Here is a 72089-nt window from a genome sequence, read left to right as displayed (position 1 = left end):
TCCAAATTGCGATATATAAACTGGCAAATCTGAGAAAAAAAGTCAGAATTGTGAAATAAAAAGTTGCAACTTCATTTTTATTTTTATTTTTTATATTAAATATTATATGATCAGTATGTACTGAAGCTTGTTTATGCCAAGAAATATATCTCACAATTCTGACTTATAAAGTCAGAATTGCAAGATATAAAGTCAGAATTGCGATTTATAAAGTCAGAATTGCGAGATATAAAGTCAGAATTGCGTGATATAAAGTCAGAATTGCGTGATATAAAGTCAGAATTGCGTGATATAAAGTCAGAATTGCGACATATAAAGTCAGAATTGCGATTTATAAAGTCAGAATTGCGAGCTATAAAGTCAGAATTGCGAGATATAAAGTCAGAATTCCGATTTATAAAGTCAGAATTGCGAGATATAAAGTCAGAATTGCGATTTATAAAGTCAGAATTGCGAGATATAAAGTCAGAATTGCGTGATATAAAGTCAGAATTGCGTGATATAAAGTCAGAATTGCGACATATAAAGTCAGAATTGCGATTTATAAAGTCGGACTTACGAGATATGAAGTCGGAATTGCGAGATATAAAGTCAGAATTGCGAGATATAAAGTCAGAATTGCGAGATATAAAGTCAGAATTCCGATTTATAAAGTCAGAATTGCGAGATATAAAGTCAGAATTCTGATGTATAAAGTCAGAATTGCGCAGAATTGCGAGATATAAAGTCAGAATTGCAAGATATAAAGTCAGAATTGCGAGATATAAAGTCAGAATTGCGAGATATAATGTCAGAATTGCGACATATAAAGTCAGAATTGCGAGATATAAAGTCAGAATTGCGAGATATAAAGTCAGAATTCCGATTTATAAAGTCAGAATTGCGACATATAAAGTCAGAATTGCGACATATAAAGTCAGAATTGCGAGATATAAAGTCAGAATTCCGATTTATAAAGTCAGAATTGTGACATATAAAGTCAGAATTGCGACATATAAAGTCAGAATTGCGAGATATAAAGTCAGAATTCCGATTTATAAAGTCAGAATTGCGACATATAAAGTCAGAATTGCGACATATAAAGTCAGAATTGCGACATATAAAGTCAGAATTGCGAGATATAAAGTCAGAAGTGCGACTTATAAAGTCAGAATTGCGAGATATAAAGTCAGAATTGCGAGATATAAAGTCAGAATTGCGAGTTATAAAGTCAGAAGTGCGAGTTATAAAGTCAGAAGTGCGACTTATAAAGTCAGAATTGAGTGATATAAAGTCAGAATTGAGTTATATAAAGTCAGAATTGCGAGATATAAAGTCAGAATTGCGATTTATAAAGTCAGAATTGCGAGCTATAAAGTCAGAATTGCGAGCTATAAAGTCAGAATTGCGAGATATGAAGTCGGAATTGCGAGATATGAAGTCGGAATTGCAAGATATAAAGTCGGAATTGCGAGATATAAAGTCGGAATTGCGAGTTATAAAGTCAGAATTGCGAGTTATAAAGTCAGAATTGCGCAGAATTGCAATTTATAAAGTCAGAATTGCGACATATAAAGTCAGAATTGCGACATATAAAGTCAGAATTGCAAGATATAAAGTCAGAATTGCGACATACAAAGTCAGAATTGCGACATACAAAGTCAGAATTGCGAGATATAAAGTCAGAATTGCGACATATTAAGTCAGAATTGCAACATATAAAGTCAGAATTGCAAGATATAAAGTCAGAATTGCGATTTATATAGTCAGAATTGCGACATACAAAGTCAGAATTGCGACATACAAAGTCAGAATTGCGAGATATAAAGTCAGAATTGCGACATACAAAGTCAGAATTGCGACATACAAAGTCAGAATTGCGAGATATAAAGTCAGAATTGCGAGTTATAAAGTCAGAATTGCGAGTTATAAAGTCAGAAGTGCGACTTATAAAGTCAGAAGTGCGACTTATAAAGTCAGAAGTGCGACTTATAAAGTCAGAATTGCTCAGAATTGCGAGTTATAAAGTCAGAATTGCGCAGAATTGCGATTTATAAAGTCAGAATTGTGACATATAAAGTCAGAATTGCGACATATAAAGTCAGAACTGCGAGATATAAAGTCAGAATTGCGAGTTGTAAAGTCAGAATTGCGAATTATAAAGTCAGAATTGCGAGATATAATGTCAGAATTGCGAGATATAAAGTCAGAATTGCGAGATATAAAGTCAGAATTCCGATTTATAAAGTCAGAATTGCGACATATAAAGTCAGAATTGCGACAGATAAAGTCAGAATTGCGACATATAAAGTCAGAATTGCGAGATATAAAGTCAGAATTGCGATTTATATAGTCAGAATTGCGACATACAAAGTCAGAATTGCGACATACAAAGTCAGAATTGCGAGATATAAAGTCAGAATTGCGAGTTATAAAGTCAGAATTGCGAGATATAAAGTCAGAAGTGCGACTTATAAAGTCAGAATTGCGAGATATAAAGTCAGAATTGCGAGTTATAAAGTCAGAAGTGCAACTTATAAAGCCAGAATTGCGAGATATAAAGTCAGAATTGCGAGATATAAAGTCAGAATTGCGAGTTATAAAGTCAGAATTGCGACATACAAAGTCAGAATTGCGAGATATAAAGTCAGAATTGCGAGATATAAAGTCAGAATTGCGAGATATAAAGTCAGAACTGCGAGTTGTAAAGTCAGAATTGCGAGATATAAAGTCAGAATTGCGAGATATAAAGTCAGAATTGCGAGTTATAAAGTCAGAATTGCGAGTTATAAAGTCAGAATTGCGAGATATAAAGTCAGAATTGCGACATATAAAGTCAGAATTCCGAGTTATAAAGTCAGAATTGCGACATATAAAGTCAGAATTGCGACTTATAAAGTCAGAAGTGCGAGATGTAAAGTCAGAATTGCAAGATATAAAGTCAGAATTGCGAGATATAAAGTCAGAATTGCGAGATATAAAGTCAGAATTGCGAGTTGTAAAGTCAGAATTGCGAGATATAAAGTCAGAATTGCGAGATATAAAGTCAGAATTCCGATTTATAAAGTCAGAATTGCGACATATAAAGTCAGAATTGCGACATATAAAGTCAGAATTGCGACATATAAAGTCAGAATTGCGAGATATAAAGTCAGAAGTGCGACTTATAAAGTCAGAATTGCGAGATATAAAGTCAGAATTGCGAGATATAAAGTCAGAATTGCGAGTTATAAAGTCAGAAGTGCGAGTTATAAAGTCAGAAGTGCGACTTATAAAGTCAGAATTGAGTGATATAAAGTCAGAATTGAGTTATATAAAGTCAGAATTGCGAGATATAAAGTCAGAATTGCGATTTATAAAGTCAGAATTGCGAGCTATAAAGTCAGAATTGCGAGCTATAAAGTCAGAATTGCGAGATATGAAGTCGGAATTGCGAGATATGAAGTCGGAATTGCAAGATATAAAGTCGGAATTGCGAGATATAAAGTCGGAATTGCGAGTTATAAAGTCAGAATTGCGAGTTATAAAGTCAGAATTGCGCAGAATTGCAATTTATAAAGTCAGAATTGCGACATATAAAGTCAGAATTGCGACATATAAAGTCAGAATTGCAAGATATAAAGTCAGAATTGCGACATACAAAGTCAGAATTGCGAGATATAAAGTCAGAATTGCGAGATATAAAGTCAGAATTGCGACATACAAAGTCAGAATTGCGACATACAAAGTCAGAATTGCGAGATATAAAGTCAGAATTGCGACATATTAAGTCAGAATTGCAACATATAAAGTCAGAATTGCAAGATATAAAGTCAGAATTGCGATTTATATAGTCAGAATTGCGACATACAAAGTCAGAATTGCGACATACAAAGTCAGAATTGCGAGATATAAAGTCAGAATTGCGACATACAAAGTCAGAATTGCGACATACAAAGTCAGAATTGCGAGATATAAAGTCAGAATTGCGAGTTATAAAGTCAGAATTGCGAGTTATAAAGTCAGAAGTGCGACTTATAAAGTCAGAAGTGCGACTTATAAAGTCAGAAGTGCGACTTATAAAGTCAGAATTGCTCAGAATTGCGAGTTATAAAGTCAGAATTGCGCAGAATTGCGATTTATAAAGTCAGAATTGTGACATATAAAGTCAGAATTGCGACATATAAAGTCAGAACTGCGAGATATAAAGTCAGAATTGCGAGTTGTAAAGTCAGAATTGCGAATTATAAAGTCAGAATTGCGAGATATAATGTCAGAATTGCGAGATATAAAGTCAGAATTGCGAGATATAAAGTCAGAATTCCGATTTATAAAGTCAGAATTGCGACATATAAAGTCAGAATTGCGACAGATAAAGTCAGAATTGCGACATATAAAGTCAGAATTGCGAGATATAAAGTCAGAATTGCGATTTATATAGTCAGAATTGCGACATACAAAGTCAGAATTGCGACATACAAAGTCAGAATTGCGAGATATAAAGTCAGAATTGCGAGTTATAAAGTCAGAATTGCGAGATATAAAGTCAGAAGTGCGACTTATAAAGTCAGAATTGCGAGATATAAAGTCAGAATTGCGAGTTATAAAGTCAGAAGTGCAACTTATAAAGCCAGAATTGCGAGATATAAAGTCAGAATTGCGAGATATAAAGTCAGAATTGCGAGTTATAAAGTCAGAATTGCGACATACAAAGTCAGAATTGCGAGATATAAAGTCAGAATTGCGAGATATAAAGTCAGAATTGCGAGATATAAAGTCAGAACTGCGAGTTGTAAAGTCAGAATTGCGAGATATAAAGTCAGAATTGCGAGATATAAAGTCAGAATTGCGAGTTATAAAGTCAGAATTGCGAGTTATAAAGTCAGAATTGCGAGATATAAAGTCAGAATTGCGACATATAAAGTCAGAATTCCGAGTTATAAAGTCAGAATTGCGACATATAAAGTCAGAATTGCGACTTATAAAGTCAGAAGTGCGAGATGTAAAGTCAGAATTGCAAGATATAAAGTCAGAATTGCGAGATATAAAGTCAGAATTGCGAGATATAAAGTCAGAATTGCGAGTTGTAAAGTCAGAATTGCGAGATATAAAGTCAGAATTGCGAGATATAAAGTCAGAATTGCGAGTTATAAAGTCAGAATTGCGACATATAAAGTCAGAATTGCGACATATAAAGTCAGAATTGCGTGTTATAAAGTCAGAATTGCGAGATATAAAGTCAGAATTGCGTGTTATAAAGTCAGAATTGCGAGCAATAAAGTCAGAATTGCGAGATATAAAGTCAGAATTGAGTGATATAAAGTCAGAATTGCGTGTTATAAAGTCAGAATTGCGAGCAATAAAGTCAGAATTGCGAGATATAAAGTCAGAATTGCGAGATATAAAGTCAGAATTGCGAGTTGTAAAGTCAGAATTGCGAGATATAAAGTCAGAATTGCGAGATATAAAGTCAGAATTGCGAGTTATAAAGTCAGAATTGCGACATATAAAGTCAGAATTGCGACATATAAAGTCAGAATTGCGTGTTATAAAGTCAGAATTGCGAGATATAAAGTCAGAATTGCGTGTTATAAAGTCAGAATTGCGAGCAATAAAGTCAGAATTGCGAGATATAAAGTCAGAATTGAGTGATATAAAGTCAGAATTGCGTGTTATAAAGTCAGAATTGCGAGCAATAAAGTCAGAATTGCGAGATATAAAGTCAGAATTGCGAGATATAAAGTCAGAATTGCGAGTTGTAAAGTCAGAATTGCGAGATATAAAGTCAGAATTGCGAGATATAAAGTCAGAATTGCGAGATATAAAGTCAGAATTGCGAGTTGTAAAGTCAGAATTGCGAGATATAAAGTCAGAATTGCGAGATATAAAGTCAGAATTGCGAGTTATAAAGTCAGAATTGCGACATATAAAGTCAGAATTGCGACATATAAAGTCAGAATTGCGTGTTATAAAGTCAGAATTGCGAGATATAAAGTCAGAATTGCGTGTTATAAAGTCAGAATTGCGAGCAATAAAGTCAGAATTGCGAGATATAAAGTCAGAATTGAGTGATATAAAGTCAGAATTGCGTGTTATAAAGTCAGAATTGCGAGCAATAAAGTCAGAATTGCGAGATATAAAGTCAAAATTGAGTGATATAAAGTCAGAATTGAGTGATATAAAGTCAGAATTGCGAGCAATAAAGTCAGAATTGCAAGTTATAAAGTCAGAATTGCGAGTTATAAAGTCGAAGTTTTTAAGTCGAAATAGGTGGAAATTGCTTACACTGGCTTCCATTCATTTTTGTATACAGATTGTATAGAAATTTTGCATATAAATTGAATTATCATACATCAGTGTGGTTGTTGTGATCGATCCAGTAAATGTTGACAGCGCTGTACTCTTTAATGTGAGAAATAATTTAATTATTCAGCTCTTTGTGTGTTGGCATGTCTCTGTTAATGTTAAAGTAGGAATAAAACATTCGAGGGAACCATATCAGGAGGAATCAAATTGGCATTGTTTTTTAAAATAAGATTTTATTGTATTAGGAAAATTAACTATTACTTTTAAAATGGAAAACCTCCTTCCAAGACATAAAATAAAACCTTTTTTTTTTTTTTTTTTTTGGTTTTAAATTATGTATGTTTGATAGTACTTTAAATTTTAGGAAACACTGGATACTTCATGATATGAACCCTTTATACGCATCTCAAAAGAAATGTGTTTTAACGAAATGCAATACTGTATTTTAAATGTTACTAGCGATAGATAAACAACAAGGGTTTGGTTTAATTGTCAAATAAAAAGATTCTCTTCCTCTCACACTGTATTTATGATATAAACTCTTTATTGCCCTTCAATCTCTGTTTTGTTGTGATTGGAAAGAGTTATTGAACACTGTAATTTTCATCTGAATGTATTGAGAGCATAAAAAAAGTTGTGAAAATAAATTTAGCCTTCATGTCTCTTTACTTCCTTTACCTGTTTTCATCTGTCATTCTGCTTCATTCCTGACAGTCACCAGGTAAAAATAGCCGTTTCATCATTTCCTGTGGGAATAAAAGCACACGCTTCATAAATGCACCACATCTGATCAAAAGCTGGTCATATTTCTCTGAACAGAATCTCCATCAGTATCTGCATTTCCACTTCGACTCTCCATTTCTTCTGTTCTGTTTGTAGTTATTTTGGTTTGCATTATTTTTAGCTATTTAGTTCATGCTTTCATTTTTTTTTTTTCAGATCCTGTCATGCTCTTGATGTCAGGGACAGTTATTCATCACACACTTATTTACTCAGAATTCACCTTTACACTAGATGTTTCAAATATTTCAACACTCAAAAGCCTGGTAAACATCTGCTCTCTTTCTATTTTATGTTGAGTCTCTTCTGCTCACCAAATCTGCAATTATTTGATAATAAATACAATTAAAACAGTGAAATTTTATTATATATATATATATATATATATATATATATATATATATATATATATATATATATATATATATATATATATATTTAAAAGAACAATTGTTGTATCGAGTCTTGTTTGAAATGTTCTTGGTTGCTCTAGCATACGTTACATTTATTTTACCCATGCCGGTCTGTTATTAAGTTGGCTTGAAAAAGCCAAGTTACTGTTATGCTATTTTCTTCTGAGACAAAAATTTCTGACTGCTACTCCTCCTAGAGCTTTAACTCTACAAACTCCAAACTCGGGTCAGACCTCCAGACTGTTCTGACTTAATGTGCTATATCTTTTCTAACTGATCCGACTTACGGTTTTCCTAAGAATGACTATTAAAGCTCAGAAAAATCCCATTGACTTTCATTGACGGAATGTTCAAATGAGCCAAGACTTTCAAACTCCAACTGTCAAAATCTATCAACTCTCATAGCAACCACCCAGAACAACCTAGCAACCACATAGTAACCACAGCAACCACCCAGAACACCATGGCAACCGCATAGCAACCACACAAATCACCCTGGCATCATCCTAGCAACCAGCCCGGGTACACTAGCAACCGCATAACAACACCTTAGCAACCACCCCGAGTACCCTAGAAACCGCATAGCAACACCTTAGCAACCACCCCGAGTACCTTAGCAACCACCCCGAGTACCCTAGCAACCGCATAGCAACACCCTAGCAACCACACCGAATACCTTAGCAACCGCATAGCAACACCCTAGCAACCACCCAGAGTACCCTAGCAACCGCATAGCAACATCTATCTATCTATCTATCTATCTATCTATCTATCTATCTATCTAATAAAACTTAAACTTTCAACTTTTCAAACTACTTCAAACTTTCTGGACCGGCTTTTTCAAGCCAACTTAAAGTTTGTCTTCAAACTTTTTTATCTTATGAATATAATCACCTCTAAATGGCCTGTAAAAACAACATGAACTGTGATTGTTCAGTTTGATTCAAGTGGCTTGATTCTGGTGATGCATTTGTGTTTGTGAAAGTGTTAAAATGATTTTTGGGTAGAAGTTTTTTGATAATTATTTGCGGTGATCATGCATGCAATTTTGGATGTTTAATGGCAATATTTAAATGGCTCATTATATGTCAGCTACCCTTTTATTTGAAAGGATTTGGGCTAGAAGAGACAGAGTCAAACATATTTCCTTTTAGTCACTTCAGTTTTAAGAGCAGGTCTGTGATATTCATCTCTATTAGAGTTCACATGTTCTTTTACAACCTCAAATAATCCCTGTGCTTCTGGTCTTGGTGGATAAATATAGTCTTCTGAAAGATAAACAGCTCTTAATGAGAGATGCATTCATCTCGCCGTTTCTAAGTGATGTTCTTTATGCATGTGATGCTCATGTGTGTTTTTCTTTCAATCACAGGAGCATCACTTCACTTTCTAAAAGGATTTCCTTCTTTTAGATTGGAATGAAATCTATATTTTGCTTCAGCTTCAATAAATTAATGAATTAGGCTACACTAAAATCCACAAATACTTGCACTATTTAATACAGTCATCGACTGATCAGCTTTTCAGTGTTGTACTTAAACTGAAGCTCTTTATCAGCAATTTTTCCACCAAAATGTGGAATATTTGAGTGACAGACATGTTCTGCCTGTTGATTCGGAATGAATATTTACAGATTTGGGATTTTAAATATAGTATATATCTGTTGAGAAAAAATGGCTACTGTCATTCCAATCATTTCTTTTGAAGATACACTGAGGAGGGAACAGCATATTCTATATTTATTTAAAATTGTAAGCAGGCATCGATTTTTTTAAAAAATCTTTAAACAACATTGAATAATTAACTAAACAATAAGCATGTTTAGTCACCCTCAGTGTTAAATCAGCATTCTACATTTATTTTTTATGCCCAAGGAAATCGCATACTTCCTTACTAGCCGATATAATAGTTGAAAAACAGTAGGGTGATTGATTGGGACACGTTTTCCCAGTCATCTCAATGGCAAAATGTATCTCAAATTCCCCTATGAGACAAAAAAACATATGTATGAAATCAAAGAACTCCTGATTCCGACAATATTCTGAAGTGTGCATATTATTTTTATACTGTAAGTCCACCAAATCCTTCTCTGATATGAACTGATATGTCTTTCCACCAGTAGTCCCTATGCCTAACATGGTCAACATTGCAGAAAAACTATCAGACAGAACATTTTGACTAAAATACTTATTAGTTTCAGTAACATTTATTCATTCTAATTCAGTTTTTATTTAATTTTACTCAAATTCTCTGTTTAGTGTGTTTTTTGGGAAGGTTGGTGTTTCAAAAATGCGAACAATTAAAGATATTGAAATTTCAACTTCATTTGGTTGGTTTTATGTTGTTTAAGGTAGCTTTATGAAAAGAAATATAAATACGGAGATTTGATTATTCTATTAGTTTTCAAAAGAGTTAATCTTTTAAAAGAGGTTATCTTTACAATTTCACATGGGTTTGATTCAGATTCAGTTAGAAGGTCAGTTTACACCCACCTACTGACTCGGCTCAACTTACCCCTAACCTGGGGTAAATTGAGCCAGAGGAACACTTTTTTTATATGAAGCCATATTTTTAGAACCCTTTGTCATAGGCCTATTCTGATCATTTAAAATGATAGGAAACATACTTTCATTGTACTTCTGCCTCATTTTCCCTTATCTTGAGAACCACATAAGTAAAAAATGACTCATCTTACCCCACTCTCCCCTACCTACTCAAGAGAATATATGATTTTGGACACAGCCCAAGTGTGCTTGCTAACCCAGTCCTTCATGAAGCAGTGAGATGGCCTCCTCTAGTGGCTGGATGAAGTAACTGCAAACATGGCGTTCATCATGCAAGCGTGGAGCTACTGAGCGGATTTCAGTCCAGGCATCAGGATTTCTCTCATTTGGTGTGTGAGGATGTTCACTTTTGTTGTTGTTGTCATATCTCAAACACTTCTAACATGAAGAACTAACAGTTTATTCAGAAATTCATCCTTTTTTCCCCCAAATTCAACCCCCTTCTTCTAGTAGCTAGTTAAAAAGATGTTTGGTTGGTAATTCATTTTATAGGAGTTTCTTCAAATCAAGATCACTCTTTGTTCTGATAGTCTCCTAGTTTTGTAATGTCCATTTAGCAACCTCAGTGCAGAAATGCTTTTCTTATTTAGCATTTTTGTCTAGTTTTCAGTCTAAATATCTAAAAATTCTTAAATCCAGATGCTTTTACTAAGTAAAATGACATAAGATATTTTTTCTTGTTTTCTGTGGCGAAAAAAATTCTAATGAAGTGAATTTTTGCTTTAAACAAGCAAACTTATCTGCCAATAGGGTAAGAAAAATAATCTTGCTTCTGTTTGAAATCTCATTTTATTATTTTTCTTAACCCATTGTCATATAATTTTGCTTGTTTAAAGCAAAAACTCACTTCATTTAGATTTTTCCTCCAGAAAACAAGAAAAAAAAAAATGCTTTTCTTACTAAGTATTTTTGTCTTGTTTTCAGTCTAAATATCAAAAAATTCTTAATTCTGGATTTAAGAATTTTTAGATATTTAGACTGAAAACAAGACAAAAATAGGCTACTAAGTAATAAAAGGAAACAAACATTGTAACATTGTAATGAACAAAGTGTCTAAGCTTTAAAATAAATGTTAAGTTTAATTGAAATACTCCTTTGAATTACATTTTTATGAAGTTACAGACGTCAGACGCTCATACAAAGCAGGAATGATCCGTTCGCAGACACTTTGTGTTTATAATTTGTTTTGCACTCTCTCATCAGGCTGTACGCGGATGCTGTGGTTGCCTTGGTAACGCGGATGTTGGGTACAGTCTTGCTTCTGTGGTCAGTGATGATTTCAGAAGCACAGTAAATCTCCTCAGACACTAGAGGACGCTGTGCCTGTTTCTCAGAACAACCTGTCCAGTCAAAACCATGAATGATGAATGTGCAGCAGTTGATTAATGATTAGTGGTATGTTGATTATTCCTCAAATGACTGTTTTATTGTCTGGAAATGTTAAAGCATTAATCTCTGAATGTGATTGCGAACAGATTACTTTACTGTATATCAAAATTTTCCAACCTGGTACTTTTTGTGGTGTTAAACTGAATCAGTTCACAGACTTTACCATCACAGATCATAACAATTTCCAGTCTGAATGATATCATGCAACTTACTAACTTAATTACAATATTGCAAAGTCATTCCTGATTACATTCAGATAGAATTTGGCATGTTCTTTTTTTTTAAATAATAATAATTAAAAAAATTATATATATATATATATATATATATATATATATATATATATATATATATATATATATATATATACACAGTGCACTACTATGCAATTAATTACTGTAATTTAATTATTTTTATTCTTAATTTTTCCGTAATTTAATTACACACTGTAAAAAAGAATTGTTGGTTTAACTTAAAAAAGTAAGATACCTGGTTGCCTTAAAATTTTGAGTTCTTTGAAATTAAAAATTTGTGTTTATGCAATAAATTAATCAACAGAAACTCTAAATATTATGTTATCTGAACCACATTATAATTATTTAAGTTGATTTGACGGAAGAAAAAAAATGTGATAAATCATGAAAATAATTTTTTACAGTGCAGTTACTTCAGATGTAATTTCATTAAATACTTAGACTATATAGAACAATTAAAAACAATTAGAAACTCAATAATAATAAAACAAACCTCTTCATACATATATAGTTATAGTTATAGTGCTGGGTATCAATTGCAAATTGTAGTCCTTTACTGATTGCAAATTAGTCTACATGTGAAAATTGTTCTTAGTAATGTAATCTATAGATTACTCATTTTGTATTCTGGCTACTTTTTGATTACTTTTGATCCAACTGGGGTTAATGAAAGAACTGCTGTTGATGAAAAGCTAATGATTAATTAAATCATAAAAATGTGAAATGAAAATAAAATTTTTTTTTTTTTTTTTAGAAAGAAAACTTTAAAGGGTTAGTTCACCCAAAGATGAAAAATCCTGTCATTAATTACTCACCCTCATGTCGTTCCACACCCGTAAGACCTTCGTTCATCTTCAGAACACAAATTAAGATATTTTTGATGAAATCCAATGGCTCAGTGAGGCCTGCATCGCCAGAAAGATAATTAACACTTTCAATGCCCAGAAAGCTACAAAAGACAAAACAGTTCATGTGACTACAGTGGTTCAACCTATAAATAAATAACAAGTTTATTCAACAATATCTAGTGATGGATGATTTCAAAACACTGCTTCATGAAGCTTCGAAGCTTTACGAATCTTTTGTTTCGAATCAGTGGTTCAGAGCGTGTATCAAACTGCCAAAGTGAGATGAACGAAGGTCTTACGGGTGTGGAGCGACATGAGGGTGAGTAATTAATGACAGGATTTTCATTTTAAAGTGAACTAATCCTTTAAGCCTCATCTGTGATACCGGGAGTATGTTTAAATTGACCTTGAAGGTTCCTCTTGAAGGAGGCGACAGTATTACAGCGCTGCTACAGTATAATACTCTTACAGTTTCACTGTTCCTCTCACTTGACTTATCTGAGCTTACGCTGGAGCAGATCAGAGAGTGAGCGGTGCTGAGCTCAAGCGTCAGTGTTTCTCTCACATACGCTCCTCCAGACAGGCTTTCAGTTAGTGTGTGACACGCAAAGATTCATGCTTTGGCCGAGAAGAAATTATATTAACAACTTCATGACAGCATCACACTGTTGTTTGTATGTCAACAACACTCTTGTGTAATATAAATTCATATAAAATGATCAAAAAATTACAAACATCTCATTTGTTATCAAACAGGCTACATCTAGTAATCTTAGTTAATGTTAGTTAATAAAATATGCAATTATTTACTGTTTATTAATATTAGTTCACAATAACAGATGTTTACACAGCTTTTTGTTTACTAAATGTGTTTGTAATTGTCAGAATTAACATTAAGATTAATACATGCTGTAGAAGTATTGTCAATTTTAACTACACTAAAACATTACTAAAAAAAAAAAAAAAAAAATTACACAGTAAAATACCGTTTTCCACTGAAACAGTAGTATACCATAAAACAATGCATTCTGGGTAATATTTGTTATTTTAAGAGAAGAGGCCTACTTTTTTGTAAACAACAAATAATATTACCCAGAATGCATTGTAATATACAGAAGTAATATACTGTAAAAACAATGCATTCTGGGTAATAATTGTCGTTTTCGAGAAAGCAGTCTACTTACTTTCTCAAAAATGACTAAGAATATTACCCAGAATGCATTGTTTTTGTTTTTTTTTACAATATATTACTGTTTCAATGGAAACAGCCTATATATTCTATATACTAATAATATTTTTATGGTATATTACTGTTTCAATGGAAAACGGTATTTTACTGTAAATTTGTTTCTTTTTTTTTTTAGTTATTTTTAGAGTGTATAGTTTACAATATGGTTTCATTTGTTATGTTACCAAAATTATTATCTTTTTGTTTACTAAATGTGTTACTTAATTTTTGAAATTAACATTAAGATTTATACATGCTGTAGAAGAATTGTTAATTTTAACTACACTAAAAAATTATTGTAAAAAAACTAAAATTTACACAGTAAAATACAGTTTTCCATTAAAACAGTAATATACCATAAAAACAATGCATTCTGGGTAATATTTATAGTTTTAAGAGGCCTATAGGCTACTTTCTCAAAAACGACAAGTAATATTACCCAGAATGCATTGTAATATACAGAAGTAATATACTGTAAAAACAATGCATTCTCGTAATAATTATCGTTTTCGAGAAAGCAGTCTACTTACTTTCTCAAAAACGACTAATAATATTACTCAGAATGCATTGTTTTTTTTTGTTTGTTTTTTACAATATATTACTGTTTCAATGGAAAACAGCCTATATATTCATCATTTTCGAGAAAGTAGCTTATAGGTTACTTTCTCGAAAATGACTAATAATTTTTCATCATTTTCTCGAAAATGATGAATGTATAGGCTGTTTTCCATTTTCCATTAGTTTTAAGAGGCCTATAGGCTACTTTCTCAAAAACGACAAATAATATTACCCAGAATGCATTGTAATGTACAGAATAGCCTATATATTCATCGTTTTCGAGAAAGTAGCTTATAGGTTACTTTCTCGAAAACGACTAATAATATTACTCAGAATGCATTGTTTTTACGGTATATTACTGTTTCAATGGAAAACGGTATTTTACTGTAAATTTGTTTATTTTTTTTATTATTTTTAGAGTGTATAGTTTACAATATGGTTTCATTTATGTTACCAAAAATGTTATTTTTATTATTGCTGTTGTTTTAGTAGGCTAATGTTCTGTAATTAATTATACACTGTAAAAATGTTGTTTACTAAATGTGTTTGTAATTGTCAAAATTAACATTGAGATTAATACATGCTGTAGAAGTATTGTCAATTTTAACTACACTAAAAAATGACTAAAAAAAGGAAACAAATTTACACAGTAAAATACCGTTTTCCACTGAAACAGTAGTATACCATAAAAACAATGCATTCTGGGTAATATTTGTCATTTTAAGAGAAGAGGCCTACTTTTTTGTAAACAACAAATAATATTACCCAGAATGCATTGTAATATACAGAAGTAATATACTGTAAAAACAATGCATTCTGGGTAATAATTGTCGTTTTCGAGAAAGCAGTCTACTTACTTTCATAAAAACGACTAATAATATTACCCAGAATGCATTGTTGTTGTTGTTGTTTTTTTTACAATATATTACTGTTTCAATGGAAAACAGCCTATATATTCATCATTTTCGAGAAAGTACTTTTTCGAAAATGACTAATAATATTTTTATGGTATATTACTGTTTCAGTGGAAAACGGTATTTTACTGTAAATTTGTTTCTTTTTTTTTAGTTATTTTTAGAGTGTATAGTTTACAATATGGTTTCATTTGTTATGTTACCAAAATTATTAGCTTTTTGTTTACTAAATGTGTTACTTAATTTTTGAAATTAACATTAAGATTTATACATGCTGTAGAAGAATTGTTAATTTTAACTACACTAAAAAATGACTGTAAAATATGAAACAAATTTACACAGTAAAATACCGTTTTCCATTGAAACAGTAATATACCATAATGCATTCTGGGTAATATTTATAGTTTTAAGAGGCCTATAGGCTACTTTCTCAAAAACGACAAATAATATTACCCAGAATGCTTTGTAATATACAGAAGTAATATACTGTAAAAACAATGCATTCTCGTAATAATTATCGTTTTCGAGAAAGCAGTCTACTTACTTTCATAAAAACGACTAATAATATTACCCAGAATGCATTGTTGTTGTTGTTTTTTTTACAATATATTACTGTTTCAATGGAAAACAGCCTATATATTCATCATTTTCGAGAAAGTAGCTTATAGGTTACTTTCTCGAAAATGACTAATAATTTTTCATCATTTTCTCGAAAATGATGAATGTATAGGCTGTTTTCCATTTTCCATTAGTTTTAAGAGGCCTATAGGCTACTTTCTCAAAAACGACAAATAATATTACCCAGAATGCATTGTAATGTACAGAATAGCCTATATATTCATTGTTTTCGAGAAAGTATCTTATAGGTTACTTTCTCGAAAACGACTAATAATATTACTCAGAATGCATTGTTTTTACGGTATATTACTGTTTCAACGGAAAACGGTATTTTACTGTAAATTTGTTTATTTTTTTAATTATTTTTAGAGTGTATAGTTTACAATATGGTTTCATTTGTTATGTTACCAAAATTGTTATTTTTATTATTGCTGTTGTTTTAGTAGGCTAATGTTCTGTGATTTATTATACACTGTAAAAATGATTTTTAAGTAGGCTTAATAAAACAAAGATTATCTTTTGCAAAAAAAAAAATACTATTTCAGTCTTTCTAGTTCAAAAATTCACGTTTTTTTGTAAATAATAGTGCAATTTACTAGCAATTTCTTAGTGAAAATTGTTTATACACCATTTTTTTTGTACAATGTATTATATTTTTAAACAACATGAGTATTATGTTTCTCTTTAAGGGATTTCTGAGGTGGAAGTCCCGCATGAGATCGTCTGAACGGAAAATCTGATTTTCTCATGCTGAAATTTCCATGCTGAGGTAAATAGAGCTGCTCATACACACACACACACGCGCGCGCGCGCACGAGCAACAGTCGCGCGGCGGAGGATGCGCACAACATGAGCAACAGCCAATACAGCTCATGCACAGCAGAACACGGTGAATTCTGACTCTCTTCTGCTCATTTCGTGTCGGGAATGTGATCTACAAACACTTTATTTGTCCGGCCTTTCGTTTGAGGCCGGTTAGATGCTTTTTGCGTCCTTTATTCTGGATCAAACCTCCGGTTCTTCGTCACGGTTCGGCGGAGACGCTTCACATCACAGGTGACTGATTCCTCTTTCCTCATTTCTGCGTCCATTCTGAGGTAAAACACAAATCAAATAAAATGAATTATAATGCATGTACGATGTTGTATCCATCCACTTGAATAAATAAACGTGTGTCCCATTTATTCCTAGAGATCAGTGAGCGCGCATTTTATATCTATTAATGAATCCTCGCTTTGACTAGACCTGCGTGAGACGCTTTAGTGGAGAAAATCGTCCCATCTGATCCGGTGTGATGCACTGATGAGTTTCTGATCGAATCAAATCAAGAGGAGACGCGGATCGCGAGTCCATATGGAGGAGAACGAGATCATTTGTTCGTAAATGAAGATGAATCGAGAGCAGATTTACGAGCAGAACCGGCTCTTTTACACGCCTGCCCGTTTACATGGACCTCAGGCAGATGTTCGGCTAGAACTGGGTTATAATAGACCAAATTTGAGGCCACATATGCGATCGCACGCGCTTATTTCCCCGTTAGATTCGGGTTTGGGTTGCGCGCAGAACATCACGCGCGGCGGAGTGAGGAGCATATGAAGGGTTTATTTTGGATTTATGATCAGTTTATGATGTTTAGCGATCATGTAGTTGTTGATCACTGATACAGGATCTTTCATTATGGCTTATTAAAGGGCTGATCATGGGCATCAGGAGGAGAGGGATCTCTCTCTCTCTCGGTATGAGTGATTTTTCAGTCTATCATGTTCGCATGCAAATGTCTGACATGATTTCCTACAGGTTCTGCATGTGGCATCAGTGTAACCTACTCACGGCAAAAGTCAACACTAAAAAAGAATTGTTTGTTTAACTTAAAGTAAGTTTCCTGGTTGCCTTAAAATTTTGAGTTCATTAAAATTTAAAATTTGAGTTAATACAACTATTGATTTAATCAACAGAAACTCAAAATAGTATGTTATTTGAACCACATTAAATATTGAAGTTGATTTTAAAAAAGAAAAAATGTTGATAACAAATCATGAAAATATTTTTTTATAGTGAAACTGCAATGTAAACAATTATAACTAATATCTAAATGTGACCCTGGACCAGAAAACCAGGGTCAATTGTTTTGAAATTGAGATTTATACATCATGAAAGCTGAATAAATAAGCTTTCCATTGATGTATGGTTTGTTCGGATAGGACAATATTTGAAAATCTGGAATCTGAGGGTGCAAAAAAATCAAAATCACCTTTAAAATGAAGTCCTTAGCAATGCATATCCACTCACAAAAATATATGTTTTTGATATATCTAGGTAGGAAATTTACTAAATATCTTCATGGAATGTGATCTTTACGTAATATCCTACTGATTTTTGGCATAAAAGAAAAAGAAATAATTTTGACCCATACAATGTATTGTTTTGTGGTCCAGGGTCACAAATGTATTTCAAATTTGAAGCTCCATAATGCATCTGAGACATTCCAGTTCAATAATAAATCAAATTCACATTTATTTGTATAGCGCTTTTCACAATACATATCGTTTAATAAATCAAATTGTCATCAACTATAGTATATTTTACTATAAAACTAAATAATTTTACATGAAAGCAATCACAAATTTTAATTTAAATGGTGTTACTGCAATATAAAAATGGCAAAAAGACTTAGGGCTCGTTCACACAGAACGCGTCTTTGCGTCTAAAACGCAAAAAAAGGTTTAAAAAAAAAAGCGAGGGTCTTGAGATGCATTTTTGATGCAATAACAAACAAATAAAACAGTTGCCACACCAACTTGCTACTGTAAACAGAAGCTGGCAACACTTGCTCCACCTCCGAGTTCTTCTGATTGGTCCACTGAAATTCTTTTAACATGACACTGCGTCTTAAAAACGTGGCGCTCATGTGCGAGGCACTGCAAAAGAGGCCATTCACGTTCATCTGGTGCAATTGAAAGTAAATTCAGAAAAATTCATTCTGTGTGAATGGCCCCTTAGGCCGTGTGTCCACCAAAGCATTTTTTTCCAGCGGCTAATGTACATTTCCAATCGTTTTCAATGGGAGCGCCACGTTTTTTAAACACCAGGAGCGTAACGAGGTGCTGAGCATCTTTTTTACGCTCAAGCGCTCTGCATTTTTTACCAGTCGCCTCGAGTTGAAGATTTGTTGAACTTTGGGTAAAACACAGCACTCATCACTGTCACTTTGTAGCCGTCCAATCAGAGTGGAGGAGGGGCGGGACAAACACAACACCGACCAACCGCCACATTCTATTTGTACACTGTCAAAAGATGACAACAAGCATAATAATGGAACAAAATAGAATCTGTGAAATGAGATACTTGTAACACTTTCGCGGAAATTCCGTATCATTACAAGCTTTGGTGGACACACGGCCTTAATGATAACTCTACTGCTATTTAGTGTGACCTTTAATTAAATTAAATTGTCTTCTCTCTCTCTTTTTTTTTTTGGCTGATTTTCTCTCTTTTTTCCATCTGTTTCATTAGACACGATATTACTTCAGACTAAAGCAGAAAACTGGACTTCAGGATTGCAGGATTTTCTGAGCGTCACTAACAGTGACTCCTCCCACTGCATATCCCAGATCATCTATTCTGGATTATTCTTCTGAGGAGGAGTTACTTTGGAGAGCATGATTACTTCCAGAGCTGGAATACTAGAGACTAATCTAGTTTATGTGGGCAAACTGAATTACATCGGCGAATCCCTAATGTGAACAGAGCAGCGGCTATTTCATTTTGCTGCAGGACGTGCATTGACTTCCACAGCAGCTCGTGTAGTTTCGGAATGTTCACAGTGTCTTTTTATTAAGATCATTCTCTTGGAAGATTATTTCCTGCTTATATTGTCACAAATTCCGTTCTGCCTGCTGTTGGTGTGGAGTTGAATCCAATGGCTCGACCCGGCTCCGGGGTTCTGGTGTCGCTGGGAGGCGGATACTCGTCTCAGAGCATGGCGAGGGTGGTGGTTTGGGAATGGATGAATGAACACGGCCGCTGGAGGCCATACAGCGCCGCTGTTTGCCATCACATCGAAAACGTCCTGAAGGGAGACGCACGTGGGACCGTCATACTGGGACAGGTGGATCCGCAGCTCGCGCCGTACGTCATAGACCTGCAGTCCATGCATCAGTTCAGACAAGACACAGGTGAGTCTCAGATACACACTGCAAATAACTCTCTCCGCTGATGCACTTTTCCTGGATGTTTAACAATGAAAGGTGAGTGGGAACTTTAGTAAGTGTTTAAGCGAGTTCACACATTCACATTCAATTCAAATCCACTTCATATGCAGTGCAAAAAATAGATTTTCTTATTCAGTGTTTGTTTTGCAATGTAAAAAGGTTCCACTGTAGTCAATAATTGTATCCCTTAAAACTCATCTTTGATCACCAAAATTACATATTTAAAGGAGCCCAAGAATGCTTTTTCACAAGATGTAATATAAGTCTAAGGTGTCCCCTGAATGTGTCTGTGAAGTTTCAGCTCAAAATACCCCAACATTATTTTTTAATTAATTTTTTTAATTGCCTATTTTGGGGCATCATTAACTATACACTGATTTTGGCAGCGCGCCGCCCCTTTAAATCGCGTGCTCCCTGCCACACGAGCTCTCGACTATATTAGTCGAGTGCATTTACAAAGTTCACACAGCTAATTTAACCCTCAAATGGATCTTTACAAGATGTTCGTCATGCATGCTGTATGCATGCTTCGAATTATGTGAGTAAAGTATTTATTTAGATGGTTACGTTTGATTCTGTATGAGTTTGAGGCTGTGCTCTGTGGCTAATGGCTAATGCTACACTGTTGGAGAGATTTATAAAGAATGAAGTTGTGTTTATGAATTATACAGACTGCAAGTGTTTAAAAATGAAAATAGCGACGGCTCTCTTGTCTCCGTGAATACAGTAATAAACGATGGTAACTTTAACCACATTTAACAGTACATTAGCAACATGCTAATGAAACATTTAGAAAGACAATTTACAAATATCACTAAAAATATCATGATATCATGGATCATTATTGCTCCATCTGCCATTTTTCGCTGTTGTTCTTGCTTGCTTACCTTGTCTGTGCACAGATCCAGACGTGAATACTGCCTTTCCTTGTCTAATGCCTTGAACATGGGCTGGCATATGCAAATATTGGGGTCATACATATTAATGATCCCGACTGTTACGTAACAGTCGGTGTTATGTTGAGATCCGTGTGTTTTCCGGAAGTCTTTTAAACAAATGAGATTTATATAAGAAGGAGGAAGCAATGGGGTTTGAAACTCAATGTATGTCTTTTCCATGTACTGAACCCTTGTTATTCAACTATGTCAAGATAAATTCAATTTTTGATTCTAGGGCACCTTTAAATGTTTTTTTTTTTCCTTGAGAAAAAATGTCTTTATGCCTTAAAATAACTTGAATGTAACTCTACACCCTTGCCTCATTTAGTATACGCAGTTCTATGAATATGCAAATTAGCCCCGCCTTAAAGCACATAAAAACAGACATATAAACAACATTAAAAACTTGACTTTAAATCATGATGCATTTAATTGAGAAGGAAATAGTCTTTTTTCCTGAAAATATCAAATTAAGTGAGTTTATGCTTAAAACAAGAACAAAATATCTGTCAGTGGTGTCAGAAAAATAATCTTGTTTCCCTTTTGAATTGAATTTCTTATTTTAATCATAAACTCACTTAGTTTTGGTACAGTTTAAAGGGGACCTATAATGCCCCTTTCACAAGATGTAATATCAGTCTCTGGTGTCTCCAGAATGTGTCTGTGAAGTTTCAGCTCAAAATACCCTACAGATCATTTATTATTGCTTGTCAAATTTGGGTGTGAGCAAAAACACGCCGTTTTTGTGTGTGTCCCTTTAAATGCAAATGAGCTTCCACTTTCCAGAAGAGGGCGGAGCTTTAACAGCTCAACAACAACAAAGCTGGAGAATCTCACGCAGCCAAAATGACGACAGTGTTCAGCCTTACATTGTTCAAACCGGAGTCGACACTGATGGAGAGACTCAGGAAGAAGTTACAACTTTTAGACGTTTCTGAATGGTTAGTGGATAAATTTATGTAGTTGCTGTGGAGTTGATTCAACTCATCCACTAGCATGTGCCGTCATGTTCATCTTTTGTGTTGAATTGACCCTCTTTTGTGAAGCAGTCCGGCGTAAAATGACGGCATGTCAGCAACACTCACATGGCATCACCCCCTTTGTTGTGTGTTCTCGGGGGCGGAGTTTATGTAAATTTTAGGATTATGATGTCACTAACACGGTAAGAAGCTCGTTGTAGTCCCTACCAGCCGTTTAAAAATCGATTTCTGTAAAAGAAAATATCTCCCTTTGCATTGAACTTTGAGTGTCTTTACATTGCAGATGTTGTTTATGCTCAAACAGCAACATTACACACTAACTAAAGTTAAAAACATCAAATCATAATCAAGCACCCAACAAGACCTTTTAAACGCTTCTGGAGTAAATGCATCTTGATTTAAGAATGTTTAGATATTAAATAAAGAAAGTCATTTTTTATAGTGCATGTGAAGTGGATTTGAATTGAATGTGAATGTGTGAACTGCTAAATGACTAGTTGTATAACCACTTAATAAAGTTCCCACACATCAAAAGCACACCTTTCAAGGTTAAACAGTCAGAAAAGAGCGTCAGTGGAGAGACTGAGTGGTTCTCATGTTCTAGTGTGTGCTGCATTTGAAGTCAACTCGATGAACAAAGAAAGCTTCAGGGTTTTTAGACTGTTTGGAAAATCTGTGCAGTTCTCAGAAGACCGTCCCTCTCTGCACACACACACACACACACACACTGATCGGCACGTCCCCAGGGCTCTCCGTTTGCATGATGCCATTGCCGCAGGCCACTGTTTTCCCTCATGAGAGAACATGACCTAAAGTAGAACAGTTCAGGGTTAAATTAGGACACATGGGATGCTCCGTGGAAAACAGAGCTGTGTGTTATTTTGGTGCATGTTTGTGTTTATTACAGCACATCTTTTAATGGCGAAGTGTGTCATTTCCGTGGAAATAACATCACCAGATGCTATTAGTAAAAATATTTCTACAGATTTCCTCGCATTGGTTTGAGTCAGCGTTTCTTTATCAAACCACAATGACTCTGAACATTGATCTGATGAGTGACATCAATGTGATCTGAATGTTGGTGTCCCTTTCTTCTTAACTAGGTTAACCAGCAATGCAGCTTAGCTAAGTCTGGAGAACAGCATAGTGATGGTGCTAACCAGGGGCGCCTGCAGGATTTTATCTCTGCTGTCTGCAAAAACACGATTAAATCAATCAGTGAGTTGGTGGGAACGATCTAATGCTGTACACATCGAGTGATCGACTGTCTCTTTCATGTTCCTCACTTAGAAAATCCAATGCATGTAACTGCACTCTGATGCGCTTAATGCTTCTTGAATTTTTTTTTTTGTTTTTTTACGTTGTCTCTGAGCAGCTTTGTCCCGAAATGTGGGTATGTTTACAGAGAAACGATCCTCGCATTTTTTTCTAGTCAAGTGAAGCTTCACTTTGCGTGTCAGAATGTTTGAACCCAGACCATATGGAAGTCTATTTACTAAACATTTTGAATATATATAAGCCTGTAGCCTATACTACATCATCATATGTTCTGTCGTATAAACAGTATTTACAATAAAATAACAGCACAATTACTTGCCTCAAACAACTCAGTATGCATTAGTATTATTAAGTTGGCTTGCAAAAGCCAAGTTACTGTTATGCTATTTTCTTCTGAGACTAAAATTTCTGACTGCTACTCCTCCTAGAGATTTAACTCTACAAACTCCAAACTCGGGTCAGATCTTCAGACTGTTCTGACTTAGTGTGCTATATCTTTTCTAACTGATCCAACTTACGGTTTTCCTAAAATTGACTATTAAATCTCGGAAAAATCCCATTGACTTTTATTGACGGAATGTTCAAATGAGCCAAGACTTTCAAACTCCAACTGTCAAAATTCAAATTTAAACTACGGAAGCCCATTAGACTCAATAAAGCTGCCATTCTATGTACTATTTCTAATCCATTGAAACTCATTCACACTCATAAACTCTATCTATCTATCATCTGACCACTTCTATCTATCTATCTATCTATCTATCTATCTATCTATCTATCTATCTATCTATCTATCTATCTATCTATCTCATAGCAACCAACCAGATTAATCTAGCAACCACATAGCAACCACCCAGAACACCATGGCAACCACCTAGCAACCACACAAATCACCCTGGCAACATCCTAGAAACCAGTCCGAGTACCCTAGCAACTGCATAGTAACACCCTAGCAACCACCCTGAGTACCCTAGCAACCTCATAGCAACACCTTAGCAACCACCCCAAGTACCCTAGCAACCTCATAGCAACACCTTAGCAACAACCCCGAGTACCCTAGCAACTGTATAGCAACACCCTAGCAAAGACCCCGAATACCTTAGCAACATCATAGCAACACCTTAGTAACCACCCCAAGTACCTTAGCAACCACATAGCAAAACCCTAGCAACCACCTTGATTACCCTGACCTCTATCTATCTATCTATCTATCTCATAGCAACCACCCAGAATAACCTAGCAACCACATAGCAACCACCCAGAACACCATGGCAACCACCTAGCAACCACACAAATCACCCTGGCAACATCCTAGAAACCAGTCCGAGTACCCTAGCAATTGCATAGCAACACCCTAGCAACCACCCAGAATACCTTAGCAACCGCATAGTAACACCCTAGCAACCACCCTGAGTACCCTAGCAACCTCATAGCAACCACCCCAAGTACCCTAGCAACCTCATAGCAACACCTTAGCAACCACCCCGAGTACCCTAGCAACGGTATAGCAACACCCTAGCAAAGACACCAAATCTATCTATCTATCTATCTATCTATCTATCTATCTAAACTACTAAACTAAAACTTTCAAACTGAAAACTTTTAAAATTGCTTCAAACTTTCTGGACCGGCTTTTTCAAGCCAACTTAAAGTTTGTCTCGACAAACTTTTTTCATCTAGTTATTATTAGAGGCCTAATTATTGTTTTTTTGGATCCATTTCATCTATTGCCAGACTTTAATATGTGAATTATATTATTGAAATAAACACATTTAGCGTCGTCAGGCTTTTGTTTGTGCTTAATCGATAAAACAACTGAGCTGCGCACTCAAGTTTATGGGTGACGTATATTTTACCTGCCACAAGATGGCGTTGTTTTCGACACTCTTGATGCTAACCTTTTCCCGAAACATTTAGAGAAAAGCTTCGGAGATTTAATAGGCTTAATTTCTCCATCCCTACTCAATAGTTTAGGCCTTTTTGCAAATGTTTCAGTCGAATTTATCTGTTTTAGAGAGCGTTTAATCGTTTTGAGCCTGTTTTTAAACATTAACTATCTGTAACGTCATTTTTCATGTGTGGAAAAAAACGACGAAACTAAACTAGCCAATCCGATTTCTTTTCACCCATATCCCATGGACGCACGTACACACGCACACCTTTATTTATTTTCATTCTCTCTTGCTCTCTTAATATGTCATGAGTGTACGCAGATAGATTTTAATAATCAATTTAAAAATTATGTAAAAAATAAAAACTGCATTAATTAGCGCCCTCTTAAGGTACGCACAGTGCGTACAGCCGTACAGCTGCAGGCGCCACTGGTACTAACCAGCATGTGAATTCAAAAATGGGCACAGAAAGTTAATTTAAATTGAAGTTCATCTGAAAGTAAAAATGTGCCACAGACTCGTCTGGATTTTTAGGACTTCTGGCTAATTTGTGAAAGCTTAAAATGAGAAATCAATGTCATTGTATGATGAATTTGTGTTTTCACTGCTTCACCAACTTCCAGATGCTCTCTCTCTCTCTCTCTCTCTTTCTGTGTGTGTGTTGGATGGATTTACTTTTAGTTATACTTGTGGGACAAAATTGTCCCCAGAAGTGAACTAAAACTGTCAAAACCTCCCTTTGGGAGTTTTTAAACACTCTAAACATGCATAAAGTTTTCTTTTATGGTGTTTAGTCATTTTAATGGGGATTATCTAAAAGCAATATGTCTAAGGTGTGTTGTCATTTATGTGGGTTTGTGTGGGTTTGCTTAACCATTGTTATATATAACCATTAGACTTGAGTTAAATCTGATAAAACCTTCCTTCCATTTGGGGGCGCCTTCATTTGGAAATATATTGAATAAATTAAACGAAATTATGAATTGAGTTATTAAGAAAAATTATTCAAAATTCATTTTGAGTTATGTGTAAAAATTAGGTGTCTTAGATTAGATGGGTTTGACTGAACTTTGATCAGAAAGCTGATGTCAAATCATTCAAAATTCAATAATAAGAAAACTATAAAGAGATTTTTCTGTTTCATTGTTGCAGTAGTTACTGCATTTTAACTTGTGTGTGTAAAATTTTGGACCATGAATTGTATGTATGCATGCTTATTTTAGGTGTCCTGGTTCTTCCAGATGGAGCTCTCTTAATAGACTTAGCGTTCTGAGATTTATCTGTGTGTGAGTGTGTGTGTAGTCGTGGTGATGTCCCTCCCTTACTGCTTGGATCTGTCAGTTTCCTCATGTGCAGTAAGTATGCAGTATGGTACGGTGTCTAATAAACAGCAGCTGGTCACTAAGGTCACACTGACATCACTCAGCCCTGCAGAGAAATGAGGTAAATCTGATCGAATCTTCCAGGCCATCACTTTGTGGTTGCTAAGGTGCTTTTTTGTCATGGTTTCATACAATTGCTAGGGATTTCTGAATGTTTTTTTAGCATGTTGATCTACAGAACAATAGCTAGCATGTTTTGACTAGTTGCCAAGGCGTTGCTATCTGGTTCTAAGGTGGTTTTAAGCACATTTTTATGCATTTGCAAGAGTTTTCTCTCTTTTTTTTTTTTTTTTGCATGTTGCTATAGAATATCAAGTGTGTTCTTATTGGTTTCCAGGGTGTTGCTACATAGTTGCTATGGTGCTTTGGATGGTTGTCAAGGTGTTGCTATGTGGTTTCTAAGGTGGTTTTAAGCATGTTTTTATTTAGTTTCCAGGCTTTTTAGCATGTTGCGATGCGGAATAGTAGCTAGTGTGTTCTGACTGGTTGCCAGGGTGTTGCTATGCAGTTGCTATGGTGCTGTGGATGGTTGCCAGGGCATTGCTATGTGATTTCCAAGGTGTTTTTTAAGCATGTTTATGCAGTTGGGAGGGGTTTCTAAATGATATATTAGCATGTTGCAATGCAGTAGCTAGAGTGTTCTTATTGGTTGCCAGGGTGTTGCTATGCAGTTGGTATGGTGCAGTGGATGGTTGCCAGGGTGTTGCTGAGTGGTTTCTAAGGTGGTTTTAAGGATGTTTTATGCAGTTGCTAGGGTTTTATCAAGTTGCTATGCAGTAGCTAGGGTTTTGCTACGCAGTTTCTATGGTGCTTTGGATGGTTGCCAAGGCATTGCTATGTGGTTTCTAAGGTGGTTTTAAGGTCGTTTTTTTGCAGTTGCAAGAGTTTTCTCAATTTCTTTTGCATGTTGCTATACAATATCAAGTGTGTTCTGACTGGTTGCCAGGGTGTTGCTATTCATGTGCTATGGTGCTGTGGGTGGTTGCCAGGGTGTTGCTATGTGGTTTCTAAGAAACCAGAGGAGAACTGGCCCTCCGACTAAGCCTGGTTTCTCCCAAGGTTTTTTTTTTCTCCATTTTAACGCCTACTTGCCACTTGTTTGCCACCTGATGTCACCTGATGGAGTTTGGGTTCCTTGCCGCTGTTGCCTTTGGCTTGCTTAGTTGGGGACACTTGACATTTGATATTCAGTAGTATTCTTGACATTTATTCAACAATGCTTCTGATCTGCCTGCATTGACACTATTATTTAAGAGCTGCTGTGCAGCCAAATTATGTACCAGTTATCAATGTAAAGCTGCTTTGACACAATCTGCATTGTAAAAAGCGCTATATAAATAAAGGTGACTTGACTTGACTTGACTAAGAAGGTTTTAAGCATGTTTTTATTCAGTTGCCAGCCTTTTCTAAATAGTTTTTAGCATGTTGCAATGTGGAACAGTAGCTAGTGTGTTCTGACTGGTTGCCAAGGTGTTGCTATGCAGTTGCTATGGTGCTGTGGATGGTTGCCAAGGCGTTGCTAGGGGTTTCTAAGGTGTTCTGGGTTGCTTCTATGTGCATCTGTGGGATATTATTTATTTTTTTTTACCTGTTTTAGGGTCCAACAGGTAAAAGTGGTGCATCTGATCACTTAGTAAAGTAGCAGCACCCTCTCCTCAACAACACACATGGTTTCAGGGAATTATTTGTGTCTGGAGCACAAACGCTGCAGGATGACGCACACACTCAACTTTAATACTGACTGTTAGAGGTTTCATCTCATCTCTAATAAGGAATGACAACAGAGGTACAGATTGAGTGTCTGTGATGAACAGCAGTGCAGAGACTGTGTCAGATGTGATTGTGTGTGTTTGAATGGGGTTTGATCTTTGGCCAGACTGAATCGGTCTGTTTGTCTCAGGAGAGAATCTGTGGTTTTCTGCAGTGCTGTAGACGTCTTCTCTTACACGTTTAACACAGATTTGTAAAGTGACACTGCAATCATTTGTCTTGCTCAATGGACTGGCCAGAGATATACAGTGTTGTATTCAAGGACGCATTATAAATCACAGTATAAATCTCATCAGCTAATCAATATTAAAAATAAGTTTTAAATGCCTGCTTTAAAACTAAACTAACCAGTTATGCAGCTTTCCTGAAGCACAAACAGTTCAGCATGGCGCTTACAATGTCATGGGAATGCATGAGTTGTATAGCTTGAATGCAAGTCGCTTTGGATAAATGCATAGAAATAAAGATTCTGCTGGAGATTGAGATTGTATGTAAACTGCAGCAGGTGTCACATAGCTGTCATTTGCATTAAGTTTTTTTTTCACAGAACACGCCCACAGTCATCGGAAAACATTATGCTGACCCTGACGAACACCTAGAAATGCTTTTATTATAGTCGGCGGCAAGCTAATTTATAGTGTGACTAATTTTTTGTGTCTTTAATTCAAACAGAACAGCCTGTGTTCTACGCCATGGCTTGGCTCATGAATATTAATTAAGTTACGTGATATCTGATTTGCTGAAAGGCAGATGTTAGTAGGTGAGCTTTAGCCAATAGGATTAGTGCATAATGCTTTCATTCAGTCGAGTGCTAAAGCAGTCATTTGGCAGATGCTTCTGCTTGGTCATAAAGTTTTTGTTTCATGCATCTGGCAGCTTTTTGCCCTTCATGCTGCTGTCCAGTAGTTTATCTGCCAGAAAGTAGTGTTTAAAGTCATTTCTAGAGGTGGAGGGATCAGGTACAATGATGGCTATGCCTGTGATTGATTGATTGATTGTGTTGTGTATGAGTGTGTTTGACTGTGATGTTTCCGTTTACCCTCAAGGATGGGTAGTTGTCATGGTAAGATTTCCACAGCTCTGTTTTGAGCGTGAGAAACTCATCAGAGCTGATGTGTGAATGTTGTGGTGTGTGTGGTCACAAACGTGTTAGTGTGTTCTTTGAATGCAGGTTTGTATTGTGTTAGTGTTTTTTGTAGGGCATTTGCGTGCATAGAGTCTCATACCTGCGAATTCTTACTGAGAATGAAACTTATATATAGGTAAAGTCTATAGCAGCAGTTTCCCAGCAAACGGATGAACAACATTTTATTGAGCAAGGACACAATAAATTGTTCCAAAATCTTTTGTTGTTAGATGAACATTAAAGCATTAGTTCACTTCAGAATTAAAATTTCCTGATAATTTGCTCATGCCCATGTCATCCAAGATGTTCATGTCTTTCTTTCTTCAATTGCAAAGAAATGAAGGTTTTTGATGAAAACATTCCAGGATTTTTCTCCATATAGTGGACTTCACTGGGGTTCAACGGGTTGAAGGTCCAAATGTCAGTTTCAGTGCAGCTTCAAAGAGCTCTACATGATCCCAGACGAGGAATAAGAGTCTTATCTAGAGAAACCATCAGCCATTTTCTAAACAAAATGAAAATTATATACTTTTTAACCACAAATGCTCATCTTGCACTGCTCTGTGATGCGCCACGCATGACATAATCATGTTAGAAAGGTCATGCGTGATATATGGAGAAAAATCCTGGAATGTTTTCATCAAAAACCTTAATTTCTTTTCGACTGAAGAAAGAAAGAGATGAACATCTTGGATGACATGGGGGTGAGTAAATTATCAGGAAATTTGAATTCTGAAATGAACTAATCCTTTAAGGACACAGACAAAAGTAGTCATTAGGCTGCCGTTACTTTAAGAGCTGCACGGATCCAATAAACTGTTACACACGTTTTCTCTTAAGACATAACCGACTGTGTTTACTAGAATACTCACCAAGACGGGCATTTTGACATCATTTTGAGTGAATTTGTCTGTTCAAGTGCAAGAAGACATAAAAGAGAACTCAATTCAGTGTTCACACGGTGTCTGAGAGGCGGCTTTCTAGGCGCGCTTCGGATGTTTTCGCACAGAAAATTAAGCATGTGAGTACTGAATTAAGTTTTCTTTCATGTCTTGTTGTGTTGGATATTTAAATTGGTAAGGCTTAAAGGGGTGGTTGATAATGATTTGACTTTTTTAACTTTAGTTAGTGTGTAATGTTGCTGTTTGAGCATAAACAACATCTGCAAAGTTACGACGCTCAAAGTTCAATGCAAAGGGATATATTTTCTTTTATAGAAATCTCTGTTTAAGGACTACAACAAACGGCTGGTAGGGACTACAACGAGCTTCTTCCCAGGTTGGTGACATCGCTAAGCCTAAAATTTACATAAACCCCGCCCCCGAGAACACACAACAAAGGGGGCGGGGCCATGTTGGGCTGCTTTAGGGGCTGTTCACATATCGCGTTTTGCATCATGATAAAAATACTTCTTCATCATCGTGGAGAGCGCAGTTAATGGTTGCATTGCAACGACAGATGCCACGGGAGTGCAAGTGCTTGTGGAAAGGAAGAGAAAGTGACGCGGCAGTGCTTTCGATGCGTTTTTAGGTGCGATATGTGAACGGCCGCTTAGAAAAGAGGAAGAGTTGTTGTAGTAGAGTGTTGTTGCCATGCCGTCATGCTTCACAAATCAGGGTCAATTCAACACAAAAGATGAACATGATGGCACATGCTAGTGGATGAGTTGAATCAACTCATCGAAGCATAAGCTGTTAAAACTCCGCCCTCTTCTGGAAAGGGGGCGGGAGCAGCAGCTCATTTGCATTTAAAGGGACACACACAAAAACGGCATGTTTTTGCTCACACCCAAATTAGGGCTGGGCGATATATTGCATGCGATTCTCATGTGCATTTCGTCAGTAAAGCCGGTTCCCTGATTACCGCTAAATCGCCATCACCTGCTTTAAAATGGAGCGCCTTTTAATAGACAGAGCCGTAGTTCACGGACAAGCCACGCAAAATCGGGTTCATTATCGAAGTCGATTCATCTTTGATACTGAACGCGATTTTGCGTGGCTTGTCCGTGTATATATCGCCCAGCCCTAACCCAAATAGAGGCAAATCTGACAAGCTATAATAAATGATCTGTGGGGTATTTTGAGCTGAAACGTCACAAACATTCTGGGGACACCAGAGACTTACATTACATCTTGTGAAAGGGGCACTATGTAACTTTTAGCGGTTAAAAAAACAAAACTGCATGCATTTTGTGGAAGAACATTGTTTTGGTTGTGTTTCGGCTCTGCGTGACTGTGTGGATGAATATGGTTATCCTGCTCATAAAACACTCATTACTAGGCTTAAGGGATATAAACAGTTTAGATGGAAATTATCTCAAGCTGTCTAGCTGAAGACGTTACTGTAGCTTTACCCATTAATAGACACGGTACTTCCTTGAAAATAAATTCCAGCACAGCTACAACAACCACAATGAAACGATCTTCACAATAGATAATGCTTTACACTGAACTCTGTTAGAGAGATACATATGGCAGTTTATCTGTTCAATAAAACACCTTACTCACCTGTTGAGTCATAAAAACACCATCTTTGCGTCGCTTTTACGACATTTCAAATCCCTGAGTTCTTGCCATCTCCGAAAAGTCAAGCTAATGTTTATTCTTGTTTTATTACGAGCTCTGTCACTCTATTTTCCATTGTTTAAAATGAAAGGTTGGAGATTTAGCGGTTCTATGTCAATCTTTCTCGATCAGCCACTCCCATATGTGCCAAAGTAGCAACTTTTCTCTGTTTCTTCCGCTCTGCCTCTTATTTTCTATTTGTCAGGCACACAGGTAGCCCCGCCCCAAACTCACGCCATTGGTTGGGTCAGAATATTTATACAGCACACACCTCAGCTTTAGTTGTCACGTGTGTGTTTTACAGGCTGTCTGACAGATGAGTTGTTGTACTTGGAGGGCAGTTCATTACAGCAGCCTCTTCTGTATTATTATCACGTTTGCACACTGAAGCATTTTAATACAATTAACCTGTAAAGGTGATGTAGGAGAGCCAAGACGCCTCCCCTCGCTCTCGCTCTCTCTCTCTTTCTCTCTGGTCAGCACTTGTCTTGTCTTGACTGGTGGAATGAATAATTTCAGCCAGATGCTTTTTGGCAGCAGCTCCCCATGCGGCCGATCCAAAATGTAGTAGCGTACGGCCACAGTTTCCACTTTGCTCATTAGGAATGACAGCCAAAGGTGCTCTTAGAAGGATCTGCAGTCTCAAGGTGAATTTTAATCAGGCAGAACATGACACGTCCTTTAGTTCTACGCTTGTTTTACTTTCTTACATGAAGTTTGAATCAAGAATATTATCGTTAACTAAAACTTAAACCATTAAAAAAACATATTTGTTACTTGCAATAAAATAAACGTTAACTGAAATAAAATAAAATATAAAAAACAACATTTAAACATTTAATTTCTAATTTAATTAGATTAACTTGAACTATTACAATAACATAAAACATTAAAATAATATATTTTTAAAAAACAAATACATACAGCAAAGTTACTAAAACGTTTACTAAAATTAAAATGGAATTTATAAAAACTAATATTAAATCTGTAATATAATATTAATGATATTTAAAAATAAAATTTTTTTTGAATTTTCCATTTTAATTTTAATTTAATTATTTTTAATGCTGTATTTATTTTAGTAATACAGTTTTTTTTTTTTTTTTTAAAGTCTATAGTGTTTATATTCTCATTTCATTTTTTTATTATGATTATTTTAGTACTTTGACTTAAACTAAATGAAAATGAGAAATATTCTCTTGGAAACTAGCCAAGTTTATTTTATTTTACTTTTTTTTTAATCTTATTTTATTTCAGTTAATGTTTAATATATTGCAAGTAACAAGTTTAATATATTGCAAGTATATTGCAAGTTTTTTTTAATGGTTTTAGTTTTAGTAATAACCCTGACTCCGCTATGATTCTTTCATTGACGGTTGTTTATCTTAAATGCAATATCTTAAATGCAACAAGACATGATTTGTAGACATCAAAATGACAGGCTCCGCCCCCAGATTGTTAGATTAGAGGCTCCGCCCCCAGACAGTGTGTGGGAATAGTGGAGGTGTTGAACTACTTTGGTTTATCACGGGGTTTTCCACCGAGTGTGTGCGTGTGTGTGCGTGTGTGTGTGTGAGAGAATGCGTTTTGGGTTTTTCTTGCAGGAAATACAGTGGTCTTATCTGAAACACTTGACACCGAAAGCTGCATCACAGCAAAGCATCTACTGTACCCTCTGAGCTTACTGTAGTACATCATATACTGTATGTGTGTGAATCTGTTTAGTGAAGTGGGCATAATCGCTCACATACTGGGCATCACAGGGGCAGCGGACACTTTGTTGTACCAACTTCCTTTGGCGCAGGACGGTCACGATGCATCTACACGTGTGTGTGTGTGTGTTTTGGGTCTTCTGCAGTCATGGCTTAGAGCTACAGTCTTTTAAGTCCTTTTTTTCTGCAAGCTCTGCAGTAACTCTCTGTTAACTAGCAGCCTCAAAGGATTCACACTAGAGCAAAGCCAATATCTCTATCTGTTGCAATTGCAAAATGATTTGTATCTGTATCTGTATTTAGATAAAACCGCATGTGGAGTTTGTCTAAACTGATAAGTACATTTTTTGTAATTCTGTTCCCTTTGTTAACATACAGCAAATGCTTATCTGATGACACAGTACAACTGTACCATGTTTTTTTTAAAACCCTTACAACAATATTCCAAGGCCCTGTGAGTTTTCTTGTCGTTCGTGATTTCTTAGTAAAAATATATATATATTTTTTACTCTCAATTTTTACCTGTATTTTTAAAATATTTTATAGCATGGCATTATTAGAATTGTTTTTTCTTTTTAATTTATATGACTTTTTCAGATATAATATTGTATATATCTTATCATAAAATAAACTAAATACTGTAAGAATATTTAAAAGTTAAATGTATAACGTAAAAAAAAAACGTACAAAAAATGTGAAAAAAATGCACAATTTTATTAATTTATATGATCTAGAAATCCAGAAATCTCTTGTAAAATTAGGCTACATCATATATCCAGGTTTTCAGTTGTTGATAGGGTGAATAAATAAATAAATAAATAAATAAATAAATATATATAATATATTTAACTAAATGCTGTAAGTCAATAGATTAAATAAATAAATAAATAAATAAATAAATAAAAAGTAAGAATATTTAAAAGTTAAATGTATAAAAATACAACAATATTCAAAGGCCTCTTGACTTTTCTGGTCATTCGATATTAGTAAAATATGTATTTTTTACTCTCAGTTTTTACTCGATAAAATACTTATGAGCTTTGTGCAAGAAGCAAAGTGTATAAAATGTACAAAAATGTGTAAAAATGCACAATTTTAGTAATTTACATGATCTAGAAATCACTTGTAAAATTAGGCTGTCCAGGTTTTCAGTTGTTGAGGGGGTCAATTAAAATAATAAATATCTTTAATATATAATTAATATTATATAATTGATATATTATAATAAAATAAATGTTAACTTTAATAAAATATAAATATATGAAAATATAAAAATACAACAATATTCGAAGGCCACACAACTTTTCCAGCTGTTCGATGTATATTAGTATATATGTACAGATGCAAGAAAAAGTATGTGAACCACTTGCAGAATCTGTGAAAATGTTAATAATTTTAACAAAATAAGGGAGATAATACAAATACTGTCCTGAGTAAGATATTTTACATAAAAGATAATATACAAGACAAAATGACCCAGTTCACACAACACAAAAACAGTCGTGGATCATCAGATAACCACACACAGTGTTAGGAATCAGTGAACGGGGTCATTTTAATAAATTCAGCAATTTTTTTGTCTTATTAGATGTAGATGTAAACATCTTTTATGTAAAATATCTTACTTAGGACAGTATTAAATAAAAAATAACATGCATTTTGTATGATCTCTCTTATTTTGTTCAAATTTTGCACATTTTCACAGATTCTAACTGTATATTACTCTCTGTTTCTACCCATAACATCACTACAGACATTTATACATATGTAAACTGCACTAAAAATGCTCATGCATCTTTATGATTTTATTAATGTACATGACTTTTCCAGGTCAGCCAGATGCTCTCTTTCTGTATAAGTGTGCGAGTCTTAACCAGAATAAGCTGCAAATCGGACCAAACTTAATGCAAATGTCAGAAATGGCGTGTGACCGAGACAGAGAAGACGACACACGGTCCAGACAGACTGACAGGATGAGTGACCGGAAGCGAGTGTAAAGGGAAAGTGTGAGGTTTGGGTTCAGGGAAGAGGACAGATGAGGATAAAATCATCGGAGGATCCGGCAGGATGTGACCAGTGCATACAGGAAGGACATGGAGAAAGTGTGTGTGTGTTTTCCTTAACTCTGTGTTCAAGTGCTGGTCTCAGTTGAAGTCTGAGAACAGAACGTCCTGTTATATATACAGCCCTAATCACAATTACACTTGACAGATTCACAGCCCATGGAACTGAAGTGGTTTACTGTTGTAACAGCTCATTGCATATTTATGTGTGTGTTATATGGTGTGTGCGTTCACGTTTACACGCGTGACCTTTCCGTAAGTCACATTGAGACTGTAGAAGAGTCAGTCCATCACGATAAGGCCTGCGGGAAACTTTTATCTAGTCATGCAATTCCAGGAAATGAGACTGAAATCTCCAGATCCGTGGACAGTAATTCTTGTTATGCAGCGCATTCTCATATCCTATGGGTTCATTTATAAGATGCAATAACAAACTTACATGTTTTAAAGCTGTAAATCACATAAGTTGGTCCTCTTTTATCATAATATGACAATGAATGATTCATTTTACTACTTTGATTTGGTGTATGAATCTTCACCTGTAACCACTGTCAATAATTCATTCCCAATAAGGAACTGGGAAATACTTGGTGCAAAAGTTCGCAGCCGTAACGAAACGTTTCAGATTGAGTTTAAGGATGTGGCACTTTGTGGTCTGACCTCAGGTCAGTGATGCCGTTATGATCCGCCCTGGGTGGGAAAGTCAGGGTTGGATTGTGAAAACTCAAGGTCATTCGTGCTGGATGTGTGTGTGATGATCTCATGTGTGTGACTGTAATGAGCTGTAAAACAGTTTAGTGCTGCTCTCCTTCACCTTTCCTCTTCCTCTTCCTCTGCCCATCTTCCTCCCGTCACGTCCCTGCAGTCGCACTATCCGTCCTGTCTGGAGCTCCTTATCAAACACTCATCTGAGACAGCAGCCTTATGATTCTCTGCAACATTTCATTTATTTATTTCTCAACATTTTATTTCAATTTTCTTCTTGAAAGTCTTTTTTTCTCAAAACATGGCTTTATTCTCAAAATTTAATATTTATTCTCGAGATTTTGTTTAGACTTTTTCTTGAAATTTAACGAGTTTTATCTTGAAACGCAATGACTATTCTCAAAATTTAATGAGTTTATTCTCAACATTTTATTAACCTTTTTTCGAAAATTAATGATTTTTTTCTCGAAATGATGTTTTTATTTTCAATTTAATGAGTTTATTTTCAACATTTTATTTTAACTTTTTTCTCGAAATGTACGTTTTTTTTCTCGAAATAAACACGACTTTATTCTTAATTTAATGTTTATTCTCAACATTTTATTTTAACTTTTTTCTCGAAATGTAAAGATTTTTTTCTCTCGAAATAATGTCTTTATTCTCAATTTAATTAGTTTGTTCTCGACATTTTATTTAAACGTTTTTCTCTAAATTTAATGAGATTTTTCTCAAAACAAATATGACTTTATTCTCCAAATTTAATGTTTTTTTCTCAACATTTTATTTTAACTTTTTCGAAATGTAAAGATTTTTTTCTCAACATTTTATTTTAACTTTTTCGAAATGTAAAGATTTTTTTCTCAAAACAAACACGACTTTATTCACAAAATTTAATGTTTGTTCTCGACATTTTATTTCAACTTTTTTCTCGAAATTTAATGCTTTTTTCTCGAAATAATGTCTTTATTCTCAATTTAATTAGTTTGTTCTCAACATTTAATTTAAACTTTTTTCTCGAAATTTAACGATTTTTTTCTCAAAACAAACATGACTTTATTCTCCAAATTTAATGTTTTTTTCTTAACGTTTTATTTTAACTTTTTTCTCGAAATATAAGTTTTTTTCTCGAAATAAACACGACTCTATTTTTCAATTTAATGTTTATTCTCAACTTTTTATTTTAACTTTTTTCAAAATTGTACGTTTTTTTGTGAAATAATGACTTTATTCTCAAAATTTTGTTTATTCTCAACATCTCAACTTTTTTCTCTAAATTTAACAAGTTTTTTCTTGAAACGCAATGACTATCCTCATAATCTAATGAGTTTATTCTCAACATTTTATTTTAACTTTTTTAGAAATGTAACGATTTTTTCTCGAAATAATGTCTTTATACTCAATTTAATTAGTTTGTTCTCGACATTTTATTTAAACTTTTTTTCTCGAAATTTAACGATTTTTTTCTCAAAACAAACATGACTTTATTCTCCAAATTTAATGTTTTTTCTCAACATTTTATTTAAACTTTTTTCTCGAAATTTAACAATTTTTTTTCTCAAAACAAACATGACTTTATTCTCCAAATTTAATGTTTATTCTCGATATTTTATTTCAACTTTTTTCTCAATTTAATTATTTTTTTCTCAAAACACGACTTTATTCTCAATTTAATGACTTTATTCTCAATGCATTATTTAAACTTTTTCTTGAAATTTAACAAGTTTCTTCTCAACACAACAACTTTATTCTCTAAATTTAATGCGACTTTATATCACACCATATCTAAACATTCTTAAATTAAGATACATTTACTGAAGAAGCAAAGTGACTTAAGATATTAAGTCTTGCTTAATAAAAAAAAAAAAAAAAAATCTAAATTAAGTGAGTTTATGATTAAAACAAGAATTAGTATCTGCTAATGGGGTCAGAAAAATAATCTTGTTTTCTTTTTGAATTATGTTTATTTTTCTGACTCCACTGGCAGATATTTGTTCTTGTTTTAGCCACAAACTCACTTCATTTTGATACATTTTTCATTAAACAAATCTTCAGTCATTTTGCTTCTCCAGTAATTTAAGAATGTTTTAGATATTTGTGCTGGAAAACAAGACAGAAACACTGAAGAAGAACATCATTAATTGCAGAGTGAGAATGGATTGAAAAATAATTAAAGTTCTTTACATTGGCAGATGCTTTTATCTTACACTGCATTAATTAAAGGTTCATTAGTTCTTCATTAGTTCTCTCTCTCTTCCTATAGGCACAATGCGTCCCGTGCAGCGCAATTTCTACGACCCGTCCTCGTCTCCGGGCAAGGGCATCGTATGGGAGTGGGAAAACGACTGTGGATCCTGGACGCCATATGACATGGAGTTGTGCGTCAGCATCCAGAACGCCTACGAGAAGCAGCACCCCTGGCTGGACCTGAGCTCGCTGGGCTTCAGCTACCTGGTGGACTTCGACGGCATGTCGCAAACCAACCGGCAGAGCCAGAGGAAGCGGCGCATTCGCCGGCGGATGGACCTTGCGTATCCACTCATCGCCGGATCCATCCCCAAATCCCAGTCCTGGCCCGTGGGCACCAACTCGGGCACCCCGTGCACCTGCCAGCAGTGCATGCTGGTCCACAGCACACGGGCCGCGTCCAACGCCATCCTGGCCCTGCAGCAGAGGAGGAAACTGTACGGGACGGAGGGCGGAGCCAATCAGACGGCCGCTGTCGTGAGGCAGAGCAACACCTTCGCTGGCTCCTCCCTCTGGTCGCCCACGACAACTGTTGCCAGGGGACACCATAACAACATAAAGGCCGTTGGAGGAGGAGCTGGGAAGATGGAGATGAACGGGGGGAATTTCCCATGCGCCCCTGCGCTGGTGACGCTTCCGACCAATCACACGCTTACTATTAACGGACAGAATAATCTGAACCGGCCGGGAACGCAGCGGATCGCGGTGACGACGAGCCGAGGATCCATCCCTCCTGGGTAAGACATGATTACGTGACACTGATTCTTCTGTTTAACAACATGACAAAACTGTCCTGATCTATCTATCTATCTATCTATCTATCTATCTATCTGTCTATATGTCTATCTATCTATCTATCTATCTATCTATCTATATGTCTGTCTATCTATCTATCTATCTATCTATCTATCTATCTATCTATATGTCTGTCTATCTATCTATCTATCTATCTATCTATCTATCTATCTATCTATCTATATGTCTGTCTATCTATCTATCTATCTATCTGTCTATATGTCTGTCTATCTATCTATCTATCTATCTATCTATCTATCTATCTATCTATCTATCTATCTATCTATCTATATGTCTGTCTATCTATCTATCTATCTATCTATCTATCTATCTATCTATCTATCTATCTATCTATCTATCTATATGTCTGTCTATCTATCTATCTATCTATCTGTCTGTCTATCTATCTATCTATCTATCTATCTATCTATCTATCTATCTATCTATCTATCTATCTATCTATCTATCTATATGTCTGTCTATCTATCTATCTATCTATCTATCTATCTATCTATCTATCTATCTATCTATCTATATGTCTGTCTATCTATCTATCTATCTATCTATCTATCTATCTATCTATCTATCTATCTATCTATCTATCTATCTATATGTCTGTCTATCTATCTATCTATCTATCTATATGTCTGTCTATCTATCTATCTATCTATCTATCTATCTATATGTCTGTCTATCTATCTATCTATCTATCTATCTATCTATCTATCTATCTATCTGTCTATCTATCTATCTATCTATATGTCTGTCTATCTATCTATCTATCTATCTATCTATATGTCTGTCTATCTATCTATCTATCTATCTATCTATCTATCTATCTATCTATCTATCTATCTATATGTCTGTCTATCTATCTATCTATCTATCTATCTATCTATCTATATGTCTGTCTATCTATCTATCTATCTATCTATCTATCTATCTATCTATCTGTCTGTCTATCTATCTGTCTGTCTATCTATCTATCTATCTATCTATCTATCTATATGTCTGTCTATCTATCTATCTATCTATCTATATGTCTGTCTATCTATCTATCTATCTATCTATCTGTCTGTCTGTCTGTCTGTCTGTCTGTCTGTCTGTCTGTCTATCTATCTATCTATATGTCTATCTATCTATCTATCTATCTATCTATCTATCTATCTATTTATCTATCTATCTATCTATCTATCTGTCTGTCTGTCTGTCTGTCTATCTGTCTGTCTGTCTGTCTGTCTATCTATCTATCTATCGAGCGTTCGTTCCTTCCTTCCATCTATTTATTGTTCTATTTATTCTATTAATCTATTAATCATTCTGTCATTCTATCCTTCTATCAATCTATTTATCGTTCTATCGTTTGTTCTATCTATCTATCTATCTATCTATCTATCGTTTGTTCTATCATTCTATCATTCGTTCTGTCGTTCTATTTATCGTTCTGTCTATCTATCGTTCTATCTATCATTCTATCTATTATTCTATCTATCGTTTGTTCGTTTGTCTATCGTTCTATTTATCGTTCTTTCTATCAATCTATTTATCATTCTATCACTATATCTATCGTTCTCTCTATCATTCGTTCATTCGTTCATTCGTTTGTTTGTTCTATCTATCCTTCTGTCATTCTATCTATCCTTCTATTTATTGTTCTATCATTCGTTCTATTATTCTATCTATCTATCTATCTATCTATCTATCTATCTATCTATCTATCTATCTATCTATCATTCTATCAATCTATTTATCATTCTATCACTATATCTATCTATCATTCTATCAGTCATTCTATTGTTCTATCTATCGTTCGTTCGTCTATATCGTTCTGTCATTCTGTTTATCAATCTATTTATCATTCTATCACTATATCTATCGTTTCCCTATCTATCATTCGTTCATTCGTTCGTTCGTTTGTTCTTCTATCCATCTATCGTTCTATCTATCGTTCTATCTATTGTTCTATTTATCGTTCTATCATTTGTTCTATCATTCTATCGTTAGTTCGTTCGTCTATCGTTCTATCTATCATTCTATCATTCTGTTTATCGTTCTATTTATCGTTCATTCTATCAATCTATTTATCATTCTATCTATCTATCTATCTATTGTTCGTTCGTTCTATCATTCGTTCGTTCGTTCTATCTATCATTCTATCTATCTATCTTTCATTTGTTCGTTTGTCTATCTATCATTCTGTCATTCTATTTATTGTTTTGTCTATCTATCGTTCTATCTTTCTATATATTATTCTATCTATGGTTCGTTCGTTCGTCTATCATTCTATTTATCGTTCTTTCTATCAATCTATTTATCATTCTATCACTATATCTATCGTTCTCTCTATCGTTCGTTCATTCGTTTGTTAGTTCGTTTGTTCTATCTATCCTTCTATTTATCATTCTATCATTCGTTCTATCATTCTATCATTCCATCTATCTATCTATCATTCGTTCGTTCGTCTATCTATTGTTCTATCTATCATTCTATCGTTCTGTTTATCATTTGTTCTATCATTGTATCAATCTATTTATCATTCTATCACTATATCTATCTATCTATCTATCTATCATTCTATCAATCATTCTATCGTTCTATCTATCGTTCGTTGGTCTATATCGTTCTGCCATTCTTTTTATCAATCTATTCTATCACTATATCTATCGTTTCTCTATCTATCTATCTATCATTCGTTCATTCGTTAGTTCGTTTGTTCTTCTATACATCTCGTTCTATCTATCGTTCTATTTATCGTTCTATCATTCGTTCTATCTGTCATTTTATCGTTCGGTCTATCATTCTGTTTATCGTTCTATTTATCGTTTGTTCTATCGTTCTATCAATCTATTTATCATTCTATATCTATCTATCGTTTGTTTGTTCGTTCGATGTATCATTCCATCATTCTATCGTTCTATCTATCTATCTATAGTTCTATCGCTATATCTATCGTTTAACATTCTATCGTTATATTTGAATCTTCTGAATATCTGTATTTTGAGCTGTTTACACATCATTGCATCTTTCTTTTCTTTGTTTATTGGTGCTTTTCAGTTTTGTAGAGATTGATTGTCTTGAACAGGGAAATAATCGATAGTGTCCTTTTGTACTGTGACAGTGAATCAGTCAAACACACACACTCTCTTTCACACACACACACACACACACACACACACACACACACACACACACACAGGTTTGTTTTAGTGAATTGCGGGGTCATTCCATAGGCGTAATGGTTTTTATACTGTACAAACCGTATTTTCTCTCCCCCTACCCCTAAACCTACCCATCACAGGAAACTGTGCACATTTTTCTCAAAAAAACTCATTCTGTATGATTTATAAGCCTTTTGAAAAATGGGGACATGGGGTAATGTCCTCATAAGTCACCCTCTCCTTGTAATACCTGTGTCATTATACACATTTGTGTCCTGATATGTCACAAAACACACACACTCACACTCTCTCTCTCTCACACACACACACACGCAGTGCTGCTGTAATGCATCTATAAATCCTGTCCTTTCCTCTGAGCGTGTGAAAATCATAGTTTGAGTGTGTCTTCGGTCGAGTTAAACCGCATGCGAGTGTGTGTGTGTGTGTGTGTGAATCGTTTGCCATCCAGGCTGTGATACACAGGGGGAAGATGAATAATGGATCAAGGCAAAACGGAGCCTCAGCAGAGACACACACACACACACACACACACAGTAAAGCATCTAATGAAGGGGTGTAAATCCTAGGAAATGTGAAGTGACGATGAAACCACATTTCTGAAACCACAAACACTCTTCAGCAGAATCACAGAGAGCAGCGCAGATACGGAGAGAGGCAGAAAGAAAAAGAGTGTAAAGACAGACGAGTTTGCTTTGTTCCCAGGCGAGCGGTTCCACACACAGGATGAGCGTGGTTCACACACACACACACACACGTGTGTAACACTGCCTGTGCATGTGCATAAACAAACACACACTCAAGCAGATCGCATGAGATAAACAAGCATCACGTGCACAAAACACTGTCGATCTCTCAGCTGTGTGACATGAACACAGAATTGATGAATTGATGCCTTAAAGTTTTGTAGAGATTGATGGTCTTGAACAGAGAAATAATCAATAGCGTTTTTCACTGAGACGGTAAATCAGTCAAACACATTCACACTCTGAAACACACACAACTTTGCACAATGCACTGGAATTGTTTGCGATTCAGTTTGATTCATTCGGACAGTTCACTCACGCACTGAATCATTTCTAGTGATTACATTGAAATAGTACCAGAAATCAGAAAACAAAAAGAGCGTCAGATGATATTTACCTTCAATCCCTTTTAGGAAACAAAACTTGGAAATGTCGTTTTTCAGCATTGAAGCAGATCTTTCTTGCACTTGCAGCTTGTGAACGACTTTATATCCCATATCAGTAACAGTATAAAAAGAAAAGTATCAAAATACGGGGACAGTTTTTTTCTGATGATGAAATGCTAGAAACGCTTCTGGTTTTGAAGTTTTGAGGCCTCACATGTACAGCAGCGCCTCCACACACAGTTCAGACAGAAGGAAGTTGTGTTGCACAACCCAGTCTGATTACGGTGTGATTTTGCACCACCACTAGAGGGCAGATTCTGATGCCCAAACCACTTACACAAACTTACTATGGTACAGGATCTGAAGTACTTTCACCAAAACACCATATTCCAGTTTTCCTCTTGACTGCAGGTTGTGTTAAATCTCATTTCAAATCATTTATTCAGCTTATATATGCTCTTACTAATCTTTACTATTGATCTGAACATGAACGTTTGTGAGATTTATTATATCTGAAGAGTTTTGAGGTTAAATGATTTATTTTTGTGTCAGTGATCTGTGCATTTATTTTATGTTGCATATTAATGTTTTCATGTTTATTTGTTAATGTGAGCATTATGGATACAGAAATTTTGAAGTTAAAAATTAATGTGAGACCCATCTGGCATATTGTTTAATTATTTTATTTATTCATTTGATTTGATTGAGTTGATATTTAATAATTCCATGGATCAGATGTATATTTCAAACATATTTATTCATCATAATCCATAGGCCAGTTGAGCAGAATTTTTCATTTCATTTTATCTTATTTTATTATTCATTGAGTTATTAGTTAATAATTCCATGGATCAGATGTACATTTTAAACATCTTAATTATTCATAATAATGTAATAAACAGGCAAATTGAGAAGAATCATTTTTTATGTTATGTTATGTTATGTTAGCCTATGTTATACATGTCTTGTCATGTTGTTATGTTTTTTTTGTCATTTAATGTTATGTTATGTCTTGTCATTTAATGTTATGTCTTATCATGTTATGTTATGCCTTGGCATTTAATATTATGTCTTGTCATGTTATGTAATGTTGTCATGTTGTCATGTTATGTTATGTTATGTCTTGTCATGTTATGTTATGTTATGTTATGTTATGTCTTGTCATGTTATGTCTTGTCATGTTATGTCTTGTCATGTTATGTCATGTTATGTTATGTTATGCTATGCCTTGGCATTTAATGTTATGTCTTGTCATGTTATGTCATGTTATGTTATGTCTTGTCATGTTATGTCATGTTATGCTATGCCTTGGCATTTAATGTTATGTCTTGTCATGTTATGTCATGTTATGTCTTGTCATGTTATGTCATGTCATGTTATGTTATGTTATGCTATGCCTTGGCATTTAATGTTGTCTTGTCATATTATGTTATGTCTTGTCATGTTATGTTATGTTATGTTATGTTATGCTATGTTATGTTATGGCATTTAATGTCTTGTCATGTTACATTGTCTTGTCATGTTATGTTATGTCTTGGCATTTAATGTTATGTCTTGTTATGTCTTGTTATATGTTATGTTATGCTATGTTATGTCTTGTCTTATGTCATGTTATGTTATGTTATGTTATGTCTTGTCTTGTCTTATGTCATGTTATGTTATGTCATGTTATGTTATGTCTTGTCATGGTATGTTATGTTATGCTATGTTATGGCATTTAATGTCTTGTCATGTTATGTTATGTCATGTTATGTTATGTCTTGTCATGGTATGTTATGTTATGTCTTGTCTTATGTCATGTTATGTTATGTTATGTTATGCTGTGTTATGGCATTTAATGTCTTGTCATGTTATGTTATGTTATGTTATGTTATGTCTTGTCTTATGCCATGTTATGTTATGTTATGTTATGCTATGTTATGGCATTTAATGTCTTGTCATGGTATGTTATGTTATGTCTTGTCTTATGTCATGTTATGTTATGTCTTGTCATGGCATGTTATGTTATGTTATGTTATGTCTTCTCTTATGTCATGTTATGTTATGTTATGTCTTGTCTTATGCCATGTTATGTTATGTTATGTTATGCTATGTTATGGCATTTAATGTCTTGTCATGGTATGTTATGTTATGTCTTGTCTTATGTCATGTTATGTTATGTCTTGTCATGGTATGTTATGTTATGTTATGTTATGTTATGTCTTGTCTTATGTCATGTTATGTTATGTCATGTTATGTTATGTCTTGTCATGGTATGTTATGTTATGTCTTGTCTTATGTCATGTTATGTTATGTTATGTTATGCTGTGTTATGGCATTTAATGTCTTGTCATGTTATGTTATGTTATGTTATGTCTTGTCTTATGTTATGCTATGTTATGGCATTTAATGTCTTGTCATGGTATGTTATGTTATGTCTTGTCTTATGTCATGTTATGTTATGTCTTGTTATGGTATGTTATGTTATGTTATGTCTTGTCTTATGTCATGTTATGTTATGTTATGCTATGTTATGGCATTTAATGTCTTGTCATGTTATGCTATGTTATGTCTTGTCTTATGTCATGTTATGTTATGTTATGTTATGCTATGTTATGGCATTTAATGTCTTGTCATGGTATGTTATGTTATGTCTTGTCTTATGTCATGTTATGTTATGTCTTGTCATGGTATGTTATGTTATGTTATGTTATGTCTTGTCTTATGTCATGTTATGTTATGTCATGTTATGTTATGTTATGTCTTGTCATGGTATGTTATGTTATGTTATGTTATGTTATGTTATGTCTTGTCTTATGTCATGTCATGTCATGTCATGTTATGTTATGTTATGTTATGTTATGTTATGTCATGTTATGTTTTGTCTTGTCATGGTATGTCATGTTATGTTATGCTATGTTATGTTATGTCTTGTCTTATGTCATGTTATGTTATGTTATGTTATGTTATGCTATGTTATGGCATTTAATGTCTTGTCATGTTACATTGTCTTGTCATTTAATGTTATGTCTTGTTATGTTATGTTACGTTATGTTGTCATGTCATGTCTTGTCTTGTCATGTTATGTTATGTTATGTTATGTCTTGTCTTATGTCATGTTATGTTATGTCATGTTATGTTATGTTATGTCTTGTCATGGTATGTTATGTTATGTTATGTTATGTCTTGTCTTATGTCATGTCATGTTATGTTATGTTATATCATGTTATGTTATGTCTTGTCATGGTATGTCATATTATGTTATGCTATGTCATGTTATGTTATGTCATGTTATGTTATGTCATGTTATGTTATGTTATGTCTTGTCTTATGTCATGTCATGTTATGTTATGTTATGTTATATCATGTTATGTCTTGTCATGGTATGTCATGTTATGTTATGTCTTGTCTTATGTCATGTTATGTTATGTTATGTTATGTAATGTCATGTTATGTTATGTCTTGTCATGGTATGTTATGTTATGCTATGTTATGGCATTTAATGTCTTGTCATGGTATGTTATGTTATGCTATGTTATGGCATTCAATGTCTTGTCATGTTACATTGTCTTGTCATTTAATGTTATGTCTTGTTATGTTATGTTACGTTACGTTATGTTGTCATGTCTTGTCTTGTCTTGTCATGTTATGTTATGTTATGTTATGTTATGTTATGTTATGTCTTGTCATGGTATGTTATGTCTTGTCATGGTATGTTATGTTATGTCTTGTCTTATGTCATGTCATGTCATGTTATGTTATGTTATATCATGTTATGTTATGTCTTGTCATGGTATGTCATGTTATGTTATGCTATGTTATGTTATGTCTTGTCTTATGTCATGTTATGTTATGTCATGTTATGTTATGTTATGTCTTGTCATGTTATGTTATGTCTTGTCATGGTATGTTATGTTATGCTATGTTATGGCATTTAATGTCTTGTCATGTTACATTGTCTTGTCATTTAATGTTATGTCTTGTCATGTTATGTTACGTTATGTTGTCATGTCATGTCTTGTCTTGTCTTGTCTTGTCTTGTCTTGTCTTGTCTTGTCTTGTCATGTTATGTTATGTTATGTCTTGTCATGCTGTTATAATTCATTGAGTTATTACTGAATAATTCCATTGTCCAGATGTACATTTCAGATATCTTCATTATTCATCATAACGTAATCAATAGGCCACTTTCAGCCGAATCATTCAATCTGAATTCATAGTTTAGTGCCATTGGCCTTCAATAACAAATATAGACCTATGTATAATTAGTAGTATTAAACAGTGTAATTCAGATATATCTCTATGTTAATCATTTAGTACAGTGGTACAGTACTTTTCCTAAGGGTATTTGAAGCGGATTAATTTTCTAAAAAGCTTTAGAACATCTGATCTAGTTCAGTGTTATCTTATTTTTGGCTTAAATGAACACTAACAGGCTTCAGAGTTCAACACAGCGACTGACTTCCTGTTTCATTTCCTGTGAGAGTGAATGTGTGTGAGACCAGAAGAGGAAGTTGGTGTTGTTTAGTGTTTAATGAGAGCAGGAGAGACGATGGAGTCGGATGAAGACTCAGAGGAGGACAGACGGTAGGATGGCTCTCATGTTGGTTTGGTGGCTCGATCAGGGCAGCAGGGCTTTGACTCGCTGCATGTGGAAACCAGAAAGAGTTTGAGATCTATAACAGACGAGAGATAAGAGATGAGACGAGACGAGCGCGACTGTTTCCTGATGCGTATTGTTATGAGACGCTCTATTTTACTCCAAGGAAACAGCTTAAATCTGTATGAAGGTGTATAGAAATTGTTTTATGCTGTTTTATATTAACATGCAAGTAAACGGCTTAACTCTGTGCAAAGATTTTTTTATTGATTTATGTAATCCATTTATCAGATGTACATTTCAAACATCTTAATTATTCATCTGAATGTATAGGCCAATGGAGCAGAATCATTTTATTTATTTTAATTTCATTTTATTAATCATTTTATTTTTTATGCATCATTTATTTTTTTATTTTTTTATTAATTAATTGAGTTATGTAATAATTGTATTTATTAGATGACCTATTTTAGACTCCTTCAGTCTTTCTCTCCTGTTTTTATTTTATTTTATTTTATTTTATTTTATTTTATTTTCAGTCTCCTTCATTCTTTCTCTCCTGTTTTTATTTTATTTTATTTTATTTTATTTTATTTTATTTTATTTTATTTTATTTTATTTTATTTTATTTTATTTTATTTTATATTCAGTTTCCTTCATTCTTTCTCTCTTGTAATTTTATTTTATTTTATTTTCCATCTCCTTCATGCTTTCTCTCATTATTTTATTTTATTTTATTTTATATTCAGTTTCCTTCATTCTCTTCATTCTCTCCTGTAATTTTGTTTTATTTTATTTTATTTTATTTTATTTTATTTTATTTTATTTTATTTTCCATCTTCTTCATTCTTTCTCTCCTGTAATTTTATTTTATTTTATTTTCCATCTCCTTCATTCTATCTTTCCTGTTTTTATTTTATTTTATTTTATTTTATTTTACTTTATTTTATTTTATTTTATTTTATTTTATTTTATTTTATTTTATTTTATTTTATTTTCCATCTCCTTCATTCTTTCTCTCCTGTTATTTTATTTTATTTTATTTTATTTTATTTTATTTTATTTTATTTTATTTTATTTTATTTTATTTTATTTTCCATCTCCTTCATTCTTTCTTTCCTATTTTTATTTTATTTTATTTTATTTTATTTTATTTTATTTTATTTTATTTTCCATCTCCTTCATTCTTTCTCTCCTGTTATTTTATTTTATTTTATTTTATTTTATATTTTCCATCTCCTTCATTCTTTCTTTCCTGTTTTTATTTTATTTTATTTTATTTTCCATCTCCTTCATTCTTTCTCTCCTGTTATTTTATTTTATTTTATTTTATTTTATTTTATTTTTAGTCTCCTTCATTCTTTCTTTCCTGTTTTTATTTTATTTTATTTTGTTTTATTTTTTTATTTTATTTTATTTTATTTTTAGTCTCCTTCATTCTTTCTTTCCTGTTTTTATTTTATTTTATTTTATTTTCCATCTCCTTCATTCTTTCTCTCCTGTAATTTTATTTTATTTTATTTTATTTTTAGTCTCCTTCATTCTTTCTTTCCTGTTTTTATTTTATTTTATTATTTATTTTTTATTATTATTTCCCTGCATCCTAGAATAGCATTTCTTTCAGACACAATAACAAATAAAAACTAGTTTCACTTTCTAATCATATTTGATCTATAAATGCATCATCATCATCATCATCGCTCTCTATCTGGTTTCATTTCTCGGTCGTGTGGCTGAAACTATCAGGGCTTTTAAGCGAACAACAATGAGATTCTCCAGACGAAACACTTGATTTGAGATTAATGCCTGTTTATGTGCTGGATAGGCTAATCTTCTCTCCTCAGGGATGAAAGTCTCATTTTCTGTTCTTTATTAATTAGTTTTTGTTCCTCATGTGATCCGATCAGCTGTAATGATGCTTCTTCCACCCCGCTGATGTAATTAAGATGATGTTCAGATTAACACGAGCTTGCACATCTTTAGCCTTGTGTTTACATGTGTGACCTGATGGTGGCTTCAGTGTTTGTCACTGGATGCTGATTGGTTCGTTCAGAGCTTAATTTGATTGGACGGTTCCACTGGTGAACAGATGAGGAAGGTTGTGAGTTTTAGGCTGTATTCACTGGTGTTTTATTCGTACTGTATGTTGATTTCTCATCATCAGACTGTTGAATCGTCACTTATGGTTTATCAGCTGCAAATGTTTGAGTTAAAATGGATCCTTGACTGTTGATGTCTGTCATTTTCAGGGTTCCTGCACTTCCTGTGAAGAACCTCACTGGATCAGGGCCCGTCCATCCTGCCTTAGCAGGTACTAAAATCTAGTTCAGTTTAGCGTAAAACAACAACTTTATTTTAATATTTTACGTGTTTCTGCAAGTAAACAGGTTAACTCTGTACAAAGGTATATAAAAATTTATTTTATTTTATTTTTGCAAGTAAACAGCTTCACTCTGCAAAGGTATATGACAATTATTTAATTTTTATTTTATTGCTTTTATTTCAGTTTTATTTTATTTTATATATTTTTTTTAACTAAACAGCTTAACTCTGTACAAAGGTATATAAAAATTGTTTATTTTATTTTATTATTTTTATTTGATTTTATTACACAAGTAAAATATAAAAGGTATATAAAACAGCTTATTTTATTTAATTATTTTATTTTGCAAGTAATTATTAACTCTGTATAACAATATACAACAATTAAAATATATATATATATATATTGCAAGTAAACAGTTTCATGTAAAACAGTTTCTTTTATTTTATTATTTTTATTTTGCAAGTAAACAGCTTAACTCTGCAAAGAAATAAAAACTGTTTATTTTATTTTATAATTTATTTTATTTTATTTTGCAAGTAAACAGCTAAACTGTACAAAAGTATATAAAAATAGTTTTATTATTTTTTTTTTAACTAAACAGCTTAACTCTGTACAAAGGTATATAAAAATTGTTTATTTTATTTTATTATTTTTATTTTATTTTATTACACAAGTAAACAGTTTAGCTCTCTATAAAAGTATAGCAAAATAGTTTTATTATTTTATTTTATTTTTTTAACTAAACAGCTTAACTCTGTACCAAGGTGTATAGAAATTAATTTAATTTAATTTAATTTAATTTAATTTAATTTAATTTAATTTAATTTAATTTAATTTTGCAAGTAAACAGCTTAACTCTGTACAAAGGTTTTTATTTTATTTTATTTTATTTTATTTTATTTTATTTTATTATTTTATTTTATTTTGCAAATAATCAGCTTAATTTTGTACCAAGGTGTATGGAAATTTATTTTTTATTATTTTTTAAATTTTATTTTAATATAAAATTAAAACAAGTTCCAATGAATGAGTTTTTAAAAAAGACATAAAATAGGAATAAATAAAGAAAAAGTTATATCAGATACAAAACTGCTTTATTGGCACAGTATAATTTTTAGTTTTTACATGTATAGCATAAATGAAAGCACATATATGTGTGTTTGTGTCAGGTATCACAGGTATCCTCATGTGCGCTGCCGGACTCCCCGTGTGTTTGACTCGAGCCCCTAAACCCATCCTCCATCCACCGCCGATCAACAAGAGCGACCTGAAACCAGTGCCGGGAATCAACAGCATCCGACGCAAGACCAAGAAAAAACACCTTCGTAAAGGTCAGGCATCAGAGGCCGTGTGTGTGTGTGTGTGTGTGTGTGTGTGTCTTGCGATTGATTCTCTGTCTCACTTTTTTGCTGATGTGAGCAGAACAGACTTTACACACAGAGTGTGAAACGAGCAACGATGGAAAGTGACAAGGTTTCTCTTACACAACCGCATTACAACATCTCAACCATGTTACCAAAGATCTGCTCAACACACACAGATTTGCTTTTGCGCTGCCGTCCCTGCAAAAATCAAGTAGCAGGAATCAATAGTGTATTGAAAGTGTGACAGCAGGTGTGTGTTCCTGCACTAAAGGTCACGAGAATAAAGACGCTTTGAGGAATAAACACTGAAGCACGCTGTGTGTGTGTGTGTTTACTGTGTTTACTATAGTTTGAAGACTACATTTGATAAATAAATCTGGCAGATCTTCTCTTTAGCATCTTTCAATGTAAAAAGGATTAATAAGTAAAGTAGAAACACTGTCGGTTTAGAAAATTAAGAGCTTTAAAAGCTGGAGTCCGTCATATGGAGTCAAATAAACACACACTTCTGTCTGCCATCATATATTTCTGAAGTTCTTGGTGAAAGCCTGACCAGAGACAAATGCTGTTAGCTGTTAACTATAGAGCATCTCTTATCCAGAACTGCACAGCGATGTTATTCTGTATCGTCCCTGTCAAATATACTGGAGCTCACTGTTTATTTTATTTTATTATTGTTTTATTTTATTTGTTTATTATGTATTGTGTATTTTTTATTTTATTTTTGTTACATTTTATATTAGTATTCTTTTATTTTATTTTAATGTTTTAACAGCTTAACTAGAAATGTTTTTTTTATTTTATTTTATTTTATTAAATAAAATGCAAATAAAATAAGAACCAATTAATGAATCATAACAAATAATGATTTAACAACTTTTTTCTCGTAATTTAATGACTTTATTCTCAACATTTTTTCTTTATTCTCAACATTTTATCTCGACTTTTTTCTCGAAATTTATCGATTTTTTTCTCGTAATTTAACTATTTTATTCTCAACATTTTATTTCGACTTTTTTCTTGAAATTTAACAAGTTTTTTCTCGTAATTTAATGAGTTTATTCTCAACATTTTATTTCGACTTTTTTCTTGAAATTTAATAAGTTTTTTCTCGTAATTTAACAAGTTTATTCTCAACATTTTATTTCAACTTTTTTCTTGAAATTTAACGAGTTTTTTCTCGAAATTTAACGATTTTTTTCTCGAAATTTAACGAGTTTTTTCTCGAAATTTAACAACTTTAATCCCGAGATGGTTTTATTTTTTTATTATTGCTTGGCCCTAATCCTCTTCCGTACAAATAAAATAAGAACCAATTAATGAATTTTAACAAAAATACATAAATTCTGAATTAATTATGAATAATTATTTTATTTTATTTTTGTATATTTTTCATATATTAGTATTTTTCTATTTTATTTTTTATGTTTTATTTTATTTGAACATTTTAACAGCTTAACTCTGTACAAAGGCATATAGAAATGGTTTTATTTTATTTTATTTTACATGCAAATATACGGAAGAGGATTAGGGCCAAGCAATAATAAAAAAATAAAACCATCTCGAGATTAACAAATTTGTTAAATTATGAGAAAAAAAGTTGTTAAATTTCGAGAAAAAAAGTTGAGAGAAAATGGTGAGAATAAAGTCATTAAATTACGAGAAAATGTCGTTAAATTATGAGAACAAATTCGTAATTTAACGAATTTGTTCTCGTAATTTAACAACTTTTTTCTCGTAATTTAATGACTTTATTCTCAACATTTTTTCTTTATTCTCAACATTTTATCTCGACTTTTTTCTCGAAATTTATCGAGTTTTTTCTCGTAATTTAACTATTTTATTCTCAACATTTTATTTCGACTTTTTTCTTGAAATTTAACAAGTTTTTTCTCGTAATTTAATGAGTTTATTCTCAACATTTTATTTCGACTTTTTTCTTGAAATTTAATACGTTTTTTCTCGTAATTTAACAAGTTTATTCTCAACATTTTATTTCAACTTTTTTCTTGAAATTTAACGAGTTTTTTCTCGAAATTTAACGATTTTTTTCTCGAAATTTAACGAGTTTTTTCTCGAAATTTAACAACTTTAATCCAGAGATGGTTTTATTTTTTTATTATTTCTTGGCCCTAATCCTCTTCCGTACAAATAAAATAAGAACCAATTAATGAATTTTAACAAAAATACATAAATTGCGAATTAATTATGAATATTTATTTTTTGTATATCTTTTGTATATTTTTCATATATTGGTATTTTTTATTTTATTTTTTGTTTTATTTTATTTGAACACTTTAACAGCTTTACTCTGTACAAAAGCATATAGAGATGGTTTTATTTATTTATTTTTAATTTTTTTTATTTTATTTCAACAAGTAAAATAAGAAACAATAAATTATTTTAACAAAAAGACAAATTCTGAATTATTTTATTATTATTTTATTTTATTTATGCAAGCAAGCAAATTATGGTTTTAACAAAAATATATAAATTATGAATTAATTATGAATATTTATTTTATTTTATTTTTTATTTAATTTTTGTATATTTTTGTACATTTTTCATATATTAGTATTTTTTATTTTATTTTTTGTTTTATTTTATTTGAACACTTTAACAGCTTAACTCTGTACAAAAGCATATAGAGATGGCTTTATTTATTTATTTATTTATTTATTTATTTTAACAAGTAAAATAAGAAACAAATTATTTTAACAAAAGACAAATTATGAATTATTTTATTATTATTTTATTTTATTTATGCAAGCAAGCAAATTATGGTTTTAACAAAAACGCATAAATGTAAAAAAGTGTACCGATATCAAGATCAAGCCCTACACAAACACACGACACGAGCCCACAGTCTGTAAGATTGGGATCTAAATCATTTGCTTGTTTCGTCTCTTTCTTCAGGTAAAAACCCAGAGGATGTAGTTCGACGGTACACAGAGAAAGTCAAAACGGCCCCAGATGAGGTGATTCCTGCACACATGTGATTTATGAGTGTCATGTGACCAGCAGAGCGTTGTCTTGTTTACTAGCAGAGCTAATGACTGAGGCAGCAGATGTCTGTCGGTGTTACTCATTGTTGATATCCGTCAGGACTGCACCATCTGCATGGAGAGACTGGCCACGGCGTCCGGATACGAGGGAGTGCTGAGCTACAAGGGCATCAAACCCGAGCTGGTCGGCAAACTGGGAAAGTGTGGTCACATGTACCATCTCCTGTGTCTGGTGGCCATGTACAACAACGGCAATAAGGTCAGAGCATGAGAAGACTCATATCATTGTACATACAGGGGTGTTTTTCAAAGACTTGAACCAAACCAGTTCCAAGATCAACCACAATACTATGACATTTTCTTTGCAGAAATGTTGTTGTGATAGTACTGCAGTCTTCTTCATGTGTTGTTGTGGTTGAATGTTGCTCATGTGTGTTTCAGGACGGCAGTCTGCAGTGTCCCACCTGTAAGGCCATCTATGGGGAGAAAACCGGCACGCAGCCCCCTGGGAAGATGGAGTACCACGTCATTCCTCATTCTCTGCCTGGACACTCCGACACCAAGACTATCCGTATCGTCTATGACATTCCCGCTGGAATACAGGTATATTCAGTGAAATCTGTCTTTTCCTTATCAACACTGCAAAAAATATGTTTTCCTTTATCTTGTTTTCCAGCACAAATATCCCAACATTCTTAAATCGAGATACACTTACTGGAGAAGAGAAATGACTGAAGATATTAAGTGTTGTTTACTGGAAAAAAGTGAGTTTGTGCTTAAAACAAGAACTAATATCTGCCAATGAAGTCATAAAAATCATTTTTCTGACCCCATTAGCAGATATTTGTGCTTGTTTTATGGATATTTTTGTTTTTTTCATAATATCTTCAGTCATTTTGCTTCTCTAGTAAATGTATCTTGATTTAAAAGGGTCATGAACTGCATTGTTTTATTGTTTTATAATGTTTCCTGGGGTGCACTTATAATGTTACTATAATTTTTACATCAAAAAGTGCCATAATTTAGAAATAAAAGGCATTTTTCCTACACTGATTTTATCCTCTGATTTGAACGCTCTGTTTTAAGGGGCGTGTCTTCTGTGAGACTTCAGTGGAAACGCCCACTGCTGTGATTGGCTGACATATTTGCATATAAAATAGCTAAGCATTACTCTCAAAAACTTTTAGCACGTTTTTAAAATTACAGCTCTCAAGGTTATCTAATCGTGAAAAGCATTATATTGAGATCGTGGCATGAAAGGTTGCAGTGATGAACATGTAGTTGATCACAGACATGTTGTTGAGCTCATGAAAGCAGTGATCTCGTCAATTTCTGCACACTAACGAATGCTTTCATCATAACTAACAGTGCAAACATGATGTAACTAAGAGATTTGATGAATAAAACGTGAGTTTTGGTGCGGATCACTGATAAACTCGTGCTGTTTGATTGACAGCTCCAGCGATTGTAAAGGGAGCGTTCTTTGATTTTCATCCTACTAAGAGAAACGAGGTGAAGTTGAGCGTTTAGTCGCTGGTTTGATTTACTGACACACAGATAAAGATCATCTGACTGTACATGAATCATTAATATCAGATCAGGCATTAGAATGAACACAGTTACTGACATGTTGTTGCATTACCGTCGAGTCCATATCGTAAAAGTCTGATAATGCGATTGATTTATCAAAGAATCCACAGTGAAATGAACCGAATACAAATAAATAAAGTTCAACTGAGACATTCACATTGTTGAAAATAAATAATCATATTCCTGCATTAGGATAATAATGTTATTTCAGTCCTGTATCGCTCTTCTCTCACTAACACACCAGTGGGCGGGGCTAACGCTGCAGTGATGAAGTAGGCGTTGATTTCTTCTGTGGAGGCGGAGTTTCACCGATCTATAGACACATTCAGGGTCGAGTCGTTCTCTGGGTCTGGTGTCAATAAAAGCTTTTATTGGACTAACAAGGAAGATTTCAGTTCTGAAACTTATAATACAATGGCCTCTGATATATCAAAAGCTCAAGGAAATGTTGATTTCTCAATTCATGACCCCTTTAAGAATGTTTAGATATTTGTGCTGGAAAACAAGACAGAAATATTGAGGAAGAAAATCATTTCTTGCAGTGTCTTTTTAATAATACCATATGTCAGCTAAAATCTATATAGAGAGAATAAAATCTTTTTTATATTTTTTGTTTTTGTCAAATTGTGCTTGTTTGCTAATACAGCGAGGAGACGAAGAGTAGGAACCGGACAAACAAGACACATAATAACGTGACAAATAACAAAACTGTATTCTGTACGATTAAAAATATACATACTAAAAGTTGGTGTCGGATATTACTGTAATTACAGACTCAAATGTTAATGAGGGACACGTTTGTAAAAACTGGAGCATTTGTTCTTTGGCCCAGTTTTTGTAGAGAAATGCTTTGCACCAATATTTAATATGTCAAGCTGTTTCTGCAGAATGACCTGTGGGCTTGTGGCTTATGGTCACCGTGTTTTGCCATATGTGAGACAGGAAGTGGCTGAGCGGGGATTTCCTGCTCAATGGGGACAGTAGCAGAGCTCATGATCGGCTTCCCACTCGCTTTCTGGGCTCCCACGTCACCAGATTAACTCGATAAACATATTCCATCCATAATATGATCATAATCATGGCACGAAATGTGTTTTTATGCCAGTTATTTTAGTCTCATTGAGAATACTGTTCAAAAGTTTGGAGTCTGTAAAATTGTTTGATGTTTTGAAAGTCTCTTCTGCTCTCCAAGGCTAGATTTATTTGATCAAAAATACAGTAAAAATTGTGAAATATTATTACAATGTAAAATAACTGTTTTCTATGTGAATATATAGTAAAGTGTAATTTATATCCAGTGATCAAAGCTGAATTTTCAGCACCATTACTCCAGTCTTCAGTGTCACATGATCCTTCAGAAATCATTCTAATATGATGATTTGCTGCTCAAGAAACATTTATGATTATTATCAATGTTCAAAACAGTTCATATTTATGTGGAAACTTTTTTTTCAGGATCTTTGATGAATAGAAAGTTCTAAAGAACAGCATTTGTTTGAAATAGATTTTTTTGTAACATTATAAACGTCTTTACTGTTTTACTATAGTTAGTAAAACTTTAAAAAAATAATTAAAATAATGTAAAAAAAAATATATCCAAAAAAAAAAAAAAAAAAAAAAAAAAAAAAATATATATATATATATATATATCCTAATTAAACTTATTTTATTTCAGCTATTTGCCAAAGCAATGTTTCTTAGTATCATTTAGTTTAATTTGATGTACTAAAATAACTAAAACTAAAAAAAAACTAAAAAAAAAAAAAAATAAACATAAAAGACTTTAGTATATATTTTTTAAATTGCTAAAAAATGTATATATATATATATATATATATATATATATATATATATATAATATATATATATATATAATTTTTTTTACATTTTCATTGTAATTGTTTTTCTTAATAATTTTGTTGTGTGAGTTTGTTTTTACTGGTTAGGGTTATTTGAAATATGTCTAATATTTATTGAAGTTTTAGTTATTTTACAACAAGTTAAACTATAAATGTTTGTATTGTTAATTTGATCAATTTAATGCATCCTTGCTGAATAAAAGTATTAATTTCTTTTTTAAAAAAATTAAACGTTAGTGTGTATATATATTAAAATTGTGTGTATACATATATTTTTTTAAATTATTGTCAATTTTCCATTTTCATTTTTTTAGTAACTTTGTTGTGTGTGTTTCTTTTTACTAATTGTTTTTTTTTTAATATGTCTAATGCAGTTTTTATTAATTTTTATTTAAGTTTTAGTTATTTTAGAACAAGTTAAACTAAATGAAAATGAGACATGTTGCCTTGGCGACTAGCTGAAATAAAACAAGTTTAATTTTTGTTTATTATTTAATTGCTTCAGTTAATTTTTATTTTATCTCAAGTAACAGAAACGTCTTTTTTATGGATTAAGTTTTAGTTTTATTTAACTAACCCTGTTCCCCTACAGTTTTAGGAAAGGATTCTTGCACTAAAACAGTAATAATTTAGCTTTACGTGATCATTTTTGTCCCTCTCAAGTACTTGTGTCACTGCACCTTTAAGACTTCTGCATGTGAACGACCTTCTGCTAGCAATAATTATATAATAAACACCATTAATAAACAACGTGAGAGTGTGACAGTTCAAGTACGTCACTTCAAACTATTTCAAAAGAGCAAGAAAAATCCTTTTTTCCGTGATAAATCCTCATTAATATTCTCGCCGCAGGCCGTATTCCAGTGAAGGCATGCGCTGGTGTTGTGTGAGATGAGAGGGATGGAGTATAATGCTTCATTCACTGCAGTAATGGTTTTCTGCTGCGTATGCCTTTGATCCGCACATGTGAAGCTGTGATGTGATCAGAGAGATCTTCTGTTCTCTGAAGAACGGCACACGCGCCGACGAGTCCTCAGGGCATCCTTAGCCTCTTCCTCTCTGCTGCGCGCTAATTGAGCGAGCGGAGTGTGAAGTGTGACCGCCTGTGTTTTCTGTGTGTTTCATCCAGACCACGGAGCATCCCAACCCTGGGAAAAAGTACAGCGCGCGGGGATTTCCTCGACACTGCTACTTACCGGACAACGAGAAAGGCCGGAAGGTGAGATTGAAGATCTGATCTGAATCATATCAACTTACTGTTGTTTTTCAAGACTATATGAAAATATAAAATGTAATTAATGCATTTTATTTATTTATTTTTTAATAAGTAGTTCTGTTGCTGCCAACCATCATGTACTGTTATTCAAAAGTTGGGAATCATTAAGATGTTTTAATGTTTTATTAGCTCAAAAATTGTGAAATATTATTACATTTTATAATAGCTATAATAGCTGTGATTATATTATAAAATGTAATTTATATCCAGTGATCAAAGCTGAATTTTCAGCATCATTACTCCAGTCTTCAGTGTCACATGATCCTTCAGAAATCATTCTAATATGATGATTTGATGCTCGAGAAACATTTATGATTATTATCAGTGTTGAAAACAGTTCATATTTTTGTGGAAACTGATACATTTTATTTCTCAGGATTCTTTGATGAATGGAAAGTTCTAAAGAACAGCATTTATTTGAAATAGAATCTTTTGTAACATTATAAATATCTTTACTGTCACTTTTGATCAATTGAATGTGTTCTTGATTAATAAAAGTATTAATTTCTTTCAAAAACACTTTTTCAAAAACTATTTTACTCAATATTTCTGTTTGTGGTTCATTGACGAATAAGGTTTTTAAAAATGTAAAAAAAAAAACATTATGGGGATATAATTAATTTTACAGTTTTATTAAGTGTTAACAATGAGATTATGTGGTTTTTATAATCAATTATCACTGCTTTTGTCATTTTTTTACAAGATTTGTCACTAAAAAAGTCATTCGGTTTTGACGAATGACAATATGTTCTAACAATTTAGCTATCAAAAGGACAGTCAAACATTTTAGATTTAGTTCAAGTTTTTAAAATATTACAACATTTTCCATGTTTTATAGCGGTTGCACTGAATGACCTGATGTTTCGGGACATGAGTATGATCAAGTGAATTTATCAAATAGTTAAGAGAGAGTTAGTTACTTTGTTTCATGACCATGTGGTCCTTTGCAGGTGTCTGAATGATGTCACATCCTGTCACATGATATTGATCACATGACTTGATCCAAAATGGTCCCTTTATATCGGTTACTCCGAATGACATCAATGAAATTCATTCTTTCTCATAACAAAGTAACAACTTCTACACATAATTTTAATACTATTTTGCACTATGTTGATATATAATGTTATAAAATAAAAAAAAACATACATTTATTACATTTTAAGATATTTTAATCACAAATGAAATGGGTGTATTGGAGTCCAGTTAAACCACATGACCTTTTGACACTTCAAAATCTTTAAAATCCCTTTTTTATGTAGCAAAATATAATTAAATAGTGAAATTCATTTTTCCAGACATTCTTTCTCATAACAAAGCAACGACTTCTACACATAATTTTAATACCATTTTGCACTATGTTGATAAATGAGGTTATAAAATCATGCCAGAATAAAAACATACAAATTTATTACATTTTAAGATGTTTTAATCACAAATTAAATATTCCTGTATTGGAGTCCAGTTAAACCGAATGACACTTCAAAATCTTTAAAATCCCTTTATATGAAGCAAAATATAATTAAAACCTTTTGGATTCAATAAAAGAGATCTAGTTGCACTACCTTACATACTTTGCATGTCATATCTTTGTTTTTATTATTAAGTCCTTTGGACAAAAAATGCCCCGTCATTGAACCGTGTATATTCTCTATTCATTTCTGTTGATTTAATTCAAATGTTCAAATGTTGTTCTCATGAAGCTGAATTGATGATATGACTGAATATTGTCTTATTTGAAGGTGTTGAAGTTGCTAATCATGGCGTGGGACCGTCGTCTGATCTTCACCATCGGGACGTCCAGCACCACGGGAGAGTCGGACACGGTCGTGTGGAACGAGATTCACCACAAGACCGAGTTCGGCTCCAACCTGACCGGCCACGGCTACCCCGACCCCAACTACCTGGACAACGTGATGAGAGAACTGTCCGCTCAGGGCGTCGGCGAGGACAACCTGAAGGACTGAGGCGGTGCGGTGCGGGTCGGTCCGCTGCGGGGCACACAACTGCACACACCCCTCATTCGGAGGCGTTTCTGACCGCTGGAGAGACCTTTGACCTCTCGGCGGCGGCTTGAACAGGGAGCGACGGTCCTCGCTGACTCCGAGTCAGTCCGAGTGGATGATGATGGAGCGAAGAAAACAACAGTCACAGCTTTCTCTATCTCTCTCTATCTCGTTCTTTTTTTGAGGCTACCCTTAATGCAGCTGGGCTCAGACCCGAGTGCATGTGGTGGTTGTATATACACACATTCGTGGTTGACCGATCTACAGATTGCTTTTTAAAATGCTTATTTTATGCTAAGTTAACACCTCTGATGCTGATAATCACAAAACCACCAGATATCAGATGATTAATAATCGGGTTTCCCGATATATCGGTCAACCGTTGCACCCAATATCTGTTATTTCCATCGGTCGACATGGAGAACTTTTTTGTTTCCATGTTGTTTTTGCATCACTTTCAGACAGGGATGGTTTTCCTGGTGTTTTCTGCCTGGATTCTTTGAAACATTATCGGTTTGGCCTCCGTATATATAATTAAAGGAGGCCCGTAGTTGTTGGCGTTTGTAGGGATATTTGTGTAGATGGATCCGCGGGGCTGTTTCTGATGTTTGTGCAACCGCTGCATAAAATATGTGCACTTCAAAACATTCAGCTCTTCAGCTCGTGTGCTACTTTTGAACTTCAGAGCAATTAGGCGGAGCGAACTGAGATTTGAGGATCCTTCTGTGTGCAGTTTAATATTTAGAGTGAATAAGATGAATAGGATGTCTTCTTGAAATATGCAATGATTCATATTCTATCTTGCTTCGTTTCTCTTTTATGTCATAAATCTGAGAGTGCTTGCAGACGGGTTTGTTTGTGGTCCTTTGCTGTGTTTGGGATGGGATACTAGCATACTACTTTACTCGAGATCTGCACACTGCTTTTGAGTTTTTAAAAATAAAAAATGTAGGCGTTATCCCAGGATAAATGTTTTAAATAGTTGTCTAATGACCACATATTGTCAAGATAATCCAAATTGTGGCTGACATTTCTAGTTCATTTGTCACTAGAAATCAAGTTGAGCATATTGCAGTGGTTCTCAACCACTAGGGGGCCGTGAGATGACTTAAATGATTTAAAATATGACAAAACTAAGCTAAAACAAGCATTAAAATGAGCTAAAATCAAATTATTTTTCATTTTAAGTCAACAACTTTTTTCTTTTTTGTTTTTAAAGAATCAGGTTTTTATAGTTGGTCAAATTAAAAAAAAATTACTGAAATAAAATAAATTATGTAAAAAAAAAATATTTCAGCTATTTGCCAAAGCAACTCATTTTTATTTAGTTTAATTTGATGTGCTAAGCTAGCTAAAACTAAAAACTGAAATAAAATAAAATAAAAATAAGTATATATATATATATATATATATATATATATATATACACACACACACACACACACACACACACACTAAAAAAAACTTTAGTACTTTTTAAAAAAATCTCAGTGATACTAAAATAACACTGAACCTGGGAAAACTGGGATATATGAGGAAGCCCCATTTGTGATCTCTGTTCCTTAAAATTATGTAAATTAATAAAATCTTAAAGCTCCTTGGGCATTTTTACAATAAATATACATTTTACTAGCTATGCCGAGCTCTAAAATATTTTATCGGGTAGAAATTTTAGGTAAAATTAATAATAATAATAATCAGTGCTGGGTAGATTACTTACAAATTGTAGTTAGTTACTGATTACAAATTACATGACAAAAATTGTGGTTAGTAATGTAATCCATTACATTATACGTTTAAGGTAATGTAATCGGATTACTTTTAGATTACTTTTGACCTAACTCATTTATCACCATAAATTGATTATAAAAATACAGAGAAAAAAATAAATTCCTTTGTTTGTCATCAACAACATGCATTAAATATTGTTTATGAGTTTAATAAAGAATTGAGATGCACCGATACTAAATTTCTCTACTGATAACCGATTATTCAGAGTAATATTTGCCGATAACGATACTGATAAGTTTGGAGGTTCTGACTTTTATACATTCTTTTAAATTGGTAATAATTTCATTATAATTAATTATTATATTTTTAATTATTATATTCATAAAGAAAACTTTATTTTCTCCATTGCATCAACTTGATTCAGAATAACTGGTATCTCAAATTAATATTAACACACATTAACTAAATTCTGAAGATTAAATTAATATTTCTTAACTTTCTGAATGTTGTTAATTCATATAATTACTATTAATATTGAACGTAAAACTGTTATTTTAGCATTTTCTTTACACAAATCACAAATTCAGTGCATTTTCCCACCCTCTTTTGATTGACAGGATATATCGGCCCTGACTATCGGCTGTTTTTATACCGATACCACCGATTATTGGCCGATATATCGGTGCATCTCTAATAAAAAGCATAAAAAATTTAAATTTTAAAATAATTTTAAAATAAAAACAATCACAATAAAACACTTACTAAAAAGATATATTTTGTTTACTTGCATGTCATGTGAACATTAACCAACATTTGAGAACCGTGAACTTAATTTTATTTATTATTGTTGGCTTTATTTTATTAACTTGTTAAGGTAAAATCTCAGGGGTTACTTCAAGTAAATATATAAGGTCAAAAAGTAGATAGTCACATGACCAGCGGCTGATCTGTGTGTGAAATTCCACAAATTTGGAAGAGCTTTTGAACGTAGAGAGAAACAATGAATTATGAATAATTCACTGCCATTGTGAGAATAACATGTGTCATGCAATCAATAAAAAGGTAACAGTAGACTGATTATGAGTATTTTAAAATGTAATGTAATCGAAGTACTTAATTTTTGGAATTGGATTACATAATCCGAGTTACTACCCAGCACTGATAATAATAAAAAAAAAAAAAAAAAAAAAAAAAAAAAATCGGGAAATTCATGGGTTAAAAAGAGGAAGACTTCTGGAATCCTGAAATTTAGATGCTTTTTTAAAATTTACAGAAACTATAGGTGTTGGACCTTTGAGTCAAAAAGGTTGAGAAACACTGCATTGTGGGATACTGTATTCCATAGAGTTTTGGCAAAGCGCACACAGAACATTCACATATACAACACTGTAGAAAAAGTAGTATGTTAACATTGTCTTCTGAACACAGGCATGGTGTTTGGTAACGCCGGAGCTGATAAATCACGACTCAAACTCGTCTCAAGGTTAAAGTCGATCCCAGAGACGTGTGTGAAACACACAGTCATTATGCCGCCCGTGGAGACGCGAGCGCAGCCAGTGTTATCCATCACGGCCTGGGCGGTGTGTCTTACTGCTGATCTCGTGCGGGTTTGTGACGTTCGGAGTCGGAGATGTTTCCTCTCGTCCCTCTGGGTCTGTGAACTATCGTTTACTTCTGCTGTGATTTACAGTCATCTTACAGTCACCGTTCACACTGACAAGCTTTAGTTTTTCAGAAGTATTTCCATTTAAATTGCACCATTTTTTTTTTAAAGAAGTCTATTTTTTCTCTTCGAGCCTGCATTTATTTGATCAAAAATACAGTAAAAATGGTGAAATATTATTAGAATGTAAACTAGCTGTTTTCTATGTGAATATATTGTAAAATCTAATTTATATCCTGTGATTCAAAGCTGAATTTTCAGCATCATTACTCCAGTCTTCAGTGTCACATGATCCTTCAGTTGATGCTCAAGAAACATTTATGATTATTATCAATGTTGAAAACAGTTCATATGTTTGATTTTTCAGGATTGTTTGATGAATAAAAAGTTTTTCATTTGAAATAGAATCTTTTGTAACATTATAAATGTCTTTACTGCATTGTAAAAAATTATTTTCATGATCATGAAACAAATCAACTAACATATTTGTTTTTTGAGTTTCTGTTTATTAAATCATTGTATTAACATTTAAATGAACTCCAAATTTAAGTTAAACCAACTATTCTTTTTTACAGTGTCACTTTTGATCAATTTAATGCACCTTTACTGAATAAAAGCATAAAAACATTTGCGTTTCGTAATATTGTAGCGGTGTCAGTGTGAACGGCCCACAGATCTGCAGTCTTCCTTGAAACGCAGCAACTCTCTGATTGTGTCTTTAGTTATCCTCGTGTCTTGTAATGCTTTAAAGAACTGTATAGAGTACAATATATAGAAGTCAACATATATACACACATACATGTAATTATGTGTGATTATATCTTTGCAGTGTTTAAATTATTTTTATACTTACACACGATGTACGTGTACATCTGCATCACACACACATACACACATAAACGTGTACATATTTGATACATGCTTTTTTTGTCAAATCTGACAGTTTGTCAGTAACGTCAGGGACTGTTAACGTGTTCTGAGCGTCTTATATTAGTCGTGCCGTTCAAGCAATGGTCGCCGTTGCTATCGATGATGTCGGTGGGAAGGGTTTGTTTGTGTGACTTTAACTTGCCCACCCAAATGGGTCGTGTACCTTTATAATCTGCAGGGAATATTAAACATTGTCATTGATACAAGCACTGCTCACATGTGTCTGACATCACTGGAGAGCTCCTTACAAATATAAATGAGCCTGTACAAACCTACATTTTGTGTTGAATCTGACTTTGAGGTTGGAGAAGGAAACGTCCCTTTAAGAACTGACAGTCATTAATGTACTATTATAGATTTTGTTAATATTTTTATTTTAGCCAAAGCCATTTTTATTCATTTTATTTAAATATGTCTATATTTTATTAACTTTTATTTCAGTTTTATTAATTTTAGTACTCTTAAACTAAACAAAAATGGGAAATGTTGCCTTGCAAACAAGCTGAAAGTTCTGAATGAACTCAAACTGAAAGTTTTTTAATGTTTTATTTTATTTCAGTTAACTCTTATTTTATTTAAATTAACAAAAATGTTTTTATTTTAGTTGTAGCTGATGATAATACTCAAAAATGTGTTCGGTTTCTAATGCAACAAAACTATTTGCATCAAAAAGAAATCTTGATTATAATAAATGGGTTGTTGACCGATAAACATGGACATAAACCTTTTGATATTTTTTTTTTAACAATTTGAAGTCTAACTAGTGGTGTCAAATCGATTAATCGTGATTAAAGTGGTGTCGAATCGATTAATCGCGATTAAAGTGGTGTCAAATCGATTAATCGCGATTTAAAGTGCTGTCAAACTGATTTCTCATGATTAAAGTGCTGGCAAATCGATTAATCTCTATTAAATCAGTTAATCACGTTTAATGGTGTCAAATCGATTAATCGCTGTTAAAGTGGTGTCAAACTGATTTATCATGATTAAAGTGCTGCCAAATTGTTTAATCACTGTTAAAGTGGCGTTAAATCAATTAATCACGTTTAATGGTGTCAAATCGATTAATCATGATTACAGTGGTGTCAAATCGATTAATCACTGTTAAAGTGGTGTTAAATCAATTAATCACGTTTAATGGTGTCAAATCGATTAATCACGATTAAAGTGGTGTCAAATTGATTCATTGTGATTAAAGTGGTGTCAAATCGATTAATCACTGTTAGAGTGGTGTCAAATTGATTAATCACGATTAAAGTGGTGTCAAATCAATTAATCATGTTTAATGGTGTCAAATCGATTAATCATGATTAAAGTGGTGTCAAATCGATTAATCACTGTTAAAGTGGTGTCAAATTGATTAATTGAGATTAAAGTGGTGTCAAATCGATTAATCACTGTTAAAGTGGTGTCAAATTGATTAATTGAGATTAAAGTGGTGTCAAATCACTTAATCATGATTAAAAGGTGGTTCCAAAAACAATTAATAAGGATAAAGTGGTGTCAAATCGCTTAATCACGATTAAAGTGGTGTCAAAAACGATTAATCATGATAAAGCGATGTCAAATCGATTAATTGTGATTAAAGTGGTGTCAAGTTGATTAATCACTGTTAAAGTGGTGTCAAAAACGATTAATCAGGATAAAGTGGCATCAAATCAATTAATCACGTTTATAGTGGTGTCAAATTGATTAATCACTGTTAAAGTGGTGTCAAAAACGATTAATCAGGATAAAGTGGTGTCAAATCGATTAATCAGGATAAAGTGGTGTCAAATCGATTAATCGTGATAAAGTGGTGTCAAATTGATTAATCACTGTTAAAGTGGTGTCAAAAACGATTAATCAGGATAAAGTGGTGTCAAATCGATTAATCGTGATAAAGTGGTGTCAAATAGATTAATCGTGATAAAGTGGTGTCAAATCGCTTAATTACGATTAAAGTGGTGTCAAAAAACGATTAATCATGATAAAGCCGTGTCAGATTGATTAATCATGATTAAAGTGGTGTCAAAATTGATTAATCGAGATCAGATGGCAAATCAATTAATCGTGATTAATCACATCTAACATAAAAGTTTGTATACACACACACACACACACACACACACACACACACACACACACACACACACACACACAGACACACACACTTGCAAAATTTTATGTTAGATCTGATTAATCGATTTGGCAGCACTTTAATCACAATCACGATTAATAATTAATCGCATCCAGCATAAAAGTTTGTAAATGTGTGTGTGTGTGTGTGTGTGTGTGTGTGTGTGTGTGTGTGTGTGAGATATACACAAACTTTTATGTTCAATATGATTAATCGCGATTAATCGAGTTGATAGCACTAAATTTAATCACATTTGAGGGTTTTTGCTGTTCACTTCAATCATTTTGTAGTGTGAAAAATAAATCCTTGTAGCCTCTCAATTATAAAGTTCAAATAATTATACATAATAAACATATGCCTAATAATTCCACACAAATTAGTGTTAAAATGAGTTTTGGATGAAGTGTTTTAAGCTGTAGGATGCTGCTGTCACTGTTTGATGCGTCAGCAACCCAAATACTACTTACTAAAGAAACTATTGTCGAGGTAAATTCAATGTCATGTTTCAGATCTTGTAACTGGATGGTTTGTACAGGTACTGTAGCTTTAATTTGTTGTTGTTCGTCGTTCTCATAGTCTGTGTGTCGTTTCTTCTAGAGATGTTACAAAGAAAAAAACGAGAGGCGCATTATGCAATTCTGTAAGCGGCGTGTATTGAACGTTGCGGTGGATGTTTTGTTTTTACCCAGCATGCCGCTCTTTTCAAAGGTGACTAATTAATTAGACCCCCCTCATTAGGCCTGATTAGATCATTTATCACCTGTCCATATGGCTCATCCCAAAATAACTTGACTATAAGCGCAATATTTCCGCCGATGGGACGTTTTGAGTCGTCCTCTCAGCTGCATGATGGTCATGAGATGTTTTCAGGTGAAAGAATAGATGTGTGTTTTTGGTGTGTGTTTATTGTGGCGGAAGGTGATTAGTCAGGTGATTTCAGACCATATGGCGCCTAAAAAGACCTGCTGATTCGAGCCAAATCCGTCATCATCCCAGATTCATTAGCGTTTTATAATGAAAAGCATTTGTGACGGAACTGAAATAGCGTCGCAGGACAGTTTCCCAGAAGGAAATAAGCTTTCTGATGAGAATACGGCTGAATAATTTTGTAGCTGGCACACATTTAAGTGTGTCACAACCTCAAACCTGCTCTTCTCAGAGATCTTTCTGAATTTATTTAAAGGGTATTGGTAAATGGTGAAGTGGTTGACGATATTGTGTGTTTTGGGGGACGTTCTTTCTTTCATTTGACCTCTCACATGATGGATTCAAAAATTGATGTCAAATAAAAAGCGCATGGATTTGTTCTTCATGTCATAGACTCTTACAGGCAATAGAATTAACATGTACATCAAGATAATCTATTTCAAATATCAGACGAATTGTTGTTTGATGAAACAATACAAAGGGCTTTTATGATACGTGTCTTAATGAATCTGTTATGATCTTGTTGCATGTCTGTGTTTCCTGTGAAATAAACCCTCTCCTTGATTGATTTGACTTGTTCCTTTCTTTCTTTTCTTCTCTTTTGTCTCAGATGTATTGTTATTGGCAGCGTTATTAATGGTGAGAAGCTCCGAGCGGCTGATGCATTGGACTTTTACTTTAAGTGCCTCTTTATTTCTCCTATTTTGTCAGCAGTTATTTGCTCCGAAGCTGAAAATAGAGCCGAGGCGATGAGTGAATATTGACCTGAAGCCATGGTAATGTACAGACATTATCATTATGAACAGAACTAATCATTTGTGTTTGGGTTTTTCTAAAAAAAAACACCTCAAACTAGGATCTGTAGGAATAAATTGGTCAAAAGTGACACTAACAACATTTATAATGTTACAAAAGATTCTATTTCAAATAAATGATGTTCTTTAGAACTTTCTATTCATCAAAGAATCCTGAGAAATACAATGTATCATCAGTAATGATGCTGAAAATTCAGCTTTGATCACTGGATATAAATTACAATTTAATATATATTCACATAGAAAACAGATATTTTAAATTGTAATAATATTTCACAATTTTTACTGTATTTTTGATCAAATAAATGCAGCCTTGGTGAGCAGATGACCTCTTTAAATAAAAATGACCCCAAATTTTTGAATGGTAGTGTATATAAAAAAATAATATATATATAATATATATATATATATATATATATATATATATATATATATATATATATATATATATATATATATATATATATATATATATTACATTTTGAAATTCACATTTTTAAAACTAATTTTTAAAACTTTAATTTTTCATTCTCAGCAAAATATTAAAATATTAGCAGGCAATAATATTTCCTTTCAAATCAAAATTGATTGTCAAATTTCATGAACTTACGTTAAATGTCAACTTTATGTAATCATTAACGTAACGCTGTATGAATTATTTGAGGTCAGACTGGATTGTGTGTTTGAGAGAAAGAAACACAAAGAGTTTCACAGTTTTGTGTAAATGGGTTTTATAGTCAACAGCAAATGCTCTCCGTCCAAATAAACCAACAAAATCAAATTACTGCACAAGAAAACAAATCTTTTAAATAATATATTTGGCCAAAAAACAAAACAAATCAACTATTTTCAGCTGTTTTCCTGCACGCACATGCTCACACAACCCAAAAACACTGTTTGGCACAATGAAAAGCCTCTTTAAAAAGCCAAGATTATTCGGAAAACCAGGTCGTATTTTTTTTGACAAATAAATAAAACCACCAGAATTGGCCTAAATGAACCAACTACCACCCAGAGAACTGATCCAGAAACATCTAAACCAAAAACAAACACTCCACACTGCAAAAAATGATGTTCTTCCTCAGTGTTTCTGTCTTGTTTTCCAGCACAAATATCTAAACATTCTTAAATCAAGATACATTTACTGGAGAAGAGAAATGACTGAAGAATGAATGAAATTTATGCTTAAAACAGAAAAAAAATCTTTCAATGGGGTCAGAAAAATAATCTTGTTTTCCCTTTGAATTGTTAATTTTTTTCTTGTTTTAAGCACAAACTCGCTTAAATTTTGATGCATTTATCATTAAACATGTCTTAATATCTTCAGTCATTTCGCTTCTCCACTAAATGAATCTTGATTGAAGAATCTTTAGATATTTGTGCTGGAAAACAAGACAGAAACACTGAGGAAGAAAGAGATTTTTTGCAGTGGATGACAGAGAGCACAACTGGATGTCAAGCGTCTGATTGGCTGCCCCCGTTTCAGTTTTACACCTAACCTGAATTCAGGGTAACCTGGTTGTGTCCACAGCAATGGCAAATCTAGAACATGGCTGGATGTTTAAATTCACTTTAAACATGAAACAATTAATGTTCATTACAAGATATATGGATCCTTTGTGTGCAAATATAAAAATATTACAATTACAATATTAATCAAGTTCATTTGGTCGAGAACTAGTTCACCTGCATGGAAGAAAAGCCAGAAACCAAACTGCACAAAATAGATTCTAGTGTCCAGTGTGTGTGTGTGTGAGAGAGTGTGTGTGTGTGTGAGAGTGTGTGTGTGTGTGAGTGTGTGTGTGTGTGTGTCTGTGAATGTGTGCGAGTGTGAGAGCGTGTTGTGTGAGAGTGTGTGTGTTTGTTTGTTGGTGCGTGTGTGTTTGTGAGTGTATGTGTGTGTGTTTTGTGTGTGTGAGTGTGTCTGTGAAAGAGTGTGTGCGAGTGTGTGTTTGTGTTGTGTGAGAGTGTTCGTCTGTGTGTGTGTGTGTGTAAGTGTGAGTGTGTGTGAGTGTGTTTGTGAGTGAGTGTTGTGTGTCTGTGAATGTGTGCGAGTGTGAGAGCGTGTTGTGTGAGTGTGTGTGCGAGTGTTTGTTTGTGA

The 72089-nt window shown here is 33.4% G+C and overlaps 2 protein-coding genes across 4 annotated transcripts in view; both read left to right on the top strand.

Annotated features, from left to right (window-relative positions):
* The window catches only part of LOC125279999 (thyrotropin-releasing hormone receptor), a 2710-nt gene extending 2653 nt beyond the window's left edge, over positions 1 to 57 (top strand). Inside the window, exon 3 of the mRNA XM_048210294.1 lies at positions 1 to 57. This exon is cut by the window's left edge and continues 485 nt beyond it. The gene's annotated coding sequence lies outside the window, so the exon portion shown is untranslated.
* Positions 58 to 16631: 16574 nt separating this feature from the next.
* On the top strand, positions 16632 to 62648 carry dtx1 (deltex 1, E3 ubiquitin ligase). Of its 3 annotated transcripts, none has more exons than XM_048209684.1 (10): positions 16638 to 16886; positions 19344 to 20005; positions 38712 to 39432; positions 50627 to 50688; positions 51873 to 52034; positions 54984 to 55045; positions 55173 to 55331; positions 55514 to 55675; positions 59651 to 59740; positions 61540 to 62648. In XM_048209684.1, exons 2-10 carry the CDS (start codon positions 19750 to 19752, stop codon positions 61762 to 61764), a joined length of 1899 nt encoding a protein of 632 aa, XP_048065641.1. In that variant the 5' UTR covers positions 16638 to 16886; positions 19344 to 19749; the 3' UTR covers positions 61765 to 62648. The 3 variants fall into 3 exon arrangements, with proteins under 3 accessions (XP_048065643.1, XP_048065641.1, XP_048065642.1); XM_048209685.1 differs by having other exon boundaries at positions 16638 to 16927; XM_048209686.1 differs by lacking the exons at positions 59651 to 59740; positions 61540 to 62648 and adding an exon at positions 57309 to 57851 and having other exon boundaries at positions 16632 to 16886.
* The last annotated feature ends 9441 nt before the right edge of the window (positions 62649 to 72089 follow it).

Source organism: Megalobrama amblycephala, linkage group LG12 (genome assembly GCF_018812025.1).
Source record: "Megalobrama amblycephala isolate DHTTF-2021 linkage group LG12, ASM1881202v1, whole genome shotgun sequence".
Classification (NCBI taxonomy): Eukaryota; Metazoa; Chordata; class Actinopteri; order Cypriniformes; family Xenocyprididae; genus Megalobrama; species Megalobrama amblycephala.
The sequence above is the reverse complement of the archived record's forward strand: the minus strand, read 5'-3'. Positions and strand labels throughout refer to the sequence as shown.

Bases quoted from the DNA above. Each gene is read 5' to 3' on its own strand.
- dtx1 (XM_048209684.1), top strand. From the start codon at position 19,750: ATGGCTCGACCCGGCTCCGGGGTTCTGGTGTCGCTGGGAGGCGGATAC. The intron at 20,006-38,711 runs GTGAGTCTCAGA...CTCTTCCTATAG, and splicing joins TCAGTTCAGACAAGACACAG to GCACAATGCGTCCCGTGCAG. The intron at 55,046-55,172 runs GTGATTCCTGCA...GATATCCGTCAG, and splicing joins TCAAAACGGCCCCAGATGAG to GACTGCACCATCTGCATGGA.